The 70,108-nt window shown below is 32.9% G+C and overlaps 10 protein-coding genes, 1 long non-coding RNA gene and 2 other non-coding genes across 17 annotated transcripts in view; 7 read left to right on the forward strand and 6 right to left on the reverse strand.

The window, feature by feature from the left end:
- Window positions 8,105–9,969, forward strand: LOC105166023 (cytokinin riboside 5'-monophosphate phosphoribohydrolase LOG1-like). Its single transcript, XM_011085217.2, has 6 exons — window positions 8,105–8,478; window positions 8,560–8,657; window positions 8,742–8,772; window positions 8,854–8,953; window positions 9,030–9,244; window positions 9,603–9,969. Exons 1-6 carry the CDS (start codon window positions 8,314–8,316, stop codon window positions 9,696–9,698), a joined length of 705 nt encoding a protein of 234 aa, XP_011083519.1. The 5' UTR covers window positions 8,105–8,313; the 3' UTR covers window positions 9,699–9,969.
- LOC110012345 lies at window positions 12,050–15,305 on the forward strand. The gene is made up of 2 exons (XR_002287500.1): window positions 12,050–12,589; window positions 14,446–15,305. It is a non-coding gene; the product is annotated as an uncharacterized LOC110012345 (long non-coding RNA).
- On the reverse strand, window positions 15,944–18,413 carry LOC105166024 (endoglucanase 10). The gene is made up of 6 exons (XM_011085218.2): window positions 18,221–18,413; window positions 17,550–17,833; window positions 17,007–17,444; window positions 16,737–16,878; window positions 16,483–16,649; window positions 15,944–16,389 (listed from the first exon to the last, which is right to left on the reverse strand). Exons 1-6 carry the CDS (start codon window positions 18,411–18,413, stop codon window positions 16,057–16,059), a joined length of 1,557 nt encoding a protein of 518 aa, XP_011083520.1. The 3' UTR covers window positions 15,944–16,056.
- On the forward strand, window positions 20,359–23,564 carry LOC105166025 (L10-interacting MYB domain-containing protein). Of its 3 annotated transcripts, none has more exons than XM_011085220.2 (4): window positions 20,359–20,489; window positions 21,999–22,139; window positions 22,315–22,641; window positions 22,741–23,564. In XM_011085220.2, the coding sequence occupies exons 2-4, from the start codon at window positions 22,062–22,064 to the stop codon at window positions 23,329–23,331; spliced, it is 996 nt and encodes a 331-aa protein (XP_011083522.1). In that variant the 5' UTR covers window positions 20,359–20,489; window positions 21,999–22,061; the 3' UTR covers window positions 23,332–23,564. The 3 variants fall into 3 exon arrangements, with proteins under 3 accessions (XP_011083522.1, XP_011083523.1, XP_011083521.1); XM_011085221.2 differs by having other exon boundaries at window positions 20,365–20,489; window positions 22,053–22,139; XM_011085219.2 differs by having other exon boundaries at window positions 20,365–20,489; window positions 22,058–22,139.
- On the forward strand, window positions 23,875–23,956 carry TRNAS-UGA. The gene has a single exon. It is a non-coding gene; the product is annotated as a tRNA-Ser (tRNA).
- Window positions 24,850–27,037, reverse strand: LOC105166026 (protein SPA, chloroplastic). The gene is made up of 5 exons (XM_011085222.2): window positions 26,719–27,037; window positions 26,557–26,640; window positions 26,364–26,415; window positions 25,289–25,445; window positions 24,850–25,151 (listed from the first exon to the last, which is right to left on the reverse strand). The coding sequence occupies exons 1-5, from the start codon at window positions 26,893–26,895 to the stop codon at window positions 25,130–25,132; spliced, it is 492 nt and encodes a 163-aa protein (XP_011083524.1). The 5' UTR covers window positions 26,896–27,037; the 3' UTR covers window positions 24,850–25,129.
- On the forward strand, window positions 30,981–34,094 carry LOC105166027 (putative HVA22-like protein g). 2 transcript variants are annotated; one of them, XM_011085223.2, is made up of 7 exons: window positions 30,981–31,210; window positions 32,170–32,210; window positions 32,298–32,396; window positions 32,473–32,529; window positions 32,617–32,680; window positions 32,775–32,981; window positions 33,544–34,094. In XM_011085223.2, exons 2-7 carry the CDS (start codon window positions 32,179–32,181, stop codon window positions 33,946–33,948), a joined length of 864 nt encoding a protein of 287 aa, XP_011083525.1. In that variant the 5' UTR covers window positions 30,981–31,210; window positions 32,170–32,178; the 3' UTR covers window positions 33,949–34,094. The 2 variants fall into 2 exon arrangements, with proteins under 2 accessions (XP_011083525.1, XP_011083527.1); XM_011085225.2 differs by having other exon boundaries at window positions 30,986–31,202.
- On the reverse strand, window positions 33,920–38,557 carry LOC105166028 (transcription factor E2FC). The gene is made up of 13 exons (XM_011085227.2): window positions 37,980–38,557; window positions 36,885–37,068; window positions 36,745–36,798; window positions 36,544–36,629; window positions 36,328–36,416; window positions 36,191–36,245; window positions 35,902–35,954; window positions 35,763–35,813; window positions 35,637–35,685; window positions 35,489–35,554; window positions 35,341–35,417; window positions 34,935–35,109; window positions 33,920–34,839 (listed from the first exon to the last, which is right to left on the reverse strand). Exons 1-13 carry the CDS (start codon window positions 38,313–38,315, stop codon window positions 34,765–34,767), a joined length of 1,350 nt encoding a protein of 449 aa, XP_011083529.1. The 5' UTR covers window positions 38,316–38,557; the 3' UTR covers window positions 33,920–34,764.
- On the reverse strand, window positions 39,865–45,011 carry LOC105166029 (tRNA (adenine(58)-N(1))-methyltransferase non-catalytic subunit trm6). Its single transcript, XM_011085228.2, has 13 exons — window positions 44,791–45,011; window positions 44,567–44,694; window positions 44,294–44,414; window positions 43,422–43,503; window positions 43,281–43,351; window positions 42,532–42,573; window positions 41,955–42,079; window positions 41,460–41,553; window positions 41,204–41,306; window positions 40,951–41,129; window positions 40,732–40,837; window positions 40,521–40,607; window positions 39,865–40,186 (listed from the first exon to the last, which is right to left on the reverse strand). Exons 1-13 carry the CDS (start codon window positions 44,919–44,921, stop codon window positions 40,082–40,084), a joined length of 1,374 nt encoding a protein of 457 aa, XP_011083530.1. The 5' UTR covers window positions 44,922–45,011; the 3' UTR covers window positions 39,865–40,081.
- LOC105166030 lies at window positions 51,194–54,094 on the forward strand. The gene is given in 3 exon segments (XM_011085229.2): window positions 51,194–51,946; window positions 53,442–53,935; window positions 53,937–54,094. Coding segments are annotated over 3 exon segments (1,206 nt in total). The 5' UTR covers window positions 51,194–51,366; the 3' UTR covers window positions 54,069–54,094.
- On the reverse strand, window positions 64,217–66,417 carry LOC105166031 (WEB family protein At1g75720). The gene is made up of 2 exons (XM_011085230.2): window positions 66,114–66,417; window positions 64,217–64,853 (listed from the first exon to the last, which is right to left on the reverse strand). Exons 1-2 carry the CDS (start codon window positions 66,249–66,251, stop codon window positions 64,359–64,361), a joined length of 633 nt encoding a protein of 210 aa, XP_011083532.1. The 5' UTR covers window positions 66,252–66,417; the 3' UTR covers window positions 64,217–64,358.
- Window positions 69,107–69,672, forward strand: LOC105166034. Its single transcript, XR_002287380.1, has 2 exons — window positions 69,107–69,368; window positions 69,523–69,672. It is a non-coding gene; the product is annotated as an uncharacterized LOC105166034 (transcript).
- The window catches only part of LOC105166032 (protein PGR), a 3,263-nt gene continuing 2,968 nt past the window's right edge, over window positions 69,814–70,108 (reverse strand). For both annotated transcript variants that reach the window (XM_011085232.2, XM_011085231.2), the window contains exon 6: window positions 69,814–70,108. This exon is cut by the window's right edge and continues 6 nt beyond it. In XM_011085232.2, the coding sequence (XP_011083534.1) occupies window positions 69,983–70,108 (126 nt within the window). In that variant the 3' untranslated portion in view covers window positions 69,814–69,982.

The following is a 70,108-nucleotide window of genomic DNA, read 5'->3' on the forward strand; positions in this document are numbered from 1 at the left end:
TTTGCTTGGCGAATTCATATATCGTGCAATTATATGATTAATTTTGAAATATATTATTTTATATCATGGAACATAAAATTTTGGCATGTCAGGAACGAGGAAACTTGTTGTAATGTGATTGTGTTTATTACATAATTTTGTTAGGCAGCCAATAGCGTAGCAGCTGTTTCCTTCCTGCATCTACTCTTTGACGAGGAATTAAACTACTTCTTAATGGCGACAAGAATGTTACAGATTAGGTGAACAACAAAAGCATAATTTAATTTAATTTGCTTGCCTCATCATCTCTCCAAACTAAGAAAATTAAATTAATGAGATAATGTGGAAGTTGATGAAGGGCTGTCTCTTTAATTAATATGTAAATTATGATTCAAATTAAATATTTTACGGTGTTGAGAACTTTGGAATTGCTAGGAATGATAATAAACGGGTTCGGATGAGTTTTATAAACATTAAGGAGATGGGTTTAAAATAAGTCTAGCACAAGAGAAATCATAGAGAAATAATCGAATCTTGTAAGCTGATTTGGTCTATTGCTCTTTCTTTGTGCCTATTTCGTGTTTGGGTGTTGATTCACAAGTACACCTTTAGAACCACATCATCGGACTCGAACCCAATAATTTAGACCTAAACCCACATTATTTGGAGCGTGTCTAGTCAAAGCCCACATCTACCCGTCCCATCTCCCATCCCTAATGATTGTTACATTGGTCATTCTTTAATTCAAATAATTTTTTTAGACATACATTGACTATTTTGATGTTGATGATAATTAAATAATAGTACTATGTGATAGAAACATCGAACTAACTAGTCAAATTAGTGCAAGAAACATCATACATTTGATCAAGAGATGATGACTTGACAAGTTTTAGATATAAATCCTACAACCAATTACAAATGTACAACGTGCCTGAAAAAGTATAAAAAACAAAAAAAGATAATTATCAAACATAAATTCAAAAAAATCTCTTACATTTAAGATTACTCAAAATTAGTTTCTACTAAAATAATTATTCTAAAATGAAATACAATAAAATGTCATCCATCAAATATTCCAAAAGCATTTTGTCATTTATTCTACTCACCAATTAATGTAATCCCATCGAATATTCCAACTTCTTTCCTTTTTCCATTTTTTTTTGGGGTGGGGTTTTGATTTCTTCTTCTACCTTATATCCTAAAAGATGATAAGATGTGTACTTTTTCTTAACCACACTTAATTTTGAAATATAAGTCTAAAATTCACAATAGGAGTCAGAGATGTTGGAGTAGTCCTAAAGGTTAAATTATGAACAGTATTATAAAAGAGATTGAATAAACATGTCTAATAAACAAACTACTGTTGATATTTAATATGAATCTTTTTTTCATAGGCTGATAGGCACCATCTACTGTACGACTGTCATTCTGAGACTCTCAGATGATGCCACGTGTCACACAATAATAATCCGTATAACAGGTATTCAGGTCAAGTCCGATCCGACAACAAAAAAAGATGCAGGTCTATGCCTTTAAAGGGATTTTACTAACTTAAGGGGACAAAACGGCTACTCTATTGCTATGTGCTTTTACCCATATCACACACAATAAATAATTAACATTATCATTATATTAGTAGAAAAAAGTTTGAGGGATTTTATTTTCAAGCACTGCAATCAATGTACCAGAACATATTTTTGGAATTATATAATATTTATAGGGATACTTTAAATTATCTATCGATACAATCATTACATCAATAAAAGAATGGGCCCACAATTTAACTAAAAATAATTCGTTCTTACCGACTAAACCAACAAATATTCACACAATATCAATACTTATCACAAGATAATCAATTGTGTATTAGCTAAAAGACTGACCAAAGCCCACTTTCTGTGAAAGTTTTGTCAATGAGTGAGTCACCGTACATATTTGTATACGTATACGTATGCACATGTATGTATTATTACATGTAATAATGTAGATATTTTAGAGAGAGATGGATGATGTGGGTTCATGCTTATGTGCATCATTTTAGGCCACGAGAAGGAAATGATCAACTTCACAAGCAAACCAAGGGATCAATTAATTAATAAATTAATAGTTGATAGGTTATTAATTAGAAAACAAACACTTGCAAATATATATATTGTGGATAAGAATTAATTAAAGTTTCATGTTGTAATAGTCTACGGGATTCAAAATCTTGACACCCATGCGTCATAATAAATATAATTAAGTTTCAAGATTTTTAAGACTTTGAACATTGACAAATTAAAAAAAAAAAAAAATTACAATGAGCTCTCCTGAAGTTTAGTATAATTACAAATACCCCTTTATTGTTAAAAAAATTACAAATACCCATACGATGTTTGACGAAGTTATGTAATCTGTAGATAAGAGATTTAGAAATTGTCAATTTTACTCTTATTGAATTTTTTTCATTCCAAGAAAAATAAAAATTATAAAAAAATTAGACGAGGTGGATGGCAGTTCAATATTTGAATTCTTATAATTAATAAGTGGTGATAAATTAAAATAGAAAATATACAAATAAAAATATGAAAATCAGTGGTCGAAAAAGCGTGTGGGAGTATGAGTGGATAAGAAGCTTTGAATTGAGGAGGGAAGGAAGCAACATTCAAAGTTGATGACTGAAAGAAAAGAATAATAATAATAATAATAATAATTATTATTATTATTAGATAAAAAGAGAGAGATGCGAGTAATTTGGGTGGGGTGGGCTGCATTGAAGGAGACAACACTTTGTAAACACCAACAGACAGAGATATCACCACGTGCACACTCTTATCAACTGCCCCCACCTACTTCCATTCCACCCCACCTCATCAATTTTGCTGTCATTAATATAATAATACAAAATTATTTTAAATAAAAAAAAAAAAGACAACACAATCCCTCAAGGGGTAAAAAAAAAAGAAAGTTGAGTTCGATTTTTCTGACAAAAAAGAATTGCAAGGATCAAATGGCCCTAAACTCATAATCAAACTTTGTCAGGAAAAAGAAGGCAAATTGAGTTTAAGATAAGGTTGATAAAGGATGGAAAAAGAGTTAAAAGTTTTTTTCAGTTGGAATATCCTCTCAAAGTCTGACGTTGTAGTAAGCAAAGAGAGATGAGAACTGGTCAGAATATTCCTTATTTTTCGCTACTTTTTTGGGTTCAAATTTTTACACCAAACTCAGTACCTTTCTTTCTAAGTTTCCATATCATATTCTAATTATTTCAATTTTATTTTCTCTTTTTGACCCCAACACTTTCAACTTCCCACAAGCTTTTGTCTTTAAAATATAGAAAAATTCTTATTTAAATATAAAATTTAATATACTTGTCATGTGATTAATCACTTTTATAAAATGTATATCAGTCTCATCACAAGCATATTACACTTATTTAGTTTAAATTTGGCTAAATCCGACCGGATTTAGAATTTTATGAAATATAGAATGTAATGTTATTTTACAACATAAGATTTTCTGCTTGATCTGATGCATTCAAAATCACTGTTTTACACGATCTTACCTAAAAAAATACCCGTGATTAAAGATATATGAAAAAATTAACTTGCTACGAATTTAGCAATAAATTGTTTAAAAGAAATATTAAATAATGAGATTAGCAACGAAAATTTTTACTTGCTGATTAGCTCGACGCTAATTTTAGCATTAATTTTTTTCGTAGCTATTGATCATTTTTCTTATAGTGAACATATAATGAGTATATAAATTTAATTGATCAAGATTTTTCACATCCGTTGATGAATTTTTTTTTGTTATTACAACTATGGGCAATTTTAACTTGTGCATAATTCCAGCTAATAGTGTAAATTGCAAATAAGAAAGGGTAAATTACAATAAGCTCTTTTGATGTTTGGTATAATTATAAATTTTCTCTTATTATTTGAAAAAATCATTAATACCATCCTAATTTTAACGATCATCTAACAATTGGCCTATGTTATTATTTCCGTGATGTTTTGATTTATTTCTTTGTGGTGAATTGATTGAAATGCAATTACGAATTATGAGTTATAATTTTATTTATTTTTTTTAAAAAATTCTTATGATTAAGTGGACAATGTTTTATAATTTATTTTTTTTAAAAATTCTATCCACCTCCTCAGGCTTTTTTTTTATAATTTTTAATTTTTTTAAAAAAAAATTACTGCACACAAACTAGATAATTTCAAGTCTCCATCTAAAATACATAATTTTATTAAATATAAAGTGATATTGATAATTTCCAAAATAACAAAAAATATTCATAATATTTTAGATTTTAAAAGAACCTGTTATAATCTATAGTAATATAAAAATGAAAGGCCTTCGACACTCACAAATGACCATTAATGACACCGCGTCACTAATTTTATGTGAATACAAAAATGTCTTTCAACTAATAAGATAACTAACTTATTCAATTTTTTTAAATTTCAAGTAACTAATAAACTATTTTTTTTCTTTTCTTTCTATATTTTTAATAGCATATTTTATTTTATTTTATTTTATTTATAATATATTTTATTATAGTCCATCTAAAAAGAAAAAGGGGGAAAATGGTTTATGTAGAAGATATTTGGATGGCGAAGCGGTGGGACGAGGAGAGTTTTGAAGGGATTTTAATTCCATGGCTTGTCCAGTCAAAGGTGTGGGTGTGGGCGCACGTGCACCTCTATACATCTCACATTACCCCACCCCTTCCTGTCCAGTCCCATTACATGATGAAAATTCCCTGTTCCAAGTCTTGTTTGGGTGATGAGGTGCGTCAATTTGCAGCCAACTTTCCCATTCATTGTAGACAAAAGATTGAGGTTTATAAGTTTTAAGACATCTTCTTTTGAGTAACATATTTTTTCAAAACAAAATTAATATAAGTCAAAATAGATAATTCTCCACAGTTCATAAGAGTTTTGAAACCCTGATGTCATAGTTCAGGTTTAATGAAATTAGTCATATAAAAGAATATGAATTTTTATTATGATTAATAAGTATTGTAATGATTTTAATAACTCCGCAACAGTTATCCGTTGTTGTTTTTGCAAATAATACCAAAATATAATTTTTTTTCTTTAGCTGAAAATTTCATAATTTTCGAGTGGCCAACTATACACACATTTGAATTGTAGTACTTGACCCAGTATAAAATCATATCATCCGCCACATATATATATAATTTTTAAAATAAATTATAATAATTTTTTTCTCAAATTTAATATAATTACAGATGCCCTTTAAAATTAATTATCATTTAATAAATACTCTATCGTGACAGTCCAATACAGAAGGTATATATTAAATAGCCGTTAATTTCAAAAGGTATTTATAATTTTTTAAATAATAAAATATTTTTTTATAATTACGTTAAATTTTAAAAAATTCCGTCATTTACCCCAAACTCTATATATTATCTTTTCATATTTCTTTAAGAAATAAAATTGAGTTGTTAGAACTACTTTACAAGAGGCCTAAAGATGTTCCAATTTGGTGGCATCAAATTAAAGTTTATGACTTTGATTCTCACCGTAGAGTATGGACACAACAGTCAAAGTAGACTCCACTTGTCCTAAAATATTTGCTTACACATTATGTGATTGTATTGTTTTGCACGCAAACTTCAAAAAAAGAATATGGGAAAAATATTATTTTAATCCGTTAAATATGTCTAATTTTAATTTTAGTCTGATAACTATATTCATTTTTATTTAGATTCAATAATTTACGAAAATTGCTTACTTTTAGTCCTCTGGCAGATTTTCGTACAATTTTACCCCTATGCAACTTTTTGAAAGACAGTTTTAGATCATATGCACTCATAGGGGTAAAATTGTCCGAAAATCTGCCAGAGGACTAAAAGTAAGCAATTTTGTATGTTACTGGACCTATACAAAAATGAACATAGTTATCGGACTAAAATTAAAATTAGGCATACTTAACGGACTAAAATAATACTTTTCCCTATATATATATATATATGTATGTATATATATTATAACTTATCGTTTCATTTGAAATGCGATTTTACTTTAGTATCAATTCTCTCATTCTGTTTGAGGGATTTCTTACTCCAAAAATGTTCCTTCATGTATGCCTCCAGAATAGTAACACAAAACACATGGCATTATTTTATAAAAACCCTAAATTACTAAGAGAGAGAGGAGATAATAAAGTGGAAAGACTTTATTCTTTGCTCATTCCACATATATATATATATAGCCCCACCACTTATTAATTTTTTTAATTAACGAAACTACAAATCAAAAGATTTTTTATTCAAATTTTATATACAAAATGTGGGTAAATATATATCTGCTTCTTGATATATATAGTTAATTTCTTATTCTTAGTATTTTATTTAGATAAATTTATATGAGTTGTTAGAACTACTTTACAAGAGGCCTAAAGATGTTCCAATTTGGTGGCATCAAATTAAAGTTTATGACTTTGATTCTCACCGTAGAGTATGGACACAACAGTCAAAGTAGACTCCACTTGTCCTAAAATATTTGCTTACACATTATGTGATTGTATTGTTTTGCACGCAAACTTCAAAAAAAGAATATGGGAAAAATATTATTTTAATCCGTTAAATATGTCTAATTTTAATTTTAGTCTGATAACTATATTCATTTTTATTTAGATTCAATAATTTACGAAAATTGCTTACTTTTAGTCCTCTGGCAGATTTTCGGACAATTTTACCCCTATGAGTGCATATGATCTAAAACTGTCTTTCAAAAAGTTGCATAGGGGTAAAATTGTACGAAAATCTGCCAGAGGACTAAAAGTAAGCAATTTTGTATGTTACTGGACCTATACAAAAATGAACATAGTTATCGGACTAAAATTAAAATTAGGCATACTTAACGGACTAAAATAATACTTTTCCCTATATATATATATATATGTATGTATATATATTATAACTTATCGTTTCATTTGAAATGCGATTTTACTTTAGTATCAATTCTCTCATTCTGTTTGAGGGATTTCTTACTCCAAAAATGTTCCTTCATGTATGCCTCCAGAATAGTAACACAAAACACATGGCATTATTTTATAAAAACCCTAAATTACTAAGAGAGAGAGGAGATAATAAAGTGGAAAGACTTTATTCTTTGCTCATTCCACATATATATATATATAGCCCCACCACTTATTAATTTTTTTAATTAACGAAACTACAAATCAAAAGATTTTTTATTCAAATTTTATATACAAAATGTGGGTAAATATATATCTATATATATATATATATAGTTAATTTCTTATTCTTAGTATTTTATTTTTATAAATTTATAGATTTTAAAATATTAATTTATATATTACTTATTAGTATATCTAAATATATCAAATAATATGATCATGAATCACATGTACATATATATATATATATTTATATATATATATAAGAAGTAATATATATGGTTGATGCCCATCAAATATTTCTTTTAAAGTTCACAAAAAAGGAAATGAGCCCCTACCAAACAGCCGTGCAGGTCGGGCCTGGCTAGCACATGAGTAAGGTATTAAGTCCATGACTTGTTTTAATTTATTCGATTCGACAGTCCAAGAAATTAACGAGTCTAATCCAATAAGATGAATCAATATATAATAGGGATAAATTTTAAGATTAAAAATATTAATTTATATAATTAGTTATTTGGTAACCGAGTATCTCTTACTCACACACTTAATTCTCTTTCGATTTTTAGTTACTTTTAACTTACTTTTTACACGCCGCACGAATTTCATCATTTTATCATCATACTCCTCATTATTCTCACATTCTCTCAAATTTTCTCTTTATTTAACTCACAATAAATCATTAATCACTTAAATATCGAAGAGCTTACTTCTATTTTGCAATTGATTATTTTTTAATTAATTTTAAAATTTTTGTAAAAATACTTCAAATATTATGGTGCGGCTGAACCTCGGTATATATGAATGATTTTTATTGGGCAGGCAAAATCCATAATCCCGTGAACAGAAAAAAGACCAAATAAAAAGAAATGCGAAAGGACAGCATCTATAATTATAAGACAAAGTTCACAATTAACAACGGGGGTAGGGGGGGGGGGACAGGAGGTGGGCAAGAGCATTTGGATATAAACCCAAGTAGTACCATCATCATCTCCTCATTCCTTTCCATACACTCTCTTCATTTTTCTATATATTCAACAGAGCAGCAGAGATCAGTAGAATCAACACAACTTTCTCTATTAATTCTTCACACACACACACACACACACACTAGAGAGAGAGAGAGAGAGAGAGAGAGTTGATTCCAAGTAGTAGTGCTAGAGTTGAATGGATCAGAACATTAATGTGCAGCAGCAGGGAGAGGGAGAGGGACAGGGGCAGGAGGGCGGAAAGGCATCATCAAGATTCAAGAGAATATGTGTGTTCTGTGGGAGCAGCCCAGGGAAGAACCCTACCTACCGCCTTGCTGCTATACATCTTGCAAAACAACTGGTACTTACCAGCTCCTGCTGCATGTAATTCATTAATGTCCTAATCTGTTTGCATCTTCAAGAATTTCTACTCTACGTACAGGTGGAAAGGCAGATAGACCTGGTTTATGGAGGTGGGAGCATCGGGTTGATGGGTCTCGTTTCTCAAGCTGTCTATGATGGTGGTCGCCACGTCTTAGGGTATATTCATTATTTACATACCCTTCTGCTGCTTCATTTTAATTAACACACATGATCATCAGTTAACCTTCTTTTTCTACGTAGGGTTATTCCCACAACTCTAATGCCCAGAGAGGTATATAATTAATTACCATTTGATCTATCCTTATTCTATATTTAAATTAAAAGGCAGCTGAGATATATATTATATTTTCAGATAAGTGGAGAGCCTGTTGGAGAAGTAAGAGCAGTATCTGGTATGCACCAGAGGAAGGCTGAAATGGCCAGACAAGCTGATGCTTTTATAGCCTTGCCTGGTACTACTACATATATCTTAACTGCTCATGTTCAACTCTGCTTAATTTTTACTGACAAATTGGGCATGTGTTGCAGGTGGGTATGGTACATTGGAGGAACTGCTGGAAGTCATCACCTGGGCTCAACTAGGCATTCATGACAAACCCGTGGGGTTGCTGAATGTGGATGGCTACTACAACTCACTGCTCTCTTTCATAGACAAGGCTGTTGATGAGGGCTTCATTACGCCATCTGCCCGTCACATTATTGTCTCTGCCCAAACTGCCCATGACCTCATCTCTAAGCTTGAGGTACTACATCCTCCCAACATTCTACTACTCTTGTCAATTCCCTCACCACCTAATTTCATATTTCACTTGTAAGCCAAAATAATATTTTGGTTCCCTAACTTAGACTATTCTTAATTTTTATTTTAGTATCTATAAAATTATTATTTTTTATTTCTTAATTTTTAAAAAATAATACTTTTGATTATATACTACTTTTTGATTAAAAAATCGTTAGAACCCTTATATTTTTAATCTTTTTTATTACAAAATTATAACTCAGTATATGCCCCACATTTTAACTTTTTTCTTAAAAAAATTAGTAAATATCTAGTACAAAATTAATAATTTTATTGCATGATCATCTCATTATTTGGTACAGGATTATAATCCGATGCATAATGAGTCTGCAACCAAATTGAGTTGGGAAATGGAGCAGCAACTGGGCTATACTGCAAAGTCAGATATTGCTCGTTGACCTTGATCCATTGCAACTTTGAAGTATTTAGACGACGTCGTATATACATGACATTTTTGTCAGTGTGGTACAAAACAAAACAAAACAAAACAACATAATTCATTGCAGATTTTTCATGTTATTTATCCATCAAATTATGTAACCCTTGATTGATTTGTCCATTTTTAGGGCTAACCTCAATCAACGAGGACTCAATTTTTGTTAGATGACATTTGTCTACATTTTTTTGTATATATTGCTACTTATTTACAATTTGACGAGTGTTTATAGATAGACTGGTCGAATTGATGTATTACTAGAATTATATATACTCGATTGATTTAAAAAATATCAAATAGTGCGGATATGTTAAGAAAATTAGTTAATTAATTGCACCATAATTACTTCAAAAATCTTACAAACATATATAAAACCTTAACCAATTAACAGATATCTAATACTCCTAAAACAATATCACCAAAACCAAGACAACCTGCTGCCGACAAATGGGAGTGTAAACGTACAAGTTGGAAGCTATGGGGTCGAGATTATTAAAATTGAACAAGTTGACCTTGCCGACAATTTGGGGTGTAAATGCAATATTTCAAACCTAGGGGACCAAAACAAACAAGTTTACCCATTTGTATTTGCTGATGCATAACGTGAAGTAATTCTTTTATTATTATTTTTTGGTACAGAAAAGTCTGAGTAGCTTCGGCTGCAATTACTATTACAAAGTATAGAATGAAGCTGTTTATCTGGGTACTTAGAATAATTTACCAATACAGTCTTTACATCCAAAAATGAATCAAACTTCAAAATAATGAACCAACTCACTCTATATTTGCTTACTTGTCCAAGAACTAGTCGTCGTATGATCCTTAATACGATATTTTCTTTGACTTTATTACAGTAGTCGTACTCTCAGACAATGATTTCCACCTTCAGACCATCACAGCCGAGATAACATATGTAGGGGGGGGGGGGTTCACTTTTATATAACTTAATATTTAACAGTGATAGTGACTATTGAGGTTTTTCTACAAAGGCACGTGCATGATAAACATGTGGATAAATTAAGAATGTGTGTGTATGGTCCAGGAGGAATGAACCAAGAAAGTGTTCCATTATGGATGAGGCACAATTAATATTGAAAGGTCCACTTTCTTTTGTTAGCACTTAGCAGCAGTACAAAAGTACACAAAATAGACTACACACTTCGGTGCGTTTAAATTTTATCGAATTAAATTAGTCACAAAATAAATACTTTATATTTATTATATGATTGATCACGTTTTTTAAATTGTACAACAATCACACAGCAAGTGTACTGCCGCCCTTACTATTGATTAGATTCAACAGAATTCGATTCGAGCTAGAATTTACCCGTGCGTTATGCTAGCTAGCTCCACTAGTTTAATGTATGCATGCTCCAAACGTTGTGCGTCCGTGTGTTAAAGACATTCCCAATTAGTTGTTTAATCTATTTTTAAAAATAAATAAAATCGCACACAAGATGCGTGCAATACACGATTCTGTCCAGATTCATCGTAATAGTTAAATTTTTAAAAAAAGAATAGTTAAATCGTTGAAGATGAGTGAACATTAGGTTGTTAAGGCGAGCAGTGGAGAGCCGATCAAATGGTCAAAAAGCGCACTTGTAGAGCTAAGCAACAATGAGTGTGCAAACGCATGAAAGAACAGATAAAAGTGGGAATAGTGGCCCTGTTGCTCTGTGCACATGCATATATAGTTTCTTTCTTAACCAGATAAGAACACAGACTACAGTGCAATTACTGCATGTGCACACGCAGCATTTGCTTTGGTAGAAAACGCACGAACGCATGATGCAACTTAAGATGCTCCTAGTACTGTAGTAGCTTCCAACTTTCCCTAAAAATTGTCAAACTTTACCAATATAATGAGACTGTCGCAACGTTGGGGGTCACAAACTAGTGTTCTTATAGACAAGTACCATGGTCAAAACTCAAAAGTAAAAAAGCATGGCGAATATCAATTGATTGTGAATGTATGGGATGTTGTTTTATTATGTAGTAAGTGCTGTCTTTTTATTATAATAGTAAATGTTGTTTACATATAATTTATCTAATATTGTTGATTCGAGTAAAGTTGTTATAGTTGTTTTTGTTAAAAATTGAGTGGCCCATGACCTATTAGGTAGGCCCAAGGCCCATTTCTCTCATTTGGATGGTTCCCATGTATTTACCAAAATCTGCTAGGCCTACTAACAATACTAGCCCATTATCCTATCCAGCCAAGAAACCCAACCCAACAGTCCAAAAGCCCGACCCGACCCAACAGCCCAAAAGGCGGACCCAACCCAGTCCCATTAAACCCCTAAATCTACCATCTTTTGCTGCTCTCTCTCTCCCCTTCACGTCTTTAGCAGTGGCGCCTTCCTCCTCTCTGTTGTTTTCTTTCTTCCATTTTTCAATAGCTTTGGAAATGCAATCCACCGCCCAAAATCATCCTCTCTCGCTCATATTTCTATGGGATAAATTTTTTTCGATCAAAGAAAAATATACAAGAAGAAAAAGCAAAAATCGAGAGCTTTGAGATTTTTCCATGTGGTTGGTTCTTTATGAACAATCCTAGCAATTTCTTAGTGAAAATACTTGGAGCAACCGTGAGATTGGTTGCCTGTCTTTGTGGCCGTGTCTTGCCTCTCCGGATCTCGGCTCCCTAAGCCGTTCTACTACTTTTGTTTATTTTCTGTTGTAATATTTAATTCTCGTATTATTTATTCTGTAAAAGTGGTTTGTATTTTTAAGGTTTTGAAATACCCACAAATCTATAATAGTTGATTACGACCTATTTTTTTGGGCTTCTACTGAAGGGATAAATTTCCAACATTGATATCAGAGCTTGGTCTCTGATTCGCCTTAGTGGTGGTAACCTCTAAACTCCTCCTCCTTAATTTTCTACAGTTTTTACTGTTGATACCTTGTACTTATATCTGTGAAATTGCTATATCTCTCTGATTATTTTCTTTGTCAAAAATCTGCTAAAATTTCTGTTCTGTGCTTTGTGCGGATTTTTTTTCTGGATATTATTCTCTGAAAATTGTGGGAAATATTTCTGAAATTGCTTTTTGTTTAGTGAAAAAAATTTGTTAATAATTTTGCTAAGATCAAAATTCCTATTGTGTTCAAATATTTCCTTGAGGATTTAGTTAACTGTTGAAGAGTATTATTGATAATATTGTTATTATTTTTCGCTTGGTGCAAAATATTTTTTTGCAATATATTATTCTGCTAAGTGCATCTATTGAAATATTGACTGTAAAAATTTCTTATTAAAATCGAGGCTTAACTCCTTGCTAATCCCTCACCTGGCCGGACCCTTGAGGTCATTGGGTATCTAGTCGAAATTTGGCCTGAGAATCCTTGGTTATTCACTGTAAAATTATAATTTGTGATTTATTAATTTTTTCTGTCAATTATTGATAATATTTCTGTTATATATTTTTTGTCTATGTTAAATGACTGGTTATAATTTTGCAACCTTTCGATGGTTAAATTGATTTTTCAATTTGACAACAAAAATTGAAAGGTATTCTTAATTCAACAAAAAATTTTTAAAGCAATAGATAAAAAATATACAGAAAATATTTCAGAAGAGAAAAAGCTTGCAAATGATGAATTTGCTTGTTCCTCTATTATTTTAAATCTGTTAGACACTATTTTGAGAAAAGTTGGAAAGCGAAATTCTGCAAAAGATTTATGGAATAAATTGGAGGAATTATATTCTGAAACTTCATTGTCTAGTAAGTTGTTTTTACTTAAGAAAATTTTCAGATACAAATTGGATTTATTAAAAAAAATATTGAGGATAATCTTGATGATTTTACAAAACTGATTCAAGACATTAAGTTGATTGGAGATAAAAATATTGATGACTATTCTCCATAGTTTTATTAAATGCAATTCCAAAAGCATATAGTGAAGTTAAATCTGCAATTAAATATGGAAGAGACAATATAAATTTAGAAGTTGTTATTAGTGGTTTAAAGAGCAAAGAAATAGATTTGAATGCTAATAAACCTAGTCAGGACCAATATATGATTAATTTTATTAAAGAAAGAATAAAATATAAAAATTCTTTTCCTAAAAGACATAGTAAAGAAAAGAATAAAGGTCAAAGTGGTTTTGAATCAAGTGATGATGAGAAGGAACTAAGGATGAAAAACATAAAGATAGGAGGTGCTACAATTGTGGTAAAAATAATCATTTTATAAAGGATTGTAAAATGCCAAAAAAGATATAATAAAATAAAGAAAAAGCGAACATAGCGTTTGAGGAAACTTCTGAAGAAGAATTAATGGTTTATTGAGTTTGTATCAAACCATAAATTTTTTGCTTTGGATCGCTATGTGCAATTTTATGCTAAGTGCATTAAAAATGTTCCTTTATGGACGAGTCTGTGACTTTGCCTTGGTGCGGTTTAGCCTTTGTGCTTGTATGTCCTTGTGACTTAGCCTTGGTGGCTAAGTGTCTTTGTGATTGAGCTTATGTGTCACCTTGGTGGAGTGTGTGTTTGTGATTTGTGCCTAAGTGGTTGGTTGAGTCTTTGTGAATGTGCTTTGGTGGAAATGGGCTATAACTTGATTATTATTAACTTAATGTTATTTGTTGTGTGCAAATATTAAAGGTGCTTGTTGTGTGCAAAAATGTTAAATGTGCTGTGTGTTATACTTTGTGCTTGAGATACCATCTTTCAAATGTTGTTACTAACATCTATTTTGCAGGAAAAAGTTCATGGCTATGATGATAGCCGAGATCCGGCCTTGGGCCTGGTTTCTTTTTTCTGGGGGTCTTAGTCCAAGGGAAAAATTGTTAAAAATTGAGTGGCCTATGACCTTTTAGGTAGGCCCAAGGCCCATCTCTCTCACTTGGATGGCTCCCATGTATTTACCAAAATTTGCTAGGCCTACTAACAAAATCAGCCCACTATCTTATCCAGCCCAAAAGCCCGACCTGACCCGGTCCCATTTTAAACTCCTAAATATACCATCTTTTGTTGCTCTCTCTCTCTCTCTCTCTCTCTCTCTCTCTCTCTCTCTTCTTCTTCTTCTTCATGTCTTCAGCAACGGCGCATTCCTCCTCTCTGTTTTTTTCTTTCTTCCATTTCTCAATAGCTTTTGAAATACAATCCGCCCCCCAATTAACCTCTCTCACTCATATTTCTAAGGTATAAATTTTCCTTCGATCAAAGAAAAATATACAAGAAAAAAAAGCAAAAGTCGAGAGTTTTGAGATCTTCCTAAGTGGTTGGTTCTTGTTCCTAAGTGATAGGTTCTTTGTAAACAATCCTAGCAATTTCTTGGTGAGAATACTTGGAGCAACCATGAGATTGGTTGTTGGCCTTTGTGTCCGTGTCTTGCCTCTTCGGATCTCGGATCCTGAGCCGTTCTACTGCTTCTGTTTATTTTCTGTTGTAATATTTAATTCTTGTATTATTCATTCTGTAAAAGTGGTTTGTATTATTGAGGGTTTGAAATACCCACAAATCTGTAATAGTTGATTAGGGCCTATTTTTTTGGGGCTTTGACTGAAGGGATAAAGATATAGATATTCGACATAAATGATTATAATTTATTTATTTCAATTACAATTTATTGTTTTCACCTAAAAAAAATATTGTTTTTGTAGGTGATTTCAAAACATTAACTGTAGCTGAAAAAATCATGGCATTTATTTAGATCATAACTAACAACATGACAAAGTTGATTAATCGTGGTAAAAACGAGATTAAGCTTTTACATCGTTTTATTTAACCATGATGGATATTATTAGTTCGTGATGAGAGTCATTGTCATTTATAATACGAAAAAATAGTCTATTTTTTGGTAATGTTTTTAACTTATCCTAATTCACCACTCATCTCTTCAAGTGAGTTCACTCACATTATAATTGAGAGGGTGCAATGTACCAACATGAATATAATTCAGTGGTGCAAAGTGCTATATTGGAATTTGAAGGTGCAAAGTGCTATATATATTAGAATTTGAAGGGTGTAAAGTGCTATATACATTGGAATTTGAAGGGTGTAAAGTGTCAATTGCCCAAAATAATCATATCAAATTTTCACTTCCAAAGTCAAACCCCAAGCTCAAAAATATGTCTAGCTTTTCTACCCATACCAATCAAATACTTGAATAATTTGAAGTTCATTTAGGCCTCATTTACTTTTTACTTATGATATAAATGAACGTTAATAAATGTGTGAAAAATGTGAGCAACGCTGCAAAAATTATATTATGGCCGCACTTGGTTTGGATATATCAGCACAATACTGCCACAATACATACTTGAGGCCTATACGCACCATCGGTTAACATGTGATTCGAAACGGAACCTTATGCGAATGATTGCACGACAGACGACGTGGTCACTAGACCAGAAAGAAGCCCAACGAGGAGTGCACTATTATACGTGCTTGGCTCGCCTTGCATCGAGTTGTTTCTAACATCTATGTACGTTTCATTAAGGAATGGTCCGCCTACAAGTGCTCCGGTTGCTATATTGGGATTAGGTGTATCCGCCTCAAGCCACTTGAAACCATCTTTACATGAAGGGTTTTCGTCAGCTGGAATAGATGCTCCTCTGTGATGGACTTGTTGTGGGTAGTTATCGCCATAGCCCACAATATAACTCAACTGCATAGGGTTGTCACCTAACACATAGTTTGCCTATGTAAAATGTGGTAAGATGAGCAAATTGATGAGAGATCAGTATGTTCTAACGTTAATTGTAATAGTAAGTAGCAAAGGTAGCAAGTGTACCTGTGTGATTGCAAAATCTCGGAGATCTGAGGGCTTAAAAGTGCTTCCACTACACGATATATGTGCAGTTCGAGAAGTAAGCATGTAATCGCTATAAACGACAGCTAAAAAGGCTGATGATACTGATTGCTGCAAAGCGTTCCATTCGCTTACCCATATTAAACCATCTGTATTTATAATTTGAAGCAAAGCTTAAGAGCATAGACAAAGAAAATGGGAGATTTTGATAAATTCAAGCATCAGAAGGGGATTACTCTCAGTTCTACTCTCAGTGGCAGTCGGAGATTTTGGTAAGAAACCACACATGACAGCTTCTGCTGTCTCCCTATATTTTCCAAGAACATCATTGTTTGAGACATCTTTCGACCCAAAGAAGCTTACTCTTGACAGCAGCACCTGTAGTGATCACTCAATTACGTTCTAATTAACAAAGGTTCCAATTGATTGTGCTAAAAAATATGTTTAAAATTAAGATCACATATATACAAGTCAATTATTAAGTAAATTTGAGAGAAATATCTGACCTGAGCTCCAGCTAGCTTGTTATCCCAGCTAAACCATGTGGGGTTTCCCCAATTACCAAAGGTTTCGGCTGTTTTTCCCGTTGCAAACTGAAAATACGAATTCTCCCCTGTTGCATGATACAGCCAGCCAGCTGCCCACAAGAGCTCGTCCCCATAGCCGGTAGAATTGTAGAAACTTTGGACTTCAGGAATGCTGATGCTATAAGATTTTCTGTATTTATCAGCAAACGCAAACAATTGCTTGGCATGCTTGAGAAGTGAACTTGCATATGTAGAATCGACAGACTTGAAGACGAGAGATGCTGATGCCAGAGCTGCTGCTGTTTCTGCAGCAACCTCAGTTCCTGGAGCAGAGGTATTGACTTGTCTAAGAGGCCTTTTCTCCGTCATGTCCTCTGGTCTGTTCCAACAACTATGGTCTAGTTTAGGATTACCTACCTGCCAATTTTCCATACAATCAAATGAAACTAGCTCTATAGTTTGCAAAGATCAAAGTGTGTGCACAAACATCTTATCGCCAGCTTATTAACTAGAGAAACTAACCTGAATATACAAGACGTTCTCTGAAGGATGAGCATTTATGAGGTAGTCGGTAATCCACTTCAGCGAGCTGCGAGCAGGTTCTAACTGATCAACAACCTGCATTTGATCCCCATACTCGAGAATGGCCCATGACAGCACGGTGGCAGTGAAAGCCATCGGAAATCCGAACTTCATATGGTCGCCGGCATCATACATTCCCTTTGAAAGATCAAGTTTTGCTTCACTTCCATCTTTCAATCCCGAGTCCCCTCTCCAATCTATCTGATTCTTCTCCAACTTCCCAGCTGCAATATTCAACAGTTCAACACAACAATGTGAAATCTCTTTATAAAATCAAGAAACACAAAAATGAAGGTCGACTAAAGATTATACCCCATTTCGTCCTAAAAATATCATCTTTCTCGGAAAAAAATAAAAGAACAAAATTTGACAATTAATACAACAACCATTGCTCATCAATGTCCACGTTATCATTTAAGATATGATGATACAACTAGACAATCCACTGTCAAATATAAACATGCAGCACAGATATAAATTACATTAACAAACTGTGAAATGAAAATGCAACTGGTTATTACGTAATTGAAGCAAGATCATAAATAATGAAAGGGTAGAAACATTATCAAATCAGAAGGGTATCGAAAAAAAGAGAAAAAGAGAGATTTTACATTTCTGTACGTCGAAAAACTGCATTGCAAGTTTAAGAGCATCAGCGTATTTCTTTACGGGGGCGCCTGGAGAGCCAGACCCTTCATCTGTTTTGACCATCACAACCAGTAAAATTACAGCTACAATTGCCAACACAACCAACGCTAGCATAGACCAACAACACACGCCTTTTGATTTCTTTTTCTGCCTCATTTCTTCACAACAATCAAAGGAAATTTCTTGTATGCGAATTCAAGGACGAATGAGTATTTTCTCTAATGCCCGGATTAGAATCTCATGCAAAGATTGATTCTTGAAAATTAGATGAAAAAATACAACGCCCCCGCATTGATCAATGGGAGAAGAAATAGATGGAGGGGTTTGATAAAACTGAAGCTTTCTTGAAAGATTTGAATGGGAGCGGGGAGAGGGGTGGGGTAGGGTGAGATGGAGTCTTGTTATAGAGGGGAATGAGGGTGAAATCTAAATGGGAAAATGGAAGGTATGAAAGAAAATGTGGATGGTTTTGGTGAGTTGAAAAATGTAAAGATGTTGGCATAGGGAGGGATTATGCGGCGGGAAAACAGAGCAACCGATGAACGATGATTTCTTTTCTCTTCCTTTCTTGCAGGTTTTTGTGAGAAGACTAAGGTAGTTAAGTTAGGTAATTAGATGGTCTTGATTCTTGAAACTCGACCCATTTTGGCATTCCTTCTCCTTAGGAGTTAGTAGTTGGCATATGAATCATTATATGATCAAACCATACTTGATATAGATGCATATTAATTTAGGAAATAATCCAGGGACCCATGATAACAAAAATATTAAAAAAAAATCTATGAAAATCAAAGTATCAATTACTCCCCCTGTGATATAAAATAAAGTTAAAAAAATTCCTCCATACAGAAATTGGGCCACATGCCCTTTGACTACAAATCGGCTATGAAAGTACATTTTCTTTAATATTTTTGTCATTCTCTCACATCTAATATATATAATATGATATACATTTATTAATAATAAAATATTATTTTATATAATAATCATTTCATAAAATATTATTTTAATTAAATTAATTAATATATTAAAAAGATGAGGGCGTGGTCATGCCCTCCTCATCCCTGGGTGACACAGTTGCCCAACACAGTGAGGGCGACGAGCGACCAACGTCTCCCAAGCCTAGGTGGAGGTGGGGGGAGGGTGCGAAGTAGGGGGCAATAGGGGGGTGTGGGTAAGGGGTGGGGTGGTGGGTGTAGGTTATGATTAATTTTGAAATAATATTTTTTTATGAATTATAATTATATATTATAAGTATATTTAATAGTTATAAATTATATATATTATAAATTAAAATAATTATATATTAATACGTCTAATTTGACCGACTGATTAGGAGGGACATTTTAGTTATTATTTCTAAAAAATAGGCTCAAATTGACCAGTGGGCAGTGTGATTATTTATTCATAGTATATGGGTGAATTTGATATTAAAAATTTTATAGGGGATTTTTTATATTTTTACATATCATAGGGGGTCAAAATGAATTTAATCCTATTAATTTATAAAAGAGAATGAATAAGAAATTAAATAAATTTTTTGAATTTTTAAACAAAAATTCAAACATTAATGATGTCTTAGCTTAGTGATAAAGACCAAAGTTGAGATCCTATGAACAAGTTCAATGTTATGGGTTCGAGTCTCACCAAACGTGTGGGTATTTATATCACTTTATGTTAATTATTATAATTTCTTTATCGTTGTTAGTCATCTTAATGCATTAATTGAACAAATATATTGCTCAGTGCATCAAAATATTACTCAATATATCGAGATATTGATGTATTTTTTAAAGTTTTATAATTTATTTATTATTATTAGTAAAAAAAAATAAAAATTCAAGCATGATACAACCAAATTTAAGCAATCTTTTTTTAACCCTACGTCACACACCAACTCACACACACTCCTAATGAATTGTGAATCCAACATCTCCAAAGTGAAATGTTAAAAATTGGGCCTCATCCCTTATTAAAAATTAACTGGGCCTATGTGGCCCAATAAGCCCATTGACACTCTATTTTGTAGAGCCCAAAGCCCAATAATCCAAAATACGAAAAGGAAATTTTCTTTTAAGGAGAGAGAGAACGTATCTGATGCACTTACTCTGGGATTTTCTGCCTGTTTTACACATAATCTCACTGCTCTCAAGCTAAACCTAAAATCTCAAATTTTCGACTGAGTCGCCGTTGTATTGGAATTTCGATCTTCCGTGGGCTTCCTCCGATGAGGTATATGTTCTTGTGCTTTTTCCCGCATTTTCAATTTTGCTCTTTATTTACTTTCATATTGTCTATTTCAAGAGTGAATGTTGTTCTATGATTGCGAAAATTGTGTGTGAATGATTAATTTGAATAAAGAACATGCACGTAGAAAACATTGGCACAGTAATTTTAGGATGTAGGGTAGAATGCAAGTTTTATTACTAGTATTTTTGGTATGAATTGTGCAGAAAATGTGCTTTTTGCATGTAGTATTAGTGAACAGTGAGGCATTTGCTTGTACCGATTTTCTGTTTTGTGGGAGGGAGATTGGTTTGTGGCAAGGATTGTGTGATTTGTCTGTGTGTTCGTGGGTGTGTGTGTTTTTCTTTTTATTTTCTATTAAGGCAAGTATCTAATCAAATTACTCAACTTTGGGGAGTTCTAGATGCTGTCCGTATCATGGTCCGATATGGAAACTGCAGTATAACATGGAAAATAAGTGATTCCTTCAGACAAAAGATAAAAAATTAGCAATTCAATTCAACTATAGTCTATAGATGAGGCAATGGGTGAGTCAAAGAAATCGCGTTATTACTGGCCCTCCCAGTCTGCAGCACGTGTCTTATTTCTATGCTGTTCGTTATGGGTACTACAAGCAAGTTTTGGTGAGCGATTACGGGAATACCACGTGGTGAATCTTTTTAAGCAGAGTTGGAGACCAAGCCAAGTCTCATATATCCTTTTGATATCCTGTGAGAATTAGAAGAAGCACAAAGCGATACCCATTATACTCTCAAAAAGTCTTCTGAGTCCGAAAAATGAATCCTTTGGAGAAGAGAAATACAAATACTTTGACTGAGAAACCAAGAAATGAAATTTATCTTTTCTTGCTCGGAGAAGCAGAGTTATAAGTCTTTTCTGACCTAATATAAGGGTTTTTTCCACACTAGAGCAATTTATGCATAAACTGATGTGTTACGAACAGCAAGAGCTTTAAATTTTCTGCATGTGATCTTTATCTGATGAAACGGGAGGCTGTAAACCTGTTGATTCTTTACCAACATATATTAGTGGTTAAGAACAGGAGAACTGCAAGGAATTGAGGTGTTGAAGTGTTAGGAAGGGCTATCAGCCTGCAGCCAAGATAACCATGTCGGTGTTCTCATGAAGAAAATAGCAATGATTTAAAGCCTATGCCAAAGCACAGTTCTCATCGTGACACTATCATACTTTGTGTCCTCTACCCACTTTATGTGATCTGTGTCTTGTTTAGCAGCACTATTCATTGCTTATAGACTAATTATTGATCATTATTTGGAAAGTGTATTGAAATATGTGCATAATAGTGTATTACCATTTCAAGCTCAATCAACTGCCCACTTTGGCTCCTTCACGATATGTCATGAAATAAAAGAAACTATGAATATCCTGCGGATACTAATTAATTGTTTGCATTTGATAATACATGCAATAAGAAATTTTATATTTTTCTTCTCTTGTTATTTCCTCGAAATGATATGTTTGTAATGTCACTAGGAAATTTAATCTATCAAGTGTATGAGCAAATTAATAAGGTATACTTTCAACTAGATTAGTGTGATGTGGCACACACTTGCTGAGGAGCAGAGCCAACACTTTGATCGCATATGCAAGTTCTGGGGTGAAGATCAAGCCAAGGTACGTTTCTCTCAAGTATCTCCTAAATGAAACATATTGACTCTTCTCTGAATGGTATTCTGTGTTTGGTAGTACCAGCTTACCAGCTTAATGTTTGGCTCATCTTCTTCAAAATTTTCCTGCAATTTTTAATGGTAGTAAGTGATTCTATTAAATGCTTTGCCTTATTCTACAGATGGATATTGACGCTAATGACCACCAAGCCAAGCAAGAGCGTTTGAGGACAAGATGGACACCAGCTCTTGATAAGATTTTTGTCGACATAGTTGTGGAGCAGATTCAACAAGGGAACAGACCAAATAATGTTTTCGATAAGAAAACGTGGAACCAGATCCGGGAGGAATTTAATAGACAGACCAACCTCAGTTTCAATAACAACCAACTGAGGAAACATCTTGATGTTCTGCGGACACGTTACCACAATCTACAATCAACTGTTATCCAAAATGATGCAATGCAGGATCCATGCTATGTGGGATTTGATCTATGGGAAGACATTGGGGTAGCACTCTTCCTCTGCTTCTTCATCTGTATAGCTGAAGCAACGCATGTCTGTTGAGACAGCAAATTACACAATTTTACGTTTTGAATCATATTGCAGGCACCATCCAAGATCGAACCAGCAAAGACCAAAGAGTGTCCTATTTATGAGCAACTGTGCACAATATTTGCAGATACGGGCGTGGATGGAAAATATGCCCAATCTAGCCACTACGAAGAGTTGGACAAGCCTGCAGGTTTTGATCCTTTAGGTCCAGAAGGTGTAAACCAACATCCAAAAACTCCATCAACATCAAAACTCCTTGAAGGGAATGAATCTTCACCCCAAAACGTGACCAAGAACATGGCTGATAAAAAGAGAAAGCGGCCATCAGAAGCAGGCTCGACACCTGAACAAAGCAGTTGGAATCAAGAATTAAGTGATACGATGGCAGAAGCCATTTGGGATATGATCAATTCTTTAAAGTCACGACAAGTCACAGGGCCTCTTGTTGATGAAAGATTCTCAATCAGCAGCTGCATAAAAGCCCTGGATGATATCGAAGGCATTGAAGACAATCTATACTATGCTGCCTTGGATCTGTTCGAGAATCCTAGTTTTAGGGAGATGTTCATTTCACTCAATAGCAGTTATGTCCGCTTAACATGGTTGCAGGGAAAGTGTGGCAGTTATACCCATTATAGCAATTGACATATAGGTCTTCATATGTTTAGTAGTACAGGTTTTGACGGAGGGGATCAGTTGCTGGTAAATTGTAGCTAGTCTTTTGGCACATGAGGGTGGAAAGCAGTAATATGTTTTAGGGATCAAAATAAACACAAGTATATAGCATCGCTACACCTTCAGGTGGTTTTTGGAAATGTTTAGGTCATGATTCATGTAGATAACATATGTTTGATCAGAATGTACCGTGTTGTAGTTCTTCCGCCCATCTTGGCATGTGGTGAAAAATGATCATTTTCAGAACCCAGAGAGCTTTGCTTACAAGTAGCTCCAGGTTAAAATCATCAGCTCATTTGCTGAAATATGCAAAATTCGTGCTAACAAAGTCCATCTCAATTTCAGTATCTGTAGACTTATGAATGATAGTTTAGACTTCACAACATATTGTCTAGCATTTTGCTGTCTGCAGACAGAATTGGTTTCCCATAGACTTTTGCCTGGAGATTATCACGCTCAACTTGGTCCAGATCCTGGGAAACAACAATTTCGACATCTAATATTTGTCAACAAGTCGATATGTCCGAGTGGTTAAGGAGACAGACTTGAAATCTGTTGGGCTTCGCCCGCGCAGGTTCGAACCCTGCTGTCGACGATCCCTTTTTTTACTTCTTTCGTTCGGAAATTTTGTCCTCTCATCCTTATATCACATTCACATCACCGTTGCTTTATGGATAATTATACTTATACCTTCTAACCTACGTAAATTATACATATTATTTTTAATAATTATCCATATATTCATAAAAAATGTCAATATTATTTACACAAATTTTTCTATTTTTGCAAATTATTATCCTAAAGAATGGCAATATTATTATACAAATTACCCCTCAATTTTTGTTGTTAAGATGATTGTGTTATCACGCAAAAAGTAGAAGTGATTTTTGTAAGCAGATCATTAATCAAGGGCGCAAATGCAACTATCCCTTTTCTTTATTTAACAGCCAATTTTTGAATTATTATTTAGATAAAATTTGGTTTTTTATTTTTTTTCTTGGGTAGAAATACCTTAAACATATGAATAACGTACAATTAGAATTCCACAAATCTAAAGGAGAAAGAGCAGACTTGATTTGTTGCAAGAAATAAAAATCAAAACGCGTTTCGAACTATGATGCACGAACACGGACATAATAATACAGATACGATGTGATCAATATAATATAGAAAATATCAAAATATCATAATACGTTGTGACATCAATACAACTATAATATATATATATATATATTATTTTTATATATATTCTCATTAAATTAAAATATATAATATTTAACACCATAAAGTAAAGAACTAAAATCGGCTTTAAAATAAAATAAACAAGTCTTAGGCTTAAATTTTTCTACAAGTACATAGACTTCAAGAATACATGTAATCAGCTTATTATTAAAAGTAAATAGAATTTGAAATATACCGGACTTCTCTTTTGGTGAACTATTCCCTTAAAATCAATAATGGAGAAGAAAGATTAGAACCACTCTCTCATTCACAGATAGAAACACGCTTGATCTTCCTTTCTATTGGAATCCAACAACATACATCAACACCAACTATTTTCAAGTAAACAACTGGATTTGACAAATTGCCATGGATTTCCTTGTTATTGATACATGTAATGAATGATTTCCGCATCTAAGGCAAGAAAATAAATAGAAGAAGCTGTTTGCGTGTAAAAGAACGTGTTAATGCCCACCGACGTAACTCAGTGACAAGTTAATAAGGCATCATAGAATTCCTCCACATGTTGCCCTGTTGTCTAGAGCGTTTAGTCGTCATCCTTGAATTCTCTGTTTCACACAAAACATTTATGTAAGCATTCATTAACAAAAAGAACAAGGCAATTCTATGAATTGTGTCTTTTGCATTGATGTGCATTATTTGGACAGGGAAGCATTTAATGGCTGGATGAGATTAAACGACCGACCTGCGATCAAGGTATCGTGGTTGAATGCCACTGCCTTGGCATGTGGTGCATGTCAAAGAACCAACCCCATCACAGTTGATGCATTGGGAGACTTCTTTCTCATCTCCACCAAGTTCAACTGTCACACTGCCAGTACCCATGCAAAATCTACATTTCTCTGCAGAACATTTTGTAAATTGCAATCAAGTTTTAATAGCTCGTGTTCATCATTTGAAATCTTTCGTAACCCTTCATTTCCACGATCATCAAATTTCCAGCATCAATGCATGCTTTTCATCATATATCCATAATGAAACTGTAGAAGAAAAAATAGACTCAATTGATATTCCTAGATATAAGGACACATCTTATCCATCTAATAATGTGTTTCTTTGTCTAAATTTTCTACGGCCTACTATGTTACAGTCGTAAAAATAGGCAAGCCAGGTTGCAACTAAGGGTCCGTGGTTCATCATTACTAACCACTGAGGTATTCATTTCAATAATATCTGCGGAAGACACCAACGGGAACCCAAAAAATGAACTTATAGAGAGTAGCGAGAGACAGCACACAGATTGTGATATAGAGACAGAAAGTTGCTCTTATGTTTAAGGACTATGTTATGGTGCCAAGAAATTCAAGACCAGAGGGGTTTATGAACATTATAAGCAATTTACATTACAGAAACACTGCGACTAGGTGTCTTAGTTAATCTTTTCCTGGAAAACGAGAACATAAGGTACAACCATTAAGAGATACATAAAGATGTGATTCTAGGATGACGCGGATCTTCACTATAGCGTAACTCACGAGATGGAGATTCCGGTTAACTATTCAGTTCGGAAGACTCATCTTCAAGTCATTTTCTTTTAAAAATGAATTCATATATACTAGGCTCCCATCTTTGATGAAACATTATCTCTTCCCCTCTTGTATGGATTACTAGAAGAATCATTTTCACCATCCCTCTTGATTTTTCCTATCCGAACAACATCAAACCTATCATTTGCACATCTTTGATGACAGGCAATCATCTCAGCATCACCTCAATATTATACCAATTTGCACCGACAGAATAGAAGAGAAGGTACTTACGAGCACCACTGCCATTGCAGGGGAAGCATGGCTGAGTGTTGTCTCTTTTGGACTGACAAAATTAAAACGTAAGATTAATGCCTCAATTCAACAACACATTTTCACAAACAGATAGTGCATAATTCCACAGAATATGTTAAATAACAAAGCAGACGAAAGAGAGAAAGAAAGTACAACCCAGAAAAAAACCTACAGCATTGTCAATTTGGGTTTCATAGAACACAGGAATCCCAATCCCAACTGCAACACTGACCACACCAACTGTTATCGCCACTATCTGGAAAACAAAATTAGCAATCAAGAACACCAATAAATAACAAAAGAACTAAATGATGTAAAGAAAAAGGGTAGTTACTGTGTTCTGGTCAAGATCAGCGGCCCTGACGCATGGATATGAAGCTGGAGAGCGTTGAATTTTAAGGGCCTTCCTCGAAAAACGAAATGAAGAAGAAAGCTTAAGTGGGCAGTAGAGAAATGGAGAGTTGAGGCGAGAAGCTGAAACTGAAGCTGAAGGCGCAGCTAACATTTTCATTTTCCTTAATTTTCCCTCCCTATATTTGTGGGAATTATATATTTCAAATGTGGCAGAAAATTCGAATCAGAGAGAGAGAGAGTATCTTGAATTTCTGGTATTGTTGTTTCAATGGCGGATTTTGGATTGTGTGGGCTCAGCTTCATTCTTCACCAGGTAATTAAAAGCAGAGTTTTCTTCAAAATTTCCTATTATTTTGCAGAGATGCCAATTTGGGCCTCAGCCTTTTTGTTCTTGTTGGGCTTGTTTTTGAAGTTTCTGGACTACCCACAAGTTGGGTTTTCGGCTTAACTAGTGGGCTACATGTAATGCTTATAGCCCAACGTTAGTAGGCCCACGAACTAATTAGGAGCAGCGGGCAGTCCAAATATAACTAGTAAGCTCTTCCCACATTGAGGCCCGGATCCAATTCCATCAGTTACAAAAATGGATATGAATGTTATCATGTGTTCCACATCCATTGCATAAGTTCCAATTGTCCTTTTCCAAGTGAAGCGTCTTTTCATATCAAAATTATGATAATGTATACAACTAGAGTCGACCATGCTCATACAATAAAGCACCAATCGAATTGCACGCCATCTCAAATATGTACGTCATTTTTTACTCTTATTCTCTCTCAAACTCCACTTTCACTTTTAAATTATTTCATTTTCTAAAGCTAACTTTGAATTAAACATAACAGAGATTTTGATTTTGAATCGTACGCCTATTAAATAATATAAGTAGTACATTGCTATAATTTCTAAATAAAAACAAACACTTAAATTTAATACGATGAACTGTTCATACTCATATATCATAAACAAACGACAAAGTACAAGTACAAACTCGACATAATTAAGGACTCTACCTAATAAAATCATTAAAAACAGACAAGCAAATGCATGTCGCAGTAGAGAATATGTTGTAACTCTATAAGACGTTATTACATGGAGATAGATAAGAGTTTAGGATGCCCCCACCCCACAATGAAACTGGACTTAAAATGGGTGTGTAAGCGTGAAGCGGGCATGAGAATGACAACCCAACCACCTCTCATGATTGTGCAGCATGTGGGCAAAGGGGCTACCAATGCCCATCAACAATTCTCCTCACACTTTGAACAAACATAGAATCCGAGGCTTTGGGGCCAACCTTTTTTTTCATGGGTCTTCATCCGTTCTGGTCAGATCGAAATCTATTATATTATATTTATTTTGTAATTAACGTACAATTTAATAAGAGTGATCAATCACATGACAAGTTATGTAATTGGTATTCTTTTTGCATCCTCTAACATTTGGTAGACTTTGGTGACCGGAATATTAATCGTACACTTACCAAATTTCATTTTATCATTTAGGAAGACTGTTAACCAACTTTGATCAAAATAGTTAATCCCAACAAATATACTATTTTTATTATGAGTTTCATCTCTTAAGATAAAACATAGTTTGTTGTTACTTAGTATTTAATTTTAAATTAAGTAAAAAATAATAATAATAGTGAAACCTTGTTCCTAGCCCACCAATGTGGTTCTAAAGTCCATATAGCCGTTGCTATAAATTATTAACAATTTACAAAAAGGCCCACAAACTTCGATAGTATAACATGCCACAATGGTCTGGCGTGACAATCAATGAAGATTCTTGCTCTATAAAATTAGGGTCATTTGGTCCCCATCAACCAAAACTTATAACTATATAAATTAATCAAAACCAACCAAATAAAAATTAAAGTTGCTATTAATTAAAAGAATCTAATGGTCAAAGAGAGACACAATCCGTCTTTGCAATAATTTCTACTTTTATGGTAAGAATAAGTTGTAAATTAAACAGTAATAAATACTGGGAGTTGTTTGAATTTTTTACATAAATTGATTTAGTTTAAACGGTTCAAAAATAGAAGATGTAGAACAAGAACATTCGTTTCAGCGTATTTCCAACGATAAGCTGATAAGTGCTTTTGCAAACAGTCCCTCAAATTCTTGGCATCAAATTTTGCGTGTAATTCTTGAATGAATTCCTTTCATTAATTCCCGTATCATAGTATGATTAAAATTAAATATTCTTGCTCCCAAAAAACTTTTTATTTAAAAATTATTCATCACATTAAATAGTTTGAAAATTAAAATATGAAGAATGGATGAGGATGGAAGTATAAAATAAGGGTTGTATCCGTATGATTTGTGTTTTGAAGGGTTTGGGAAAAGGTGGTGCATGCATGTAGGGAGGGCATAGAATATTAAAGGTGAAAGAGTGAGAAGAAAGCAAGCAGAAGGGGAAGTAATAAAGTGCAAAGGATTGGCATTGTTTAAGACAACTTATTAAAGTGAGAATCTGCAGTTTGTGTTGCTTTTTTGTTGGTTAAATAATATACTTTGCTCCTCATCCACTTCTATTACATACCTAAACACTACCTTATCATTGCTTCAATCTACCCATTTGTTTTCTTATTCGAATTTATAATCTTTTAATTATAAGAATTTATAAAATTCAAGAATTATAAATTTAAGTTTTTTTTATGCAATTTAAATTAATTTGTAAAGGTTTTGACGGGTATCTACCAAAGAAAAATAATGAAGAAACAAAAAATACGAGTAAGTATAGGACAGTGGTCCGTGCATTTTTTTACTGGGCTAGTTGGGACACACGTCAACTGCTTCATACTTGGAAGGTTGAGTCACAATATGTGAACCTGTGTTTGTGTTGTTAGTGGCCCTTTTAAATACCTCAGAGTTGTTTTAGGCTAATGCACATTATTTTACCAATTAAAGAATACTATTCATCTTTTTTCTTGATTTCGCGCCCAACTAACTTAAGTATTGAAAAGTCTTAATTGAGGGTTTCCAACAAATCTAGCGATTTGTCAGTCTTTCTCATATTCCAATTATCTTTGAGTCAAGTTATCCTTAAAATCACCTCAACCCCCATTTAAATCATATAAAATCTTGAAATTTGACTTGTTTTACTTTAACTCTGGGATTATATCATTATGACCCCGGCTCTGAATTCAGAATTTTGTGGTGTTGCACTCAATTATGTTGGTCAAAGTTTGCAACTATTTTGGCATAATGAAGTTGATTCAATTTCAAGCTGTGCCATTTTCACCTTACATTCAATCAACTAAATATCATTTAATCTCATGTGCAGTCTTATTATTAAGAAATAGCAGTAATTATTGGTGATGGGAAAGGAAACGCGCAAATCAAATGATTATCTCTTTTTCTCCAGGAAGTCAATCTTATTTCAAAAGCAACCACATTAACAAAATATAAGCATAGCAGTATGCTTATGGTGTGTTGATACACCATACCCACATACTCCCATAAGACACTCGAAATTTTAATTTGAAATTAATTATATGACAAGTGTTATACAATTAGTATACAATTTAAAAAAAAATGATCATTTACATAATAAGTGTATTACACTTGCTTCTGTAATTAGTAATTTAATCCAAACTAAAACTTTTCAAGACTAAGACTTAATTTCATTGTTTTGCCAAATAAAATATTGGCAAATGTTAAACAAAGGGTGTAAATGAATGCATTCCACCAATAGCTTACTAATTTGGTCGTCAAAATATTTTCGTCGGGAGAAATATTGACACTTTTTTTATCTTCTTGTCAATATTTTAGGTTATTTTTCAACAAGTTATTAGTCTCTATGCTCGACTTGGAGTGGAATGCTTCTATAATTTTATTGATAATTTTCAAAATAATATATATATATATAAATATTCTTGAAATGAGATATATACCAAAATTAACGGTCATTTGGATTTGGATTTGCATATTATTAATGGAATAAATTGAGGAGTAATTTGTAAATATATACCGGAAATTTGGATGCAGTTGGAAATTCTCAAACCGCAAGGGCAAATTTGTAAAAAGGATCGCTCTGAGGCAAGATGATTGTACACCTAACTCCGCAGCTGTGCCGTTCGAAGATAACCGGATAAGATTTGCTTCCTCCAAATATTTTATGCTGAACTATGAATATCCAACGGCTACACACGCAAAAGCTCACGCTAAAAGCGTGCACCGTTCCGCACAATAAGTCTCCTCTAAAACTCAAATAAATACAAGACCGAGGAAATAGAAAATTATAGAAAACACCCACTGCAAAATCCCCGTATTGCCTTCTCACTCTCTCCGCCGACGCACTAACGGTTCACCGTCGTCCCGTGGCGACGCCGCTTGTCCGTGCGGAGGTAGAATCGTCCAAAGCTCTCAGAAGCGACTTCAGTTATTGAGCTCTGCACTTTCTCGGCGGAGCTCGATTAACGGCTGTTTCCTATCTTTTCGCCGTAGCATCTTTGCTGTGCGTTGGTACTGATCACATATGTTACCGAGCCTTCATTCTTTATTTACTGTTTTGTTACCGTTTGATTCTTTTTTTTATTGTTGTTTTTTTCATTTTTTTATGTTTTGTGTGTTTTCCGATAAATCTGTGGAGATATTTTCTTTGCAAAAATGAGTACTAAGTGCCTCTTCGTGAGGAATTCATGAATGTTTATGGTGTTAGACTGGCATGATTTTGTAAATTGCAGCTTAGTGGTTTGGCATAGTGCTTTCTCTTTTTCTTCCATCTCCTTCTAGGGAGGTTATGTTCATCCACAATGTATAAATCTCTGGTTCAGTGGGGTTTATTTTATTTGGTCTTTTGTATGATGTGCTTGTTTTAATCATGCTTTGGAAAATTGAGGTCTAGATTAAGCAAAGGGGAGAATTGTTGATTATTTATTTGATACAGTGGGACGGCATGTAAAAGAATATCATTTTCTTTTACAAACTATATATTAGAAATGATATTGTGTTCTTGTTCCTTACTATCTTGCAGTTAGGAATTGTAGTTGGAAAGACAACTGAATATAAACAAGTTGAAGAGGAAAAGAAATGGAAATATTCTGTGGCTTTGTTTGGTCTTGGTTTTCAGTGATGGAATGAGGAGAGTAGAGGAGATGATAATTGATTTTCTATGTAAGTTTTGAGCACGGTCTTAGATTTTTAATTTTATAATGAGAATAATAAAAGGCATAAAATCAGAGGAAATTGAAGGATGTTTGTTTTTGTGAACTTGCTGTTCTTTTTACACATATAGCACCTATTTACATCATGTCTCCCTGACTCTAGTAACAAGTAAAGGTTATATACTCTTGGTAACCTACTTAAATACAAGTCTACACATGACCAAAGTCAATGCTAGAAAAGCTTATATACTTTTCTTACCTTTCCTAACTCAGTGAAGTGCTTGACTTGACCTAACAATTGTTTTATATCTGTGACAGGAATTCAAGATGATTGGATCTCTAATCACTAGGGGGCTTCTGTATGTGCAATATCCATTTTTTTGTCCATTATAAATTTGTCTCCATCATTTCCATTGCAAGTTTCTTAGCTTCTTTAATTGATGCAGGCTGATATTTGGCTATGCTTATCCTGCTTATGAATGCTTTAAAACTGTGGAAATGAACAAGCCTGACATTGAGCAACTTCGCTTTTGGTGCCAGTATTGGTATATTACATGTTTACTTATCCTTCAGATGATTAATTGCAAGCTTTCAGGTTTAACTTCATCTTCAACTTTTCAGGATTTTGGTGGCTGTTTTGACAGTTTGTGAAAGAATTGGTGACATGTTCATTGGCTGGTAAATATTTCAAATGGCTCACATACTAAAAGCTTTGTGCTTTCCTTTATATTCATTTTAAAGATCTTGTTTTGTAAATTCATGAAGGGTTCCGATGTATGCTGAAGCAAAAGTGGCCTTCTTCATATACTTGTGGTTTCCTAAAACTAAGGTCTGTGTTCTCTTCTATGGATCCTAGTGTGGAGTTCAGTTAGTATCTTCATTGCATATTCTAATTATATGTTTTCTTTACTAATTGATTTCAGGGAACAACATATGTGTATGACTCCTTCTTTAGACCCTATGTTGCACAGCATGAGACAGAAATTGATCGTAATTTGTTAGAACTGAGGACAAGAGCTGGAGATATGGCAGTATTGTATTGGCAGAAGGCGGCGAACTATGGTCAGACAAGAATATTTGAGATTTTGCAGTATATTGCTTCACAATCTACGCCCACTCGACCAGCTCAGGTATGCATCCGAATACAAGTATATTATATTCAAGTATGCTATTCCGTCTCTAGATTTGGCGCTGGTGAATTTCACAATCTTTTCAATAGGTATATGAAGTTTCTCTGTGATCCAATACGATACTTCTTCATTCTAAACTATCATAATGTTACTTTGTGCACCATTTCGTGGCAATTAGGTTCTTAAAAATACATGCTAACCATGTAAAAAGTACTTTTTCTTTTTCCAGCATGTACATATATACCTGCCATTAGATCATGCAAGTCACTTGCTTTTGCCTTTATACCTGCCATTAGATCATGCAAGTCACTTGCTTTTGCCTTTCTTTTTCTCCAATTCAAGGTGCTTTGATTGTGATTAATTAAAGCCTCATGGGAGCTCACTCTAATCTGTAACTTTTGTACCGCTCCAAGCATAACTGTCATCTAGTTATAAGTCTAAAGTTACTATTTTCTTTGTTTTCTATTTTTAGATTCCTGTCACCGGATCATTCAAACTTTTTCCGACCTTGTTTCATCCTTTTTACTTTCTTTTCCTCAATTTTCGCATTTTGATGATGCAGCCACAACAGCAAGGCAGTAGAGTCCAGAAACCCAGTGTGCCACCAAACCATAGATCAGCTGCTACAACACAGCCCCAGGATAGACAACCGTCTTCTCCTGCTTCTAGTACCTCTGCAAGTGAGCAGGAGGACGACACAACGGAAGCAACAGCTCCTTCAGAAGATCCAAAAGCAGCTACTGCTCCAGCATCCTTGAACGAACAAAAAACAACACCAACACCATCACTTGTCCAGAGCAGCAAAACTTCAAGGCCCAGTGAAGTGCAGTTAATGCAAATTGATTCAGTGCCTCCTACAGCAAATGAAAATCCTCAACCTCCTCCACCAGACTTGACACTGGAAGATGCCGTAAGAGTAGTCACACGAGCAAGGTCCAGGAGAACACGTGCTGCATTAGGTCGCTGAATAAAGAGTGGTGATGCGACATGTATTTTAGAAGGTAGATGAATAGATAAGTGGATTATTAATGCCAATGTACATACTGTCAATTCCAACTTTGCTATAGTTTCATGATTCATCACTCGAAAATATGATACGTTCAGTTACCAATATCCTTAGTTCTTTGAAAAACAGACCTGTGATTTTTTTTCAGGGGAAGATGCAGCATTTACTTATGAGTGATTGCGACAATCGAGTTTGTCTGGGGTCCCATGTTGGGGGCGTGAAAATGATAGTTGAATAGAAATAATAATATAGAGCGCACGACAATGGACCCAAACGGTTCATGCTCAAAGAAGGCCATATCAGATTGGCTAATGCTCAATGGTCTACGTCAACATGGAACCCTGATTTTCCTTTTGAAAGCTACTTGTTTATTTATGACCCACAACGCTCCAAGATTTTCTCAGATGTGGAATTTATTCCACGAAAACATCGCATATTTAAGCAATAAGGCACCAAAGATATGTCAAATAAAGTACTCCATATGCAAAAACGGAACCTGGAACATTTGAGACACGAAAATAATGGCAAAATTGGTAAGTAACTAGTAGCTAAAATTTACATTCCAGTTTCTCAAATCAAAAAGCCCTTATTGGGAAAGCTCTAGCAAAAGCCTTGCTTATTCTCTATCTAGAAAACCGTTATATGTCAGAACATCAACCCAGGGTTTTCAACTATAGATAAATTATATACAATGCCTGAATAAATCTATCCTTCATTTTCCTTACTGTGGGTTGATTATTTGAAACTCCCAGTATCAGCACTTCATCAGGAAGTATACTACAACTCTCCTGTGCTCCATAAATCTGATGCACTTACCTCATGATCTGATCTCAACCAGTAGTCATCATCAATCTGCACGTTGAAAAAACATCGTCGATTAGAAATGTAGAAGCTCCTTTAACATGGAGCGAGGTATAGCAATCAGTCAAGTCCTAAAATGAACTTACACCACCATCCAAGGGGACTATTTTCTGGAACCCGGATGTTTTTGAGCTTGTTGGAGTATCAGAAGGACTTGAAGACAGGTCCCCTTCATCGACTCTTCTGCTACTAGTCCAAGTTAATGGATCTGATAGTTTTGCACGCTTGACAGATGGGTCCTTGCTTTTCCTTAGATCTTTGCTGAAAGGTTCATAAATTGGGTATGAGATCCTTCTATTGAGATGTTCACAGCAATTCATGAGTCAGCACTCAGTAATTTGTTCTCATCTAAAGGGCAAAGGTTTTCTTAGTAGTTTCTCTTTTGCATCATGTGAGATACCCAGACATAGACATGCATATGGAGAAATAGAATGCTTCAAGAAAATGTTTTTAAGTTATAGCTTCATTATCTCATAACTTCAAGATCAATACCTGAGTAGATAAACACCAATTGGTCCAGTGGTGCTTCTCACAATAAGTCTGTACTGCTTCTGACAAAAAACAATGTCCTGTGGAAATAATACAGGTAAAAGACCAACAAAAAAGCAAATCTGGGAGCACGATTTTTCAAGATACCAACCTCGTCAGGATCTGGCACTTCTATAAAACTTGCATGCGGAGCTTGAATGGCAATGACAGTTTGATTCTGAGACAGTTGAACATGCATAGTTAGAAGAAGAGCATGGATGAGGTATAAGAACAAATCTACAGTCATGCAAGTTGCATACCCTGAGACGTGGAAGGCTCATAATATCTTCCTCAGTCAGAAAAAGATTCCTGCAGAATTCCAAATTCAGAGAAAGTTAAGAAAGAAATCAATCTCATTACTAATATAAGAAAACATCCACACATACTTTTGAGAATTCTGATTGAACATTAGTTCCCTCAGGCTCTCTAATTTGTTCCTGAGAAACAATCCGGTGTTAGCAAAGCACCACAAGCTATTCAACATTCAATTATGAAGGATCTTTTCTCCCTTTCAATTACTCAAACCTTATGCGATCATCAAGCCTGCAATCTTCTGCACATAGATGTTCTACTTCAGCCTGTCATAGCAATAAATAATAGTGAGTTGGTAAATACAAATCTTACAATGCCTCCATATACACAGCCCACTAAGAAACAGAAACATTATTCCAAAAAACCAAAAGCCTCTATGGACCTACTTTTTAAAAATCATAAGCAAAACAATATGCTTATCTTGTACGAGGGCAAGAGAAGATTAAAAGTACACTTGTTCATCAAAAAGAAAACTCCATCAATTGAAGTACTATAATTGCACCTTCAAGCGAGAGACTTCGTCATCCAGTTGTTTAGGTCCACAGCTCCCAAATCCTCTGTCACAATGGAGCTCCATGTATTAAGAACATAACTAATTGAAAGGATAATAAAAGTTTCACACAGATGATAGTGACATACTTCCAACGTATATGATTCTTAGTCGTTTTTTCGATCAATCCAATTCCTTCAAGAACATTTGTAATATCATAAATTCTCCTCTTTTGGACCTGTACAATAATCAATAGCAATAAGCAAGATTTATATCTGGACAAGCATCCCAATCAAGTCTTCGACCATCAATGACTGGATTCAGGTTTAGACGTGTCTGTATCTGTATAATACAAAATAGATTACCTCCAACACATCTGCCGTTCTATTTAGGTCAAGAGTAGCATCCTTAGCCTCTTGGATCAGTTTGATAAATTTCTTTGTCAACAAGCCTGCCAAAATTAATTATTCATCTCACTTTACAAAAAATAGTTGCAGCAGAAATTTCATTCACACAACAGTAGATGAATACAGGGCTGGTTTATAGCGATTCTGAAGAGGGCGCACCTAAAGAACTGTCATACCGACAGCAGCCAGTTAGATTGAAGTTATCAACTGGTTCTGCAAGAAAGTAATATCAGTGAGAAAGTTACTCCAATTAATTTGTAATCAATCATAAACAGCGACAGGTTGTAACATCACTTCACCTAACTTTGCTTGCTGAACAACATTTTTGGTATGTTTTGAAGATTTAGTTTTGGTGCTGCGTCTAGCTCCCATATAAGAAGACACAGGTCCAGGTGAAAAACTGTTCACAGCTTCCTCCTGTTTAGGAACTTGGATACTTGCATCTCCACTTATCTTACGCGCAATACTTCCAAGTTCATTTGACTGCTTCAAGAATAGTTAAGAACACTCATAAATTGATTTCTATAAGTCTAAAGAGACTAACATAAAAAATGTAATTGACCCAAGAAAAGTGAGTTATTCAAATTATGACCAAAATAAGTGATGCAATTGCACCTATATCACGCACAAGTGCTGTGAACATTGGAGACACTAACATAGATTTCTACTAGCTTTTTCAATTTATGCCTCAGACGCTAACCCATTCTATAGATATTCTATTCCAGGTAGCAACATACTCCCTCTCATGTAGATAATGGTAAAAGGTCCATATTCAACTCTCAATTACCACTCTCTTCCATTCATCATATCCAACTGAAGGCTGCACCTACGCTTGAAGCACAATATAAAGCTCATAGTGCAACTTTTAGATTTCAACAAATGCCAGTTGGGGCAGGGTTGGGTCAATAACTGTTGATAACTTAAAAGGCGAATCATCAAAATCTTGAATCAAGCAGGGGAAACGCTGGACCTCCTTGATAATTGAGGTAACACTCCATTAAGCCCGGTCATGCAGAGAAATAGTCCATGAAACTCACCCTTTATTTGCAACACTCAGGAACTTTGACATGCAGGATCATATTGTCATCTTGAGATATTTAAACACTAACAACTAATACAAGTTGTTTGCACTGATTTTGTTTTCCTGTGCAAGAAATTCCAAAAACTTTCAAATTCATTGATATCAACAGTATGAAAACAGCATTCTTTAGATAATCATTCCAAAAGTAGACCTCGTGACCCATGTACCCATAAACACTCAGTGAAGTGAAATTCATACTTTAGAGAATCCATTTTTGCAGTTAGCAAACAACAATACATACATAAGAAATAAATAAATAAATAAAAAGGAACCGATCCAGAAATTTAGCATGAATGACTAGAAAAGTACGCACAGCATTGTTCTGAGGCACCAAATGCAACTTCGGAAGCGATGTGCGAGATTGCTGAGTGTTCACTCCATTGCTGTAATCCATAACAAATTTATCAGAGATAAGCTTAGAAGGCACAGATAGCGACGCCGGAGTTTCCACACCGTTCTTGTACACAAACTTATCAGAGGGGAGCTTAAGAGGGCTGGAAGGTGGCGGAAGGACGGCAAAAGGGTTCTGCCGCACATACCCGAGGCGTGGCACCGGCGACTGAGACTGAGACTGTGCCGCCAAATGCATTCTCGATAACGGTAGATTGAGGCTCAGATTCAGGTCCAAATTCTCACCGGAAGTCGACATATCATCAAATTTAACTTACCACCGAAACACCACTTGACTTCAATGCCGGTGTTGGTGTGGAAGCAGAAGAAAAAAGGTACAAGGGTTGAAGCAAACAATGAGGAGAAGTAAAGAAAACCTAATAGGAGAAGAACATGTGCGTGAAGAGGGGTTTTGGCGTTTTGTACTGCAGAACAGCGGGAGCGGAGGCGGTGAGTTCGAATCAGCGCGGCGCGGCCCGCCCGCCCCCTGCCCTTTTTTCAATTTCTCCAACTACTAATATTCCTATTCGGTTTGTGTGGGCCTTAAGTGGGCCCTCATATCCCCGTAAAGGCGTTGGGCTTCAACTTCCAGTGGGCCTATTTTCGTCCTATGACACGTGCTTTCAATAACATGACAAATCCCTTGCATAATATTTTGTTTATATTTCCTTTTCTGTAAGTGGTACATCAAGCTGCACTTTGACACCAACCAGCTCAGAAAAGTCTAATTCATGGTTCATCTATTGTTCATGGCCGGTCCTCAGCCCATTTTAAATGGGTTTAAATTAGATCCATTTCTTAAACTTAGACCCAAACCCTGGATCGGTCCAATTGAGGCCCAGACCAGATCTGAATGTGTCTGGTCTTCTAACTATTACTTAAATTTATAATTATTTTATAAAATAAAAATAATACATAAGAAATATGACATAAAAAAATTAAGACTATATAATAAACGTAAATAATAGTTTGACTAACAAATATACAACAATGAACTTAGATAGTAACATATTCAGAAAGACTTAAAATAAACTTCGAGAAAAATAAAATAAGTTGTATTAAAAATTTAGAAGTTGAACAATAAAAATAAAAATTTTAAAATTTCGAAAGTATAAAAAAAATATACTAGAATAGTCAACTTAAAATAATAAAATAAAATTTATATGTCATTTATTATTAAAAAAAAAAGGACAGCTGGTCCGACTCGAGACCAGATGGCCTTGGGCCACGAGATAGGGCCGATCTCAGGTACCATTACTGGAGACCAGCCCCCAGTCCCAAGCAAGCCTGAACTGAACCAACAATATGATCCTCGATTGAGCTGACCCAGTGCTCCTCTCTATAGAACTTGAGTTCGTACAATAATTTTTTTTTTTAATCGAAAATTTTATCTTAAAAATTCTTACTTGCAATGCTACTACTACTGAATCTGGACTAAGGTATAAATAAATTGAGTTGATGTTGATTTGGTATTAATCTAGTTTGGTTTATATATTCATTGAGTTGGAATTTATATGCAAGATTATTTATTATCCATACAAAAGTACAACATGCCACAACGACTAGTTTTATATATATAAAAAAAAGACCCAGCTATGTTCCACGTTTAAACTCGATTTGTTATTTGTAGCAACATATAACAGAAATATAGGTTAGAATACGTTGAATCGTTCTCTAAAACTACATTCTACTTACCTAGGCCCCGGCCCCCAGCATTGCTAAGATCTTGATCGTGCGGGTGAATCTGATAAACGCACACACTAAAAACTACTCAAGTAGAGGAAGAAGTTAAAAGACAATCTACCAAATGAAAAACTTGTAATATAGTGGTCTAGAAAAACTATTGGAAAAGTTGTTCTGTCATTTTTGTGAGCAATGGCAGGGTTTAGTGATACAAAAGGACTTGCACGTATGAAATAATTTACTCCGATGATGGAGAATTGGGATTGCTATACACTTCTTGCCAATGAACGTTGGAATACGTTTAAAATCAAAACTTGGTAAAGGTAAAGATCTCGAGATAAACTAATTTGGTTGGGGTTGATCACTGCCAGTTATCCGAGTGCCACTCAATAGATAGCCCCCCGATGAGCTCATCTGCATATGTGGATGAGTCCTTGATGGAAGAACCTGCAAATTTTAATAAATATCCGCAATAGCTCAGGCAATGATAACGTGAGGAAATGTCAAGAAATATCATGTAGAAACCAATACTTGTGACTAATAACTGAATATAAAAAAAAAAAAGTTGACTGAATATAAAATCAAGCAGGATTGCATGCTGATGGATCTTGTATCATTAGGCAAATCTTGAATTAGTTGGTAGCTGAATGACTTTTTACAACATTTGAGTGTAAACTTTATCCTTTTTGTCATATTCCAACCACACATACATTGCAGATGATGAACCTGTCTCCAGTAAGACATCAAAAAATGTGTTTGATGGATGGAAGATTAAGCAAACCTGATATTCGCGTAGCCAAGGTTCTGAAAGTTGCAAGCCGATGGCCATTTTCTCAATCTGAAGATTGTGCATACATGAGGCCAGTGGCTGCAAGAAAAAGAATTGGATGATTTCATTTGCATTCAATACGTAAATCTGAGCCCACCTTTGAAGAATAAAAGAACCCATGAGCAAGCCATGAAGACAGATCCTGACATATTCAAAGAGTTACCTGGAGATACTGGTGATAAATGACAAATGGGGCTGAGTATGATAAAAGTGGTACAAGTTCTTTTGCTATGCCCCAAACATCCAAGTCTGGAGCAGCAATAATCAAACTGAAAATAGAAGTATCAGAGAGAGGACAGAAGTTAGAGTTTTTAGAAGACCAAACAAAAACTTATCTTCACATGATTTAGGACAAAAAGAAAAAATGAAAAACCGCAGTTACCTAGAAAAGCCATTTTCCTTCCAGGACTTAATAGCCTCCAAGGGAGCCTTCTCACCAGCCTTGATACTCTTGCTAGACTTCGGAGAAGCAGCGACAATTGTTGCAGTTTCCATATTTCCGCTGTAGCTTTCTTCCATACTGACCAAGTCTATAGCAGAAGAAGGGGACAAGGCTTCTGTCTGCATCAAAATAATCTTCATTGTTAGCTTTAAAAAAAGTAAAACAAATAGAGATGAAAAAAAACCCATCACACATTTTGCTGTCTGTTGGCATTACAGGCATCTTCGACCTCATCAATGGATGCTGAAGTTCCACTAGGGGTGGGTCGTAATTCAGCAAGTGAAGCGTGCAATATCCTTGACCAATGAAAGAGACCACAAACGTCATAATGTTTAACTCAAACCACCGCAAAAATTGCATATGAGTCATCATCAATGTTTAGGAAGATATCAGACACTTCTTCACTTAACTAAAGCAACAATTTTCAGTCCAACAATAATAGGATGCACCTTTTGCAAGTCTGATCACTGAAATTGAACATTCGCACAATATTAATGGGATATGGAGTAATTCCGCAATATGTATTACATACATAACCCGTTCCTGTAAAGAGAATAAAATTTCAGAACTTGATAATGAGTTAAGAATGCGAAGGATTTCAATGTAATTCTCTAGCATGGACTTTGAAACACGTTAGATTGGTCATATCCATCTATACAGCAGTCCTTACACATATATTTCAGTATATTATCTTTTGGCATGATTTCGCCAATACTCAATTCCCGCATCGAAATTTCTTGAGTTCATAGCAACAACTATGTTTGAATGGTTTACTTGGAATAGAAACGGCAAAATAGATTAACTGCAGTGCATCTAAATCTTGTTTGGTCCTGGAAATATATTTGTACTTGTGGACAGCAATCAATAACTCTTCTGTAGAAATAGAAAAGCCTAAACTAAAGCTAGTATGACATAAATTTATTTGAACTAAAGAACTCAGATACCTCCCAAGCGCTCTGCGACAGCACCAGTAACTATACCATCAAGCATATCCACTACAAGTACATCTGAGTGCGCGGTAACATTAGCCAAGGAAAGCATAACAGACAATGTGTCCACCCGCAAAAACCTGACAACAATAGAAGATATCTAATGCTTCTATAGTTAACATATGTAAACTTACTTCCAAGACTTCAGAAAAAAATAATGAGAATAACTCCTCTTGATAAAGGATTTTTGTATTAGTACTAGGAAGATAGCACATGGGAGGAGATGTAATAAAATAAAATTGCTACTGCAGGACAAGTGTAAAACTATTTTCCGTGTGAAGAAAACTTCAGCATGAAGCATCTCTTGCCTAAAGTGGAAAATAGGAGCAGCACTTTGCAAGGAGTGAATGAGACTTCAACACGATAAATTTCCTTACAAGAGTACTTCGACATTTGGTTAAAAATTTCCATTTACTTCTCCGAGAAAGGAATATGAAATTAAAAAGCAGCAAAATTTTTCATTAAAAAACAGAAGATAAGTTATTTGCAACTTACTACACTAATTAATCATCAGAAGACACAAGTTATTTACCCAATTTTTTCAGCGTGCTTTTTGAAGTATGCTTCACATATGCTGAAAGGACCAAGACACGATACATTAGCACAGCATCAGGGTAAAAAAGTGGAAATAGAAAATGAAAATAGAGAACATTTAAAAGTCAGAAAAGTAAACATCGACAGTAGATTATCTTAGCTAGAAAAGAGAGCAACAAGGTCTATTTATGCATTAAATATGTCTATGTGATCTCAATAACTAGAGATACTCAAGTTTAAGCTAAGTATCAGTTACTTGTCAAGTCCACCACATTTGAGCCTAGTAGATAACAGACTCCTGTATGCGCCCCAACAAATGAGAAACTAATGGAAAATACAGTCAGTGACATTTTAGAGGATAATAAATCAAATCAATCGCTGCCTTGTGACAGATGCTTTCTGATTTTGGTAGTTACAGTTGGCTAAGCACAGGAAAACAGAAACTGAACTATTTTGCCTCAGACAATAAAACCTACAATGCTACCACATTTAGATACAGTTCCAATTATATGTCATTGTTAAAGGAGATGAATGCAATAATCAGTGATTGCAGATCCTGGTTTCCTCAAACCTAACACTTCTCTGAATCAAATTAGTGGATTGCACCTCTAATTTACATATTTATGTGCAAAGTAGATCAATAGTTTTAATTAAAAAACATACTCGGTTAAAGAAACAGAATCTGTAATACGGATTATAAGAAGAATTATAAACCAACTACAAAAGGTCAAGAATCCTGAACCCGACCTTCGGGCAAATGGACGTCTCAGAAGTACCCTGGGTGCATATTTTTTCTGCTTTTTGATCCGGTATTTCTCCTGCAAAACAGAATGATATTTAGTTTTGCTTTGAGAATAGATTATTCTCATTTTACATTTAGTCATGCACCTGTGAGAATGCTGTTTTCTTCTCAAATGTTGCACTGTTTGCAATAAGGGCCTCAACAATTTCATCTCCAGTTACTCCCTTTCTGTACATAATATAAACTGTCAAACACAAGACATACATAGGATGCCATCCAGTGACAAGAGGCAAAAATTGATTGATATAAAAGAATATCATAGTGCAAAATATTGCAATGCAATTTGTAAAATAAAGGACAAGGAAAAGTCCAATCAAAACAAAATTGACTAGGTTCATCATATGTAATAGCCATGTCAAATTTGACTCAACTAACACCACAATTTTTCATGGTTCATTCATAGCAAAAGACTAGATAAAAATCTCCACATTCTTTTCCCTTCTACGAGAAAAATAAATCAAATTTCAATCCCTAACCTCATATGAAACTACTAAGTTTTGTGACATCCTATCATCTTAAAAAATAAACTCAGTATGCAATTCAATCTTTCAATCAACTAGAGATGGGTAGAAGACAAATTGTGTTATCAGCAATTGATCGCCTATTAGACAAAGCAGCAGAAATACATCAATTAATAATGGACCAGTGGCAACAGTTAGGAGTTTAAGTTAGGCATGCAAAAGGCATAACCTCTCCACTAAGCTCATTCAAATGCCATCCTATTAGTCCATCCGAGAATATAACAGCAAAGAACTTGAATTAGAACAAACTTGAAACACACAAAAGTGTCTTCAATATCCATGTTCTTATGGTTCCTCACAGGAACACTTAGAGCGAACAATCTTACAGTCAGAAAATTGAATGGAATAAGTTCCTGTTCCAAATGTAAAGAACATCTCAGATTAGGTGTAAGAATGTATACAGTAATTATTCTAGCCTGGGAACTGCAAAACTTTACCTCCGCATGTCATCTATGTCTTCACCAGTGAGGGTCTGGGCTGTGTTATTATCGACTATTGCACGATTATCTCTGCTCTCCTCCATAATTTGGCTATCCATTTTCTCCACAAGATTATTACCTGACGTTTCCATCACGTGCATGAAATGAATTAGCTAAATTGATCTTTACCGTTCAGCATACTTCAAAGAGAGTTCATATAAGGTGAAATGATAAATATCTGGCGTCCACCAAACTAACATCAACCAGAATATCTAAAGAGAGATTACAAACCTTCTGTCGAGGGAATAACTCGAGCGAGAAACGGGCCATCTCCTCCAACCTCTACCTGAAACGACGATCCAAACGGGCAACCAATTAGGGGCTGCAGAGAGCAACTATTGTTCCCTATCTTTATTTTCCTACAAAACACGAAATTGGAGCAGTAAAAAAGTTAATGTCAATTTACTACACTCATCCTGCACAGGTAAAAATAACGTGAATATCTAACAGCTTACGAGCCGGCGGTGAGGCGAGCGAAAAGCACTCGATCGCCATCATTGATGTCGAGCAGGACACTGCAGCCGTCCCAGGTGATTCTACGGTTTTGACTCCTGCTCAAACTTTCTTCTGAATTCTGAGCAGACATTCCTGATTTTATCGCAGTATTGTTTCTTACGGAAAGAGAGCAACTTTAGATGATTACACGATCAATTAGATTGGACTTGAATCAAGGGTTTTAGGCGCAGAAATTTGAAAGTTAAAACCCTAGAAACGGTAACTGCCATAAACGACAGCGTCTTGTAAATGGGCCAATAGGATTTGCGCTTCGATAGAAGAGGCCCATCTAATACACACGTGAGAAGCCCATAAAAAGATGGAGAAAGAGGTCACTGAGCTATTTCCATAGAAGCTTATACCCATTTCAAACTAGACCTTTTAACATAAGAGAATCTCACCTAATTTTCTACTGGCAAATTAACCTTTAGAGATAATTACAACCCCCGTCTCTAAATTCAAATTTTTTATAATTTAAAAAATTACATTTAACATCCCTAAAATTTGCTTTCACCTACAAAAATAAGTCCCTCCATTAGTCAAAATTCACCGAATTCATTTATATTAATAAAAAAATTAAAAAAAAAATCTATATTAACCCCAATTTGACTTATTGCATGTCAAATAAATATTTCTATAATTAAATCATCCCCATACGTCTTCACGCGTTAACGCATGCGAGGAGGTATGTCTTCACCATTATAAGGGTAGTTTAGTCCGAAAAAAATTATTTAACTTACAATAAGTCAGTAATCAGTCAATCAAGTATAAATATTAATTTTTATTCATTTTTTTTTTGTTAATTACCCCTAATCTATGATGTTTTCAATGTTCACAAATAATTAGGGTCATACGGCACCTATTTTCTGTGAAAGAGTGGTCATTAATTTGAGTCCAAAAAGATGTCAGAAAAATCAACTTTAATCATTCTTTAAAAATTATATATTCCAAAACTTATCCGAAATCAGAGAACTGAAAGAACCACGATGAACTTATCAAAGCAATCTTTTATTTTTCTTTTTGTACAAAAATGCTGGTGGTTCCCTCTATCATTACCAACACGGGGCAGAGGATGCCTCTATAACTATAAATTATTTCAGTTGGTACTTATAAACTATCCATCAATATAATCTCACATCGATATAAAGAATCAAACTCACAACCAACGGCCCAAAAGCTATTCGTTCTTACCAATTGAGATATTAAAAAATATGTAAGAATCTTAATAATGTTTCAATGAGATAAGGGTTAAAAGATGTATTTGATGTGAAGGGGAGGAGAGACAAAAATCTTAGTCAATTAGATTCTGATTTGGTGTTGGCACCAACACCAACTCAATTGTTCAACATGTATTGTTAGAACAAACATATGTCATAGCACAGACCACAACGATGTGCCAAAGGAATAGTTGGGCCACCCAATACCGACTTCTAACTACTACAATTATTATACCAAAAGATTTAGGCGTTGTTACGATAAATTTTGATAAAAACAAATAGTAAAGTGCTGAAAAGGTGAAGATAAAAATAGACTTCAACACTCAATTAAGGGCGATTATGCCTTTTTGAGTAAAAATGGGAGATTCAGACAAGATTCTGGTAAAATTAACTTTTTTTTTGTATCACTTGAAGCATAGAAGGCAAATAAATGCTCAATTGAATTATCAATTGAGAATTATTATTCAAATAATGGGATAGTTCCACCCTTCTCTATTGAAATTTGGTGTAATTATATATAAATTTCATGTGGTTGGAGAAATTACATCTAACACCCCTTAGGTTTGCTTCCGTATAATAAATAAGTCCCTCCTTTAGTCAAAATTTATCGAATTTGTTGATATTAACAAAAAAAATAAGAAAAAATCTATATTAATCCTGATTGATTTATTGCTGACTTATTGCAGGTTAAAAAAATCTTTTTATGGGCAAATTACCCTATACGTCTTCATGTTTTAATGCATATGAGGAGGTATATATATCTTCACCATCATAAGAGTAGTGTAATTCGAAAAAAAATTGTTTGATCTGCAATAAGTCAGTAATCAGTCAATCGAGGGTAAATATCAATTTTTATTTAATTTTTTTGTCAACATCAGCAAATCCAGTGAATTATAACTAACGGATGGACTTATTTGTTAGACGGAGACAAACCTCAGAGGCATTAGATGTAATTTTTCAAACTATAGGGAATCTATGTATAATTATACCATACCTCAGAGGAAGAAAGAGTAATCATTCCTGAAATAAAATAATCGTTTTTAGTTCAAATGTTATTAGGAAAAAAATATCACATCAACAAAATTGATCAAAAAATTAAAAATATCCAAATTTGCTTTCAATAAGTTATAATTTAATTCCTATTAAATTAAGTTGTCAATACTTAAAGGGATAATTACACTTATGTACACCTCTTGACGTCTGGTCCATTTATACAAATTATCCTATATTTTAAAAAATCATACATACATCTACAAAAAAAATGTTAATATCATTTACACAAATCAATAGTATTTTTGGAAAAAAAAAAAAACTACACGTACACCCCATAAACGTCGACATCATTACACAAACTACCCTATTTTTTTACTGTCAGTGGTGGTTTATGTAATTACACAAAAGACAAAGATAATTTGTATAAATAGAATATAGATCATGAAGTATAAATATAATTATTCCTATTTAGAATTAGGGTTAATTACACATAGACCCCCTTGAAAAATGCAAATTACACTAAACCCCAAAGAAGTTTTAGAATTACACTTGCAACCGCTCCAAGAAATCATTGTTAACATCTAACCATCTTTCAAAAGGGTTTAAACGAAAATGCTGACATTAGCAAAAAATATTATATAAATTCCCAATTTTACACCATATTAATATTCTCATATTAATAATTTTATACTTATAAGAAGAAAAATATAATGATATTAACCCCACTTTATATATAAGTATTGCATTAATCTCTTTATAAATATAATATACATGAAAAATGTTAAATGAAGGGCAAAATTAAAAATTTATATAATTTTTTTGCTAGAATCAGTATTTTTTCCGTTCAAACAATAATAAAATGGGGTTAGATGTAAATGAAAAATTTTCGTAGAAAGTGTAAATATATTTTAATTTTTTTTAAAAAAAATATAATTTCACAATTTTAAAATTATTGATATTGTGAAATCCAAACGCCAGTGTGGTGGTACAGAAATATTACCCCACACTTTCACTTTACTAAAATTAGAAAGGCATTAATTAGGGTTTGGAGCACACAATTTGAGCTTGCTAAGTTACAGACTTTAGGGGGAGAAAAAGAAAGGAGAAGGAACAAGACAATAACTCCAATCCAGCCAACATGCATCCCATGTTACTTCCATTCATTCTAACATGATTTGGACCCAATTTCTCTGTTCACTTGATCAATCTTTACTGCTTCAAAACCAGCCTGACCGGTTCGAATTGGATTTTTTATTGTAATTTCTTTCTATATATCTTTTATTTTATTTTTAATATACACGTAATACGTATAAAAAATTTTTTAAGTAAAATTGATGATTTAATTTTTATATAGGTAATATATATATAATAAAAATTGCAATAAAAAAATCTAATTCGTGACCTGCTACTGCAAATATATAGTGAAGCATGATCACAAGTTGATCAGATGTTGATTGGTTTCTTTTCGTTTTCTTTTCTTGTCTATTTAATTATTAGAAGAGTACAAGCACAGTGTTGATGATGTCGTGTTGATGCTCTCTCAACATCGCCCTACAGAGAAAAAGTCTGATCAGTTCACAACTTCCACCTACATACAAATAAAACTTAATTTTAACCATGTAAATTATGGTATTTTTATTCTTAGTTTGGCCAAAAAAAAATGCATGTGACTTACACTCGATCAAATTAAATTATAATTTAAGGGGCGTTGACATTTTTAGTCCTGTAACTTAGGGGAGTTGGCATGTTTGGTCCTGTATGAATTGATTTACAGGGTTAAAAGTACAATTTAATTGTCATGTGCAAGTCACATTCAGTTTTTCGATCGAACTAGTCAAAAAAGGGCTAAAATCTTCAAAATTATAAAATTATAGGACTAAATTGCCAAAATTAATTCGTACAAAATCGAAAATGCGACCCCCTTAAGTTACAGGACTAAAAGGGCAATTTTTTCCATACAGATATAGATTAAATTGCATTTTTTTGTTTGTATCTTAAGTCTAGTACATTTTTCATCTCATTAGTTATAAGATTTTCATTAATGATCTCAAAAATTAAAAAAATTCTCACTTTTAGTCCTTTCTTTCGTTAGTATTTTAACGAAAAAGATTACATGGATGTTATCCTGAACGCTGAAAAGTTAACAACCATGTGATCTTTTCTATCAAAATAGGGATAAATGCAGAATTAATTGGTACCAGAATATAGGCCACTTTGCGATTCAGGTACCATACTTCTTAAAATGAACATATTTGATACCATAGTTTACGAATGTTGCAATTATAATATCTTAGTTTCTGATCTGACACTTTTAATATCATGCCCTAATTTTTAAAAATATCATTTCAGTCCCAAAAAGTTTGGATTTTCACATATCTAGTTCCATCGCTTGAGAATGGTATCAGAGTCTAGGTTTATTGAAAAAATATATGTGTTAATATTACTTTTTTAGATATTTTATCCACTAAGGATGAGACTTTTAAGACAATGCAATCGAACGAACATTCGAGTTACAACAGAAAATACTTTCAGATTTTGAAAGATCATAGATGGTATTTCTTTATAGAATTTCTAGAAAAGGGAGAAGATTACCTCCAAACATCAAATGATGGTTCGAGTGACAACGATGAGTATTTCCAGATCTTGGAAAAGCATAGAAAGAATTTCGTCTTAGAAATTCTAAAGAATGCCACAAAACATGATCCTAAACCTCTTACTGAGGAAGAACAAGAAGAACGGCGGAAAATTCACCAGATCTAGAATGTGCTACCAGGAAATCCGATGAAAAACATATATGCAACCGAAGTCAATGCTAGATTACCAGCAATGAAAAGTAGAACAGATAATTTTCTTCACTAAAAGCGTCACTTGCCATAGTTATGGTACAAAAAAAAATTATATTCTTATTTTATGGGACTAAAAAAGCATTTTACCCAAAAAATACTCTACTAACTTTAAAATATGAGATTAAAAATGGTATTTCCTCTCTCTCTATATATAGATGGGAATTATTGAGAAAAAAGTCTCAGTAGACATACATATGTGCGTTTGTGTGATTAATTATAAATAGAGTTTATCATATCTTTTATATATTATGGATGGTTTATTTTTGTGTGTGAAATAATTGGTTGATAGATAAGAATGAAAGCATCCTCAAATAATTAAGAAAAGATAAGACCACCAGTATATTAATCTGGACTTGGACATCTTGGTACTAGACCAACATTTTGTCTTGATTTTAACACTGCACAGGCACACAATTAAAATCTTAATTTTGTTTGAATAATTTAATTCACTTTTCTGGTTTTATTTCACCGACTTCCATCATAATTTATTCCACTCGCAGACACTATTGTAAAGTAGATTATTATATGTCTTTAATTAGTTCATTCTTTTTTTTAAAAGATACTTCTTTTTTCCTTAATATATAATTTATTGTGACTATATAATTATATTAGTTTTTAATAAATTAAATAATACATCGATTCCATTAATAAATTGAGATTATAATAAACACATATTTAATGTGACAAATAACCACACATTTGATGGGACTCGAATTCATGATCCAAACTTAATCATAAAATTTCAAACTTAACCATTAAACTAAGACATTATATATACTATTATAAAAGAACATCTTTTATCGTACTAATTTTCGAGTACCAAATTCACTTATTAATTAATTTCTTTAATTCCTTCAATAGTTTTTTTTGTTAGATTAATAATTTTAATATTTTTTAAATAATCTCACAGTTATATATATATATATATATATTTCTCTCAATCCAATACTTTACGTTTTTCTTTTACCTTACTTGTTCATTTTTTTTCACAAACTTTCAAATGTTTAATAAATTTACAATTATAATTTATATTGTTCGTTTCACCTCATTCTATGTTTCTTTTTCTCTCACGGACTTTTTTTATTTTTTATTTTTTATTTCCTCTCACCACGATTGTTTATTTTTATAAAAAAAAATCTCTCTTCATCACATACTATAGTTTTGTTTTTTTGTTTTTTTTTTGTCTCACTCTATTGTTTATTTTTATATGCTTGCGGAGACTTAAATATGGTAATGACAAATTAATCTAAACATACCTATTAAAAAAGCAAAATTACATAAAGACCCCGTCCCAACTCCTTTCCCCATCTCGGATCCCACCCCACATTAAAAAACACCTCCCAAATTTTAAGACCCCCCTTCTCTCTCTCTCTCTCTCACACACACACACTCAGAAATGTGTGTGTTTTCTTCTCCATGAAAGAGAGAAGTAATTCTGCACGAGCACTCCTCTTCCAATTCCTAGCACTGATCCTTTTTCATGGCAGTCCTGAGTTTCACCCCAGAGCCCAAGAAACAGGCTTATTCCAACCCCTCCAAGAACAAGAAAAAGCAACGAGCCAAACACAAACAGCCCTCATCATGGGATCAAATCAAGAACTTGCTCACCTGCAAACAGATTCAAGACTCTAAAATCCACGACCCCTCACGAAACCCCAATAACCTTTACTCCTCCTGCACCTCCATTTGTACCTTCAGGGATGTTGTCCACGGCAACACCAGGGTTGTACACCGCGCCGACAATTCACCCGACACTGACGCTACCTCTCTCGGCCAGGAGACCCGGCTGCTCCCCAAGAAGACTACTACCACTACTAGCCTTGGATCATCGTCTTCTCGCTCTATTAACTCCGCCTCCCTGAGATCGAGTGCCGGCGCTGCTTCCTACACCGGCCGAGGCATGCAGCTGCGCAAGTTTTCTGGGTGTTATGAGTGCCACGCCATTGTTGATCCTACCCGGTATCCATTGCCAAGGACAACCGTATGTGCTTGCTCTGAATGTGGAGAGGTTTTCCCAAAAATTGAGAGCTTGGAGCATCACCAAGCCGTCAGGCATGCAGGTAAACTTCTTTTTTCAGATTCTTGAGTTTTTTTTTTTTTTTTTTAAATAAAATTGTGAACAATTTGTTTTAATTTAACTATAGAAATAAATATCCATATATTGGTTGAATTCGAATTACCCTCATCATCTAATTACAAATAATGGGTGAGGTTCATGATAGAAAATTCTATCTCATATCATATTTAATTGAATCTAAACTAATTATACAATAAGTGCAATATATTTATTGTCGTGTGATTGGCATACAATTTTAAAAAAATAATTAATCATATAACATATATATTACACTTATTCTATAATTATTGGTTTAATTCAACATAACCTGATACATGTAAAAAAGTTCATTCTAAACTATCCAATGGTAATTAAGTTAACTAATTATTACATGATATTGAGTAATTAATTAATGAAGGATTTGGTGTAGTTTTTACAAGTTTCACTACCACTTTATCCTCTCATTTTCTCCTTTAATGACCAAAACATTTGAAGGGCCATCTATGTTTGACTATTTGCAAGTTGCTTCATCATTACATGGCCTAGCTGCCCCCTTCATTTTCTTTTTCATTTTCAATTATTTTGGCCAGTTTTCAATATCTCATTTCAGAACAAATTGTTAATGAGATCTATCTTAAATTATCGATTTGAAATTTTATGGTTAAAAATTATAGATTTGACTCTCACCAACGTATTAATATTCGTCTATTTTAATAATAGTTATTAGTCTATAAATAGTGATTGCTTAGTTGTATATATTTAATATTAATAATTAATATATATTAAGTGTTAATAAATAAAATTTATTATATAATTATAATAAATTTACTGAAGGAAAAAAATCTCAGTAGAAACCAAATAAAAAAAAATAAAAAATATTAATTAAAAGGAAAAAAGTTCAGACAAATTGAAAGTGGAGGCAAAACGGCATTACGCTGCAACTTAGACAATCTTAAAAGATGAAAAGCGGGTTTTTATCTGGTGCATTACTTTCATCTCCCATAAATCTCTGCCTTTCTTTCTCCAAGCACTCTCTGTCCCTCTATTCTGCCACTTCAGTTTTCTATTACAGCTTTCAATCATAAAACTGAAAAGTACCACTCAGCACCACGTGTCGCTCCCTGGGTGGCCCTTACATTGTTAGATTTTAGGTACTGGTACCCCACCGACAGGAGGAGATCAGGTTTTTAACCCAAACCAATTATTATTAGTTTATAAATTACAGGCGCCTCTCTGAAAATTTAACCTCATTAGAAATATATTTTTATTATTTATAGTTTTTTAAATAAATAAATACTTATAATTACGTCAAATTTTTAAATAAATAATTATAATTTACTCTCTTTTTTAAAAAAAATTGTCGATTTTCATCACTACAGATTATTAATAGACATAATTTTTATATAAATATAAGATAAAAAATATTACCATTTTAGTTACATTTTCTGCAATTATTAATAGAAAATAAATAAGAAATAGAAAAATGATAATTGTTGCAGTATCTGAGTTGGGAGCAGAGGATTCCAGCCGCAACATAGTGGAAATAATTTTCAAGTCGAGCTGGCTCAAAAAGGACAACCCCATTTGCAAGATCGAACGGATACTAAAAGTCCACAACACGCAGCGCACCATCCAACGGTTCGAGGACTACAGAGACGCCGTGAAGATACGCGCCACTAACGTCCCCAAGAGAAACGCCAGGTGCGCCGCCGACGGAAACGAGCTACTCAGGTTCCACTCCGCCACGCTGACGTGCTCGCTAGGGGACCGCGGCTCCTCCAGCTTGTGCGGCTCCATACCGGCTTGCGGCGTCTGCACCATCATCAGACACGGGTTCCAAGGTAATAAAATAAACGGAATCCGCACGACCGCAAGCAGCGGACGCGCCCACGACTGCCTCGGCCGTTCCGGCACGCGGCGGGCGATGCTGGTGTGCCGTGTGATCGCGGGGAGGGTGAAGTGTTCGTCGGGTGATGAAGATGGAGCGGCCTCGCCGGCTGGAGGCACGACTCGACTCCGTCGCCGGCTACGCAGGGATATACTCGAATTTAGAGGAGTTGTACGTTTTCAATGCAAGGGCGATTCTGCCTTGCTTTGTGGTGATTTACAAAGCGCTTGAATCTTAGCAGCTTTAATTAACGACTTTAACTTACACAATTTGGTCACCGTCTTTTATTATTAATTCACTTGCATTTTATGTTTTATTCTAAGTAAAACATCATATGCAATATTAATATACAATTAAAAAAAGGGTAAACTACAGCAAATTTTCCTAAAATTTATAATAATTACAAATATATCATCGTTATTCAAAAAATTATAAATACTTTTTTTAAATTAATTATTATCTAATAAATACCCTCTACAATGTACTGCCACGAAAATATATTTGTTTGATGGGCATTAATTTAGACGGATATTTGTAATTTCAAACAATGATGAGATATTTTAATTACGATAAATTTCAAAAAAATCCGTTATAGTAGTGCATAAAAGTAATGAGTTTGTGTTACATCTATATATAATAATTCTGGTGAATAAAAAAATTAAATAAATATATATTCGGTGTGTTGGTGTCGTATTACTCTTCCATGGGCATGAGGATTTATATATATATATATTTTCAATTCCTTTGGCAATTCATAAGTTTTAACGAAATTTTAATGTCAATGACCATATTCGATAGAATCTTTCAACATGAGGAATTAAATGTGATGAATCTGAAACTTAGGGGATTAAATTCAAATAAATAATAGAATTGAAGGATTAAAAGTGATATTTACCCTGGTAGAATGAGGTAGTTGCTAAACTTACTATCCACCCCATCCTCATCAATGAAGGATATTGTCATCTATGAAACTTCTGTCCTGATTATTATTGCTTTGACAATTTGAATGCAGACATCACTGTAATGAATATCAATTTTCAGGTCCCCTCCTTCCCACCATTAAGGCTTGAGATGTGAACACTTATATATTTTATCATCAAATATGTATTTATATTTGTATTAATTAGTCGTCTCCACATGCAGTCTTCACAAACATATAAAAAATAACTGTGGTGTGAAATGAAAAATATATATATATATATATATATATAAACAATCATAATGTGAGAGGATAAAAAAGAAAAAAAAATCTGTAAGAAGAAAAAGAACATCGAGTAAGGATGAAACAAAAAAATATATAACGATTTGTGAGAAAAAGAACACATGGAAAAGATAGGTGAGAGCATTAGGTTCAGAAGAAAACAAAATTATAATTACGATATTATTAAAAAATATTAAAATTATAATTTGAGAAACTTTTTTTTTTTTAAATTAAGATATTGATCATTTAAAAAATAAAAAAATATTAATGTATGGGTTGCAAGTTGCAAGAGTTGCTACTAGCACGTGAGACGCTCTTGGGAAAAACGCAAATAGCAATTATAGTATGGATAAAGAAAATGATTCACGACTTCTGACTGAATGAATAGGCTTCTCCCTCTCTCTCTCTCATTAATACAATTATAATACAAAATACATTTAATACAAATAAATTAATACTACTGAATCATTTGGTCGTGGAAGACTGGGAAAATGTATATTGATTTTTTTATTTTAAATCATATTACATTTTTTGCTTTAATTAATATATAAAATTGATATAATGTATTTTATTTAGAAATATATTATATATATATATTAAATAAGATATAAGGTGTAATAAAATTTGAAACAAAAATTATTTTCTTTTTAAAAAATAAAAGAGCTCATCACATAGTCATAATAATATTAAATTTGTCATTGTCGGCCAGCTAACTATCTTACTTAGAATTAGTTGCAACTGAGATTCAATTGGATTAACAAATGCGTTGACCATTTGGTATGCCATCTCAATTTTGTTTTCATATGTTTGATTTACAATAAATTAATAATAATTTAATTTAAAATAAATATAATTTTTTATTTTATTTTTTATTGGTATCAATAAATTTTAATTAATAAAAAACTTATATTTATTATATGAAAGCAAATTTTAAGAGTACTAAATATTAATTTTCCAACTATAAGAGGTTTATATGTAATTACACTGAATCATTATTACTCAAATCTCTACCTGACTGGATTTGGCGGTCTGAATACTCAGTGGCCCAACTGCGCAAACCATTATTATCAGGCAGAAAAGTCGGTTAGATTAGGCAATTTGGGCCGGACGTTGAGCCCATGCAAACTGTTTGGGCTGAGTCCACAAGCTGCTCACTCCCGGTCTTTCCGAGGTATGTAGCTGTCAGGCATGATGAATAATAAATTATACATGGCTAAAAAATAATAATAATAAACCTCTTTGATTTGATTGTAACAAAATATTGATATGTAGGGGAATATTATAATTATCAATAAAAGGACATAATTACCTTCTTCCTAAAGAAAATACTACATACATCATAGGATCCGCCAATATTGATTTTGGGTCTGGTCGTCCGACCCGACCCGACCCAACCCACTCCAATAATCGTAAATTAGGGCCTTTGATTATCTGACTACACCCAACTGAAGATGATGTCAAGTGGACCAGGCAAGTAGGCACATTTGACCTTATAAACACATTCGTTATGTTTTATTTATGATAAGGCACATTTATTACAATTTACCAGCATTAAATATTTTCAGTTCGAACTATTCTATCTCAATCTGGAGCTGACTTAAGTATCGAATGATCTTAATTGAGGACCTCCCAACAAGTCTAACGATCTTCTCTGTTCTCAGATTTCATACTTCATCTAAAATACTCTTGGAACGATCTCGACCTCCTACTGGATCAAATATATGTTAGAAAAATAATATTAATACTAAAACATTAAATGTAAGTACGAGTTAAAATTAATTATATATGTCAAATGATAAAAATTTTTATTTTATCTTAATACTACCTTTGACATGTCTAATAATACAAAATGTTTTAAATTATCAGAGTAAATAAATTAGTGACACATATAACAATAAAAATAACTTATTGTAAATTATAGTGACAAATTTATTGTTATTATATGAAAATTTAGACGCTCACAAATAATAAAAATATAATATTAGCAATAAAATATCAATAAAAATTTCAAAATTGTCACTAAAACTATACATTAAGTGATAATAATTTTGGTATAGTGATAAAATTTGTACATAAAATTGTCAATATAAATAATTAGTGATACATCTGTAGTGACAATACAAATATAGTGACAACAATTAATTATGTTACTAGGCCGCCACTGTACATGTGTTAGTTTTTGCTTTTAGTAATTATTACACAATTTTTGTATATTAATTATGGCTAATGATAATTTTCACGAAACGATAATGACTATTAATATTAAAAGAATCATTATTGCGATAAAAATTTACTATATATATAATTAATTATAATATTAAAATATCATTTGTTTATATCGCCGCTAATCTAAGAGTAAATACCGATATTTATCACCACGAATTCAATTAATACTAAAAGTCATAATAATAATTATTATTATCACTTAATGAATATAATTAAGGGATAACTATATTGCCCCTTTCTACGAGGTTTGAAATAAATCTATATATATATATATTTTATAGTTTGAAAAGTTATATTTAATATTCTTGATATTTATTTTTATTTAATAAAATAAATTTATTTATTAGTTAAAATTCACCAGGTTCGTTGATACTAGTAAAAAATTGAATGAGATATTTGCTCGAATTGACTAATTACTGACTTATTGCAGATCCAACAAATATTTTTTTCATCAAACTACAATTATACATCTTCACGCGCAGTGAAGAGATATATCTTGACCCTCAAAAGGATAGTTTGATTGGAAAAAAATTATTTAACTTATAATAAGTCCATTGACTTAGATATGAATTTTCATGCAATATTTTTGCTAATTTCAGCAAATTTCTTGAATTTTTTATTAACTGTGAGATCTATTTATTAGACGAAAACAAACGTCATAGTTACTAGATGCAATTTTTAAATTATATAGAATTTTATATATAATTCTATTAAATTTTATGAGAGCACGGTGTAATTATCTCTATAATTAAAAATAAATTGTAATTTTATGATAACATTCTTAATTATATTCTGTGGACACCAGAACCAAGATTCCTTAAAACTTGAGTAGGGTTTCTTAAACCATCAGCTTGGAGACAAGATCATAATAGCCAGCAGCCTTTTGGGTATGACAATATTATTATGCAACAAACCCTAGAATGAATATATATATATATATATAGAGAGAGAGAGAGAGAGTAATTAAACACTGCTAAAATTCGATAATGTTAGGTCTTAAACATGTCTTAATTAGGTAAAATGAATGTATATTGGGGTAATGATTTCTTCAGGTTACATTACAGAGATTTCCCAGGACACTCATCATTAATTCCACACATACTTTTCAAGTCATTCCAGAACTATTACAATAATTAGTCAACCATCATCACCACATTCATATACCTAATGTCATTAATTAATTACTTAATTACAGATTATTGAATAATCTTCGAAAAACTCGAGAATTATTATTATTCCTCGTTCTGGAAAAAGCTGTCTTGGAAAACCCTAATCAAGAATTTAATTATTTGCTTTATGAACATGTAGAGGTTGAGGACAACCTTAAAAGTTAAGTTATTACAAAATTATTTGGCCATATATATTTGGATTTAGATATTTGAAGAAAATGCTATACTTAATTTTAAATTTTGGAGAGACAAGAGATATATATATATTGAAAATGTCAGATCATATTTAATTACAGTTCTTTTATATGTCTGATCATATTTAATTAATGTAATTTTAGTCCTATAACTTATTGGGTGTGGCGATTTTGGTCATGCACAAATTGATAGCTTTAAGAATTTGGCAATTTTCATCATTTTCAGGTCAATTTGGCTAGAAAATTGCATGTCATTTGCACATGACCTAATTAAATTACAATTTTAGTCTTGTAACTTAGAGGGCGTTGGCATTTTTAGTCCTATAACTTGGAAGAGTTGACATTTTTGATCTTTCATGAATTTATTTACAGGACAAAAAGTGCAAGTAAATTGTAATTTTCGGTTAAATTAGTCGGAAAAGGATTAAAATTGTCAAAACTATAAAGTTACAGGACTAAATTGTGAAAATCAATTTGTTCAGAACTAAAATACCAACCCTAAATTACACGAGTAAATTTACAATTTTTCCTGCATATAATTAATGTAATCACCGACAAGATCGAAAAATAAAATGAGCAAACACAAGTAAAACATTTTATTTTTGCCTGAATTTGAACACATGAATTGAAAGTTTTATTCCAAATCCTATTGTAACTTGTGTTTCATTTAATACATATATGTTCATGTGTATAATTAATATCTTTTTTTTTAAAATAAAATAAATGACCTAATCTCTGTACATCAATTTTGAGATATCAAACCCAATCCGCTTTACACTATATATATTCAAAACTGGACAAGATTACAAGAACCAAAAGTGCGTAATCCAAGCATTATGTTGTTAATTTTTATACAAAAAGTTCAGTTCAGACATTCTGTTGGTCTTTAATCATAAATACCTCATTTTTTCCCCTAAATATGCAGTCATAATTACCTTAATTACTTTCATGGTAAGATTGCAATAATCTTACATAGATACTCTATTTTCTACAAATTAAAGTGAATTAATGCAACCTATGTATACATGTTGTTCCTAGTTATAAATGACGTTGACGTTCTGGTGATGTACGTGTAATTAAATAAAAATAATTCGTATAAAAATCCCATATAATTATCCCACATATTTATAATATGGCTTCTTTTTTCCTTTGAACAAGGTTCCCTGTATATTGCAAAGGCGCTTGTTCCAACTATGTTCAATGTCCAAGAGACAAAATCATATTCATTGTCTTATATATTTTCTAATATAATTCATCTTATTAATTAATTCAGAATACATATATATTTAAATAAAGTAGAAAAAAAATTAGTAAAGGACAGAATGAGAAATTAATTAAATTAAAAAAAAAGTGAAAACTAGGAGACATTGGTGGGGCACAATTACTTAATATCTTAATTTCTTCCCCCTGAGACGCTGCTTGCACTTAAAGCTACCCAAATATTTATATTAATTAATTTTAGTGAATTAAGCATATAATTACAAACATTTCATTTTATTCATTCTATATATCTAATAATTTAATTTTAAAAATAAATTATATTTTTCGTCCTATAATTATAATAGAATGACGCTTTTAGCCCACTTAATTTTATTTTAAAATATCAATTAAGGACAACAATTTTTCTTAGGAAAAAGTAACATATTCGATCTAATTTCTGTCGAAAAATATTAATTTGGCTAAAAAAAAAGTTGTCACGTGACTAACAAATTGGTATTTTTCGATCAAATTGGATATTTTTTCAAAATTTTTGTCGCTAATCGCAAAATTGAAATCAAACGATCGGAATTACAAGATGAAAAATACATAATAATTTTTACATAAGTGATGAATTCTTTGTTATTAATTAATTAGTCGTTGCTAGATATCCTAATACACTAATTAATAATTGTGCTTGTTTAGGACAAAAGGCCATGCAAATGATTTGGTCACATGCCTGAGACAACATCTTTTCTTAATTACGAAACTAGCATCACTCCCTATGTCATACACAATTTGAATAAATTCTAGTTACAAAAAAAGTTCAATTAACTTTAAATTATATTCATATAATTATAAATAAAAATACATTGATAATATCTCAAAATTATAATCATATAATTATAAATAAAAATACATTGATAATACAATTAATTGACATATAATTTAAAAATTAGCCCTATGCAAATACAACAATACTTATAATATGATTTTTTAAATTAACATTACATCTATTTAATCAATACATTATATAATATGACTATAAATAAATTACAACAACACACATAAAACGAGACAATCGACACATTAGTTATGACTCGAATCAATTTAATAATGATAATTCTTACAATATGATTAATTAGTATAAATTAAATTTGATTAAACTAAAACAAAAATAATACAAATAACCCTTTTTATAATTTTTTCCATACGACAGAAATGATAGCGCTACACTTGCCGGAGAATATCTTCCCAAAAATTAATTGGATAGTTACAGTCATCAATATAAGTAGAGGGTTCATGTGGTTGTGAAGATGCTCTCATCAAAGATTAGGGTTTCTTAATTATTCAGATTAAGCAAGCATGAAACTGTTGGACCGGTTTCGGAAGATCATAATGCGGTTCATCTTCCCCCGGGGCCTCCCCGCTAGAGGCCGGTCTCCTCCGTCGGACACGGCGGCGAGGCGGAGGTCATGTGACAGGTCGACGGTGGAGACACCCAAGACTTCATGCAGCAGTTCATACAATTACTACTACTCCTCCAATTCGCACTACAACGAAGCCATTGCCGACTGCATTGAGTTCTTCAACAAATCGTCCCAGCTGGATGGCGTATTTAGTGCAAGAAATTCCGATGTTGTGTGAAATTGATACCATTATGTATTCTTCTTACAACATTCTCCTTACTTTTTCCTTCCTTGTATGTATTCATTCCACTTATGATCACTTTATACCATAAATTTTAATTTAAATCAGGTTTGATTATATATTCATAATATATTTATTTTGGAATTGATGCAATCGAATAAAAATAATTAATCACACTACAGTCATACTCTATGAAAATTAATTATTGAATAGGCACAAAATCTCCATAAACTAATTAAAAGACAGCCTAAAACGCAATTTGTGACTAATTTTCATATTTTTTGATTAGTATATTGTTTATTTTGCGCTCATTTACTAACTATAACATCTCAAATATATTACACTATTTTGTTTTATCTCCAATTAACCTTCATTCTTTGGCTTGTTGGGGTTAGATAGAGAACTAGTTGAATATTTGAGCTTTTATATTTAATAAATAACGCGAAATAGATAATATTAGGGAAAAATGTAATTTATGGGATTGGTAATTTTGGTCCTATGCAAATTGATTTCGTGACTTAGTCATGAAATTTTAAAAATTTGGCAATTTTTATCTTTTTCCGGCCAATTTGGTGGGAAAATCGCATGTGACTTGTACGTGATCCAATTAAATAGCAGTTTTCGTGCTGTAACTTAGGGACATTGGCATTTTTAGTCCTATAACTTAAGAGAGTTGGCGTTTTTGGTTTTTCATGAATTTACTTACATGACTAAAATTGTAATTTTTTATCAAATTAGCCGGATAAGGACCAAAATTGCTAAATAAAAAGTTACAGGATTAAGTTGTGAAAATCAATTTGTATAGGACTAAAAATATCACCTCTAAATTACAGGTCTAAATATTATAATTTTCCTATAATATTATATATACATGCCAAAATACAAGGATTAGAACAAATAATTGCGTGATATATGACTACAATCAGACGAAAGAGGATTAAATTCTTCCTTTTCAAAATGCTAAGATGCCTTTCCGACCTTTTTTTTTTTCCGGAATTTGGAAATTTTTTGTGCCTGCTTTATGTTTTAGGGAAAAGTATTATTTTAGTCCGCCAAGTATGCTTAATTTTAATTTTAATCCGATAACTATGTCCATTTTTGTTTAGGTCCAGTAACTTAAGAAATTGCTTACTTTTAGTCATCTGACAGATTTTCGGACAATTTCACCCTATGAGTGCATATGGACTAAAATTCCTTTCAAAAGTTGCATAGGGGTAAAATTGTTCGAAAAGCTGCTAGAGGACTAAAAGTATGCAATTTCATAAGTTATTGGACCTAAACAAAAATGAACATAATTATCGAATTAAAATTAAAATTAGACATATTTAACGGACTAAAATAATACTTTTCCCTATGTTTTACATGAAGAACATAGATATATATATATGTTTGTATATATATACATAATTCATTGAAATGACTGAAAAAACTTGGGTTATAAATACGTGGGCAGAATCCTATTCTCAAAGAGGTCAAAAGTTGTTAAGAATTATAATATTGATTACTGACTTGAGTATGGAAATGCAGTACAAAAGAGTGTTGTAATAACTTTAGTGAGTAGAGGTGGAGGGAGATAATTGAGAGGGCTAAGGTGAATTTTGCTAAAACCTAAGCAACTTAACTTTATGGTAAACACGCGTACGTAGCTCATTTATGGACCGGCCGCTTTCATTGACTCTACCTACAGACTCATAATCATCACAAATATATATGCCATCTGCTAACTACGTTAATTCACAATGTTGTTGGACTAGGAAAAACCCACCCAGTAGTGGACAATTTGTAAGTCATTTTCCGGCAAGTTTAGAGAAATTCCGGCGAAATAAGGGTCAAAATTGAGCAATTAAAAAAAAAAAAAAACTAAACGACTATTTGTAACTCTAAAAAATTAAAGGACTAAATGGAAAATGAGTATAGTTGGAGGACCAAAATTGCCTAATCCTGATAAGTTAATGGAAATAAATATGAATTTTCGTTCACCTTTTTTTGTGATGTTGTAAAAAAATGGAATTTACAAATAGACGGATTTATTTGTTGGACGGAAATAAACTTTACAAATACTAGATGTAATTTCTCAAACAATAGATGATTTACTAGTTATACCAAATTTTAGAAGAGGACGGTGTCATTATACCTAAAATTAAGGGTATATATATTACAACTACTTCCCTTGATATTTTACATAATTACGAGTATCCACTCGTTATTTGAAAATTTATAAATATCCTCTTAAATAGAAAGTAATTATGCAGTCCTACATAGCAAGGTAAAAATAACTACTTTACTCTTGTTGTATTTTTTTTTCAAATAAAAAATAAAAACATTTGAAAAACTATAAAAGAAAATTGAGGGTGGGTATAAAGTATATAATCCATTGAGAATAGTAGTTCATAAAAATATTTTATAAAATATTATTCTAAAAAGTATATAAAATTATAATTCATGATCTAAGAGGATATTTTGGTCAGTTCACCACAAAAATTGGATGAAAATTTAATAGAATGGGCTCGTTGTTTCACAGACACTAAAATCAACGAGGTATTTATAATTTTTTAAACAATAATTAGAAGGTATTTATAATTATATTAAATCTTAGTGGAGGCGGATTAATTAATTTGAGTTGTTTTAGTAACCCTTTTTATTTTCAATTATTATGTTAACTAATTGATATATTGAGAATACCAAATCAAATTGAAAGAATGACATTATTGAAAATTATAATCATATTGAACAAAAAGAAAAATATGACCATGACCATGACCATGACCATGACCATGATCATCATGCTACATGTTTTACACTATAAATTTGTTTAGTAACACTCATGCATGCATTATTGAACATCGGAAATTAAAACTCCCTCCAAATTGGACAACCTTAATCGATCTCACTCATGCCATGGCAACCTCAGAGCTTCCCCTCTTCTTCGAAAAAATCCCCCCAATAAAAGGGATCAGCGGCTTCTTCTTCTTCTTCCTAAGCGACGGGTGGCGCTGCAGCACCGCCTCGCTGGGCGGCGGTTGCGGCACAAGCACCTGAGCCACCGACGGAGGGTTTGCAAACGTCACGTATTTCTTCTTCTGGAACTCAACTCCTTCACTATCATGATCATGATCATGATCAGTCGTCTCCTTTTTCACTTGTTCCGTTCTTTCCTTATAGTCCTCGATGAATTTCAAGTCCTCGATTTCCAGCTCCAGCTGCGCGTATCTGTCAAATGCACCAGATTTCAGTCGTTGGAGTTCCATTTTGGTTTCTTGGAGCTCTTGTTGTAATGAAGAGAGGTATTGGGCCATTTGCATGCTCTCCTCACGTGCCTTTCGGAGGCTTTGCTTTGTCTGCTCGAGCTCAGATGTCTCTGTTTCGTCCATCATCCCATCTCGCATCTGTCTTAATTAGCTATAATTAGTTTATGGCCAAATTCTAACACAAATCAAATTTAGTGGAATTTAAAAAAACCAATCATACGGTAAGTGTAATATACTTATAATTTAAGGAAAGTGACCAATCACATGATAAGTATATTACACTTATTCTGTCATCGACCAACCTTAATTTCAGTAAAAATTTCCTTAGTTTATTAGGATGGAACATGTTTTGGTATCTCCGGACAAGAAGCAAAGCATAAAAGTGCATGATTCTCGATCACTTCAAATTTAAGGTAAAATCTTGCTGGCTAGCTGTTGCAGATTTTTTGTCTTAAAATATTAATTTTTGGATGTACATTTAATTATTTTTATATTTGGAAAAGCAATAGTTGATACTTGATACCAACGGCTAGAAAAATTCTTGATAAAAATAACCCAATTAACTATACAAGAAACACAATATACTTGTTATGTGATTGGTTACTCTTTAAAATTGTATACTCAATCATATGAAAAATATATATATTTAAAAATTTCCCAACCAATTGCTTGTTATGTTCTCTCGTTCAAGAAAGATAAAGCGTTTAAGTATAATATAATTTAATTCGATTGTTTTAGGTGGAGTCATTATTTGTTTTGATCAATTCTTACAATTAAAAACAATATCAATCTCTTGTCCAGATTAATTAATCCTCCAATCATAAAGTAATTAAGCAACTTTAATTTACTCGACAAGTTAATAGTCTTTCTTATTTTCAGCAAAAACAACACACATATATATATAGATATAATAAGGGTTTTGTAAGAAATTTTTAGTATAGTCGAACATGAAAATATATATTGAAACAGTATGAATACTGCTGTCGGAACGAGTTTAATTTTTACTATTAAATGTTTGAAAAAATTATATTAGTACGTAATTATAGATAGTTCGTACTTTTGATCTTGTAATTTATTCTATTTATATATTTACCTTTTTTTCCAATTAGTACTGAACTTTAGGTTTTTTGGTGGCAAATTTAGTCTTGTATCGATATATTTTTGTGCTAATGACAAAATTATCAATATAGGACTGAATTTATCATTAAAAAAAGATCAAATATAAGATATTCAAAATCAAATTCTTACAAAAAAATTATATTTATAAATAGAGTAAATTACATAACCAATAATACCAATAATTTATAGTTACAGAACAAAAAATATAATCAATTTTGCGTAAATATTTTGATAGTGGAAAGACATTGGAGTGTTTATGGTAGTTGAGGGAAGGCTGACCTCTTTGAGCTTGTTGGCGTAGAGCTCGCCGGCAAGAACCCTCTCGCCGAACAACATGACGGCTTCTTTGACCGACCGGAACGGTGCGCTCGTGTCGATCTCCGCCTTACTCCTCGCCTTCACTCCACCTCCTTCCATTGCTTCTGTATATCTCAACTCAATTTAACTAATCGCTACAAATAACGAACTAAATATCCGCAGATCAAAACTGACAAGCGCAGATTATTGTGTGTGTGTTTGGGGAGTGAATTTTGAGTAGTGGGAAGGAAGAAGGTTCGTTTCTTGGCGTCCACTTCAGTTGGTGTATTTACAGTGATGGTCAAGTTACATGTGGAGTTTCACAGTTTGATGTCATGGGCTTTTTGGGAATTTTATCACCCTGATGTGGATTTCTAACTGATTGAACCATCCAATCCAATCGGGTGAAACATCGTACTTCCTGGGCCCACCCTATATCCATAATTTCTGAAAAAACCCGCCCCATCTTACTACATTGTACCAATCTATGCAAACCCAACATCTACGTCCGGTTGTGTCGCGGTGTTACGTAATACAGTGTCCATCAAATTAATATTAAATTTTTCACAATCAACAATATTTTCTAAATTAAGCAATATGGATAAAGTTTTAGAGATAATTACAATCTCCTTCCTTGAAGTTTCATGCAATTATACGTTCATCTGTGCTTTGAAAAATTACATTTAGCATTCAAAATTTATTAAATTTGCTGATATTAATAAAAAAATTAAATAAAAATTGATATCTATTCTTAATTGATTTATTACTGACTTATTGCGGGTTAAATAAAATTTTTTGGACAAAACTACTCTTATAACGATGAAAATATATATCCTCACATGTATTAACGCATGAAGACATATGAGGGTAATTTTATCATAAAAAAATTTATTTGACCTGCAATAAGTCAATAGAGGCTAAATATAATTTTTTTTTTCGATTTTTTTGTTAATATATGCAAATTTTGTGAATCTTAACTAACGAATGGATTTACTTGTTAAATGTAAGAAAATATCGGGAGTACTAAATGTAATTTTTCAAACCAAAGCGGATTTACATATAGTTACATCAAACTTTAAGAAAGAAGAGTGTAATTATCCCAAAATTTTAAGGAACCATCTAAAAAATATTGGGTAAATTAGAACTACTTTCCCTAAGGTTTAACATAATTATAAATACCACCGTTGTTTGAAAAATTATAAATGCCCCCCTCAAATTAAAAATAATTGTGTAACTCCTAGACTGTGAAGCAAACATTATTATTTTACCCTTGTTAAATTTTCTAAAAATAAAAAAATTAAGAGTAGATAAAATAAGCAATTTAAAAGGAATATTACTTCATAAAAATAAATTAAAAATTTATGAAATATATATAACTATAATTCATAATTTAAAAAGGAGATTTTAATCAGCTCACCACCAAAATTAGATGAAAACCTAACGGAAAGGGCTTATTATTATACAGACATTAAAATTAGAGGGTATTTATAATTTTTTAAATAACAAAAAAATATCTATAATTATGTTAAATATCAAGAAAGATGGTTGTAATTTGAAAAAAAAAAAAAATATTACGTGTTGATATGGAAAAATTATTTAAATAGAGATGGAATTACGTATCCCTTATCATAAATGTGAATCAAGATTCACGTATCAACCACTCAATTCTATACCTACTTTCTTATCCATTCATCATAAGAATTGAAATTGGTACACCTAATTTTCCAGTAAATCGCAGCAACGCCACCTCAATCCTACACCATAATGCGAAGGCAGTTGATTCAATTAGTAAGGACGTATATTTTCTATTGAATTATTACGTGTTTGATTACTTTTAGGAATAATTATACTTTCCTCCTTTAAAATTTGGTATAATTACATATAGGTTTCTCTGTAATTTGAAAAATTACATCTAACATCATTGAAGTTTACTTTCGTCTAATAAATTAGTTATTTCACTAGTCAAAATCCACTAAATTTGCTGGTATTAGCATAAAAATTGAATGAATATCGATATATATATCCTTGATTGACTTATTACTAACTTATTATAGGCCAAATAATTTTTTTCGAACTAAACTACTCATATACTAGTGAAGATATATCTCCTCATATGCATTAAATCGTGAAGACATATGAGGGTAGTTTGATTATAAAAAGATTCATTTGACCTGCAATAAATGAGTAATAAGCCAATTAGTGGTAAACATAGATTTTTTTTCATTTTTTTTTTGTCGATATCAGCAAATTGAGTTAATTTTGACTAATGGGGGACTAATTTGTTAGACAAAATCAAACCTTAAGGGTGTTTGATGTAATTTTTTAAACTACAGAAGGTCTATGTGTAATTACACCAAACCACAGGAGAGTCCAGTGTAATAATCCCTTACTTTTATCAATAAAAGAATCGTATCAGTAATTGATTTAGAAGTGGTTTATGATTCTTGAAATCTGTCTTGACCTGAAGCGTAATTCATCTTTTTTTAGGGTTAATTACACTTAGGCTCCCTTTAAAACTACAAAATTACACTTTCCCACAAAGAATTTTAAAATTACATTTACGTTCTTTTAAAAAATTCTTCCTTTACATATGACACCCTTCCGTTAGAGTTTTTACGAAAAATATTAAAGTTAACAAAAAAAAGTTACATAAATTTTTTATTTTACCCATTATTTAACTTTTTAATGTATATTTTTTTTGCTTATAAAGAGATAATGTAGTGTATATATATGTGTGTGTGTGTGGAGTGAGATTAATAGTATTATAATTTTACCCTCATAAGTACAAAATTATTATATGAGAATGTTAAATAAGGGATAAACTAAAAATTTAAGTAATATTTTTCACTAGCGTTAGGATTTCTCATTCAAATCCTGTCGGAAGGAGGTCGGTCGTAAATAGTGAATTTTTTAAGGAAGTATAAATATAATTTTAAATTTTGTTTGAGAAAAAGTATAATTTTGTGGTTCTAGTCTAAGTGTAATTAGCATTTTCTTTAATAAAAAAGGGGAAGGAAAAAAAGTTGGAAAAAATAATTGATGTGTATGTACTATATGTTATCCTGATGGTCTTTGGAGTATAACTAGTAATCAGTATTCATAAAGAATCAGCACTTCAGGTACTAAGGAGGAGGAGCAGCAAGCAAAAATCATGTATGCGCCGCCAGCTTATCAAGAAATGTCATACTACGATCATATCCAGCGACGCCGTGAAGAGAAAGGCAACCTTTATGCTTGGTTTGTCACTCCTTTTGCTTCTTCCCCCCCTTTTTCAAATTAATAGTAACTCAGGTTGTGTTCATGAGACTTCAATCGTAACCAAATCTAAAGTCCTTCCGTTGGAGATATGAAAATATGACTATCTTTGTTCTGTTTTGGTTTTAATGTGCAGCTTGTTCGCGTTGTGCTGCTGTTTCTGTTGCTACGAGACATGTGAGTGCTGCTTGGACTGCTTATGCTGTTGTTTTCCTTGAACTCGATTGTGTATTATTACTCATGTTATATTTGGAAGTGTAATAAAGATGAAGATAAGTTTTGTGTAGATTTGATTTAGGGACTATGGTTATTCAAATGATTAAATCCCTATATATATATATATTATGTTAAAGGGTATGGTTCTTTCAAGTTGTGTTCATCTTAAACTATACGTTGTGTGCGCATAATCAGAACTCAGCATATTAGGTTATGTGACAAACATGAGACGATTGAGATTTCATTTTATTACTCAAATGGGCTGGGTCTGAATCTGGGTTTTGATCCTAACACAGACTTGATATCTCATGAAAATGATGGAGCAATTTTATCTCGACCTTCCCCATTAGACAACACGACTTGTTTTGAGTACAAATTTCTCAGAATATGTATAAGCAAGTGATGGAAGTGAGTGCAGTCGTTAAAAATATGGAGACGAGATTCACTGCATTGTTGTCCAGTACGCTAAGACCGGAGATTCTCTTCACAGTTGGCCCTGGTTTTCC

The sequence above is a fragment of the Sesamum indicum genome, linkage group LG7 (assembly GCF_000512975.1).
Source record: "Sesamum indicum cultivar Zhongzhi No. 13 linkage group LG7, S_indicum_v1.0, whole genome shotgun sequence".
NCBI classification, from domain to species: Eukaryota; Viridiplantae; Streptophyta; class Magnoliopsida; order Lamiales; family Pedaliaceae; genus Sesamum; species Sesamum indicum.

Excerpts from the sequence above, each read along its gene's own strand:
- LOC105166028 (XM_011085227.2), bottom strand. The coding sequence starts at position 38,315 with ATGTCGACTTCCGGTGAGAATTTGGACCTGAATCTGAGCCTCAATCTA. Across the intron at positions 35,555-35,636 it reads TGAGCCTTCCACGTCTCAGG|AATCAAACTGTCATTGCCAT; the intron begins GTATGCAACTTG and ends CAACTGTCTCAG. Across the intron at positions 35,110-35,340 it reads ATTGGTGTTTATCTACTCAG|CAAAGATCTAAGGAAAAGCA; the intron begins GTATTGATCTTG and ends TGAACCTTTCAG.
- LOC105166029 (XM_011085228.2), bottom strand. The coding sequence starts at position 44,921 with ATGTCTGCTCAGAATTCAGAAGAAAGTTTGAGCAGGAGTCAAAACCGT. Across the intron at positions 41,307-41,459 it reads AGTGATCAGACTTGCAAAAG|GATATTGCACGCTTCACTTG; the intron begins GTGCATCCTATT and ends TCATTGGTCAAG. Across the intron at positions 41,130-41,203 it reads ATGCCAACAGACAGCAAAAT|ACAGAAGCCTTGTCCCCTTC; the intron begins GTGTGATGGGTT and ends ATTTTGATGCAG.
- LOC105166027 (XM_011085223.2), top strand. The coding sequence starts at position 32,179 with ATGATTGGATCTCTAATCACTAGGGGGCTTCT. Across the intron at positions 32,397-32,472 it reads CGCTTTTGGTGCCAGTATTG|GATTTTGGTGGCTGTTTTGA; the intron begins GTATATTACATG and ends TCAACTTTTCAG. Across the intron at positions 32,530-32,616 it reads GGTGACATGTTCATTGGCTG|GGTTCCGATGTATGCTGAAG; the intron begins GTAAATATTTCA and ends AAATTCATGAAG.
- LOC105166031 (XM_011085230.2), bottom strand. The coding sequence starts at position 66,251 with ATGGAAGGAGGTGGAGTGAAGGCGAGGAGTAAGGCGGAGATCGACACG. Across the intron at positions 64,854-66,113 it reads ACGCCAACAAGCTCAAAGAG|ATGCGAGATGGGATGATGGA; the intron begins GTCAGCCTTCCC and ends TAATTAAGACAG.
- LOC105166023 (XM_011085217.2), top strand. The coding sequence starts at position 8,314 with ATGGATCAGAACATTAATGTGCAGCAGCAGGGAGAGGGAGAGGGACAG. Across the intron at positions 8,773-8,853 it reads CAACTCTAATGCCCAGAGAG|ATAAGTGGAGAGCCTGTTGG; the intron begins GTATATAATTAA and ends TTATATTTTCAG. Across the intron at positions 8,954-9,029 it reads TGCTTTTATAGCCTTGCCTG|GTGGGTATGGTACATTGGAG; the intron begins GTACTACTACAT and ends CATGTGTTGCAG.
- LOC105166026 (XM_011085222.2), bottom strand. The coding sequence starts at position 26,895 with ATGAAAATGTTAGCTGCGCCTTCAGCTTCAGTTTCAGCTTCTCGCCTC. Across the intron at positions 25,446-26,363 it reads CTGCAATGGCAGTGGTGCTC|AGAAATGTAGATTTTGCATG; the intron begins GTAAGTACCTTC and ends AATGTTCTGCAG. Across the intron at positions 25,152-25,288 it reads CCACGATACCTTGATCGCAG|AGAATTCAAGGATGACGACT; the intron begins GTCGGTCGTTTA and ends TGTGTGAAACAG.
- LOC105166025 (XM_011085219.2), top strand. Across the intron at positions 22,140-22,314 it reads GGGGTGAAGATCAAGCCAAG|ATGGATATTGACGCTAATGA; the intron begins GTACGTTTCTCT and ends CTTATTCTACAG. Across the intron at positions 22,642-22,740 it reads ATCTATGGGAAGACATTGGG|GCACCATCCAAGATCGAACC; the intron begins GTAGCACTCTTC and ends ATCATATTGCAG.
- LOC105166024 (XM_011085218.2), bottom strand. The coding sequence starts at position 18,413 with ATGAGGCAGAAAAAGAAATCAAAAGGCGTGTGTTGTTGGTCTATGCTA. Across the intron at positions 17,834-18,220 it reads GTTTTTCGACGTACAGAAAT|CTGGGAAGTTGGAGAAGAAT; the intron begins GTAAAATCTCTC and ends TGAATATTGCAG. Across the intron at positions 16,650-16,736 it reads CACTGAGAGTAGAACTGAGA|ATGGTTTAATATGGGTAAGC; the intron begins GTAATCCCCTTC and ends TTATAAATACAG.